This window comes from Schistocerca piceifrons, chromosome 6, assembly GCF_021461385.2.
Source record: "Schistocerca piceifrons isolate TAMUIC-IGC-003096 chromosome 6, iqSchPice1.1, whole genome shotgun sequence".
Lineage (NCBI taxonomy): Eukaryota > Metazoa > Arthropoda > Insecta > Orthoptera > Acrididae > Schistocerca > Schistocerca piceifrons.
In genome coordinates, this window is record NC_060143.1 from 411,083,613 (window position 1) to 411,155,701 (window position 72,089).

The 72,089-nt window shown below is 42.3% G+C and overlaps 1 protein-coding gene across 1 annotated transcript; it reads right to left on the reverse strand.

Annotated features, from left to right (window-relative positions):
• Positions 1 to 9,978: 9,978 nt before the first annotated feature.
• LOC124803004 (extracellular tyrosine-protein kinase PKDCC-like) lies at positions 9,979 to 56,945 on the reverse strand. The gene is made up of 6 exons (XM_047264111.1): positions 55,934 to 56,945; positions 55,131 to 55,244; positions 54,864 to 55,052; positions 54,134 to 54,431; positions 35,357 to 35,533; positions 9,979 to 10,450 (listed from the first exon to the last, which is right to left on the reverse strand). Exons 1-6 carry the CDS (start codon positions 56,405 to 56,407, stop codon positions 10,362 to 10,364), a joined length of 1,341 nt encoding a protein of 446 aa, XP_047120067.1. The 5' UTR covers positions 56,408 to 56,945; the 3' UTR covers positions 9,979 to 10,361.
• Positions 56,946 to 72,089: the final 15,144 nt, after the last annotated feature.

Sequence of the window (72,089 nt, forward strand, 5' to 3'; positions counted from 1 at the left end):
CACTTTTATAATGCTTATATGCACAACATTCTAAAAGGATGAAGCCATTGGGGGTACAAGTGAAGCATCAGCTACTAGCTTACATGTATCAGATGAAGGTTTATCTCACTGTCCATACAGTTGTTTATTTATAGCAAGACGATCTCCAGTTCCAACACAAGGATTTAAAACATGTTCAAAAATAACAGCAACGGCAAGGAAAATATTGTAGATACTTTCAGGTGCAATGAGTGGTGGATGTTTTTTGAGTTAGGAGAATATGCCAAGAGTCTGTACTATGATGTGCCAATTAGTATAATGGGATGCATTTGCCAGATGTCTGGATACAGACTGTTATTTTAGGTTACTCTGAAAATTCAGGATATGTTACACCCTGTTAAAAGCAATGTAAGTTGTAGCATAGCTATTGCCTGCACAAATATGCCATTGGTAGCATGTTGTCATCTTAAGACACCACTTGTACTCTGGCTGTCAAAAGCCGGCCAGTACGAATGTCAGTATCTGTGGACACCGAGGGGTGCTGCCTGCATGGTAGTATACTCAAATCAGGCAACACACCTCCCCTCTCTAGAAAGACTATGCAACACCAGTGCCCTCTCTGGCACTGGCATAGAGGACACCAACAACAGTGCTCAGGGGCCAGTTTGTCAGTGCACATTATCTCCTCAGTTTGACAGTTCAGCTTGTGATGTTCACCTGCTTTACTTCTTCATTGATAGTCCTCAGTGTTGACATACTGCATTGTTATACTGGCTGATAAATAGGGGGTGGAATTTCAATACTGACTACTGTAAATGATGTAGTCGACAGTTGCGTTTACAGTTCTTTACTTTCACTTCACAACCCCCAATATTACACAGTCATGTGGCCAGTTCACTATTGCTTAACTTTTGATAAGCCTCATTAATAGTTTGCAGGCAAACATCAGCGTACTGCTACAATAGTTTGCTGTTGAACATCTATGAGCAGTAAATACCTAACCACACAGTTCAATATTTCTCAAATAAATTGAACATACACTGTCATTGTTTTAACACACGGCCTATTTGTGTTACACTAGTTCCACTGTTCAGTTGACGCATTACTCTAATTGATACAGACTTACCATCTGAAAATTAGCCATGGACTGTCTGTCTCAGGACCAAAAATCGGGCCTTTATATATCCTCACAATAATAGGCACTGAAACTATACATTGTTCAATGACTAAGTTACAGAAATTACAATTAAAACATGACTCATTCAGTTAACTGAACAGATAGAAAAACATACACAAAACTAAGCACAAAATTAGATCTGGTGCTATATTTCGTAAGACTGAGTGCCAACCTTTCTCTTTTATGAAAATGTAGATTATACATGTAAGTTAATGTAATTAGTAAAAAAAAAATATTTAAGGAGGCAGATGGCAAAATGAGAGGGGGAGTAAAGAGATCCCAGCATGCTTTGTCACAAGCTCCACGGGACAGGGGCTGTCGATGTCTTAGTTAATTAGGTCTGCGAGAATCAGCACAGCTAGAAACATAGTTTATTGTTGAGTTGATGAAGGACTTTTTTGCAGAGATTGGAAACACTAGTTATGTTCTACGGTATTGCTTTTCAAAATATAAATAAATGTGTTTCATTGTTTAATCATAGCACTGTCTATTCCATAGTGTGTCCAGCTACACTGGTCTGTCTCCTGCTTCCTAGTCTATGAATTACTGCTGTGACTACCCAAGATACAACCTCTGTTGAACCTGGCTGAAAAGTGGTTGTCAAAAGAAGCCTAATTAACACTTGAGTTTTAAATGTGAATAGTTACAGGAATACACTGTTTCATCAGGGTTCAACAGTTGTAAAATGCATCAACTGTTAATGTGTATCCATTGGTGATAAACTGTCAGACTTGTGGCTATCTGTTGAAACTTTCCAAATTAATTTTTATTCAGTTTTCTTTTTTCTATTCATTTTCAGTGAGTTACTTTTTTGTCACTTGATCATAAGTTTCAAAAATTTTTCGAATTTTCCCTTACATTTTTTGGCTTTCCTTAGGTTGTGATGCTGTATAGTGATATACAGCCAGAAATATTCGTTCCTTTTATTTTCTTCTGTCAGTATATAGTGTATTGTATGTCCCTTGATCGAGTTAACAGCATTATGTTTGGTGATTGGGTATGGGACACCATCTGGCTTGAGAATATCTGCTAGTGTAATATAATTGCGTGCAATTGATTTTGTCCAGGGTGAATCATCTAAAACTTGCACTGCAAATATTGTGGAAATGGAAAGTGCTGCTGAAGTGTGGTTTTCACAGAATGGATTGGTAGTCAGGAGCTTGTATTGTTAGCCAAAAAACATATTGTAATAAAACTTAGAAAATGTATTTTTTTCAGATATACATTTTTTAAATGGAACAATGCCTATTGACATTAACAAACTAAATAATGTCAGTGGTGTTTGTTGTAGCATTCTTGTGCAAGTTTTTTATGAGATATATTTTGAGAAGCTTCCACACCAACACTTGTTGGTGCCATTCATCTTACGTACTTGCTAGGTACAATACTGTTATGTTTACTTTTTTTAAAAAAAAAAAAAAAGAAGAAAAGAAAAGAAGAAGAACGCTTGTGTTGAAGCATCTCTATAGATTAGATTAGATTTACTATCATTCCAATTGATCTGTAGTGAGGAGGTCCTCCAGGATGTAGAAAATCTCAGAAATACAACAATACATGACAAATATTTACAACTAAAACAAATAAGCTACTGAACCATTCCACAGGTCCCAAGTGGAATGATCATCATTTTTAATGAACACTATACGAAAGAGTCATTTTACAAATACTAATGCACTGAATTTAAAATAAAAAAGTTTTATTTATTTATTTATAAGGTAAGAATGTCTGCTTGTGTCTGTGTATGTGCGGATGGATATGTGTGTGTGTGTGCGAGTGTATACCTGTCCTTTTTTCACCCTAAGGTAAGTCTTTCTGCTCCCGGGATTGGAATGACTCCTTACCCTCTCCCTTAAAACCCACATCCTTTCGTCTTTCCCTCTCCTTCCCTCTTTCCTGATGAGGCAACAGTTTGTTGCGAAAGCTTGAATTTTGTGTGTATGTTTGTGTGTCTATCGACCTGCCAGCACTTTCGTTCGGTAAGTCACATCATCTGTGTTTTTAGATATATTTATAAGGTAATAAACATGTAATACAAATACTATAATACTTATTTACAATGAACACTGAAATGATGCAGAAGTTAGATTGTATTTACACACATACACACATTTACAATGAACACATTACTGCACTGAAATTTTGCAGAAGTTGTATTTTACTTATATAGGGAAACATTCCACGTGGGAAAAATATATATAAAAAACAAAGATGCTGTAACTTACCAGACGAGAAAGCGCTGGTAGATAGACACAATAAAAAACACACAAACAAATTTCAAGCTTCCGCAAACCAATGTTCCTTCATCAGGAAAGAGAAGGAAAGACGAAAGGATGTGGGTTTTAAGGAAGAGACACACACACCAATGTGTGTGTGTGTGTGTGTGTGTGTGATATCAGCATCTCTGCTATATGGTGGAAAGTTGCCATGCACTACAATAAATGTTCAGCATTTTAATTTACAAATTAATTTGCAATGTGAACGTAAATGAGTCACTCCATGCACAACGATTTATCTGCAAATGATCCATGGAATCTGAAACTGACAAACAAACAACAAAAAAGTTTGAAGTTGTCTCTCTACCTTACTAAAATTTTAATTCGGTTTCAAACAAACTGAGGTCGAAGAGCAAGAATATGACACCAGAAAATTTCTGTTAGGTCTTGCTTCAAAGATTTATATTACACCACACATGCCCATGCCCATGCCCACGCCCCCGCACGTGCGCGCACACACACACAGTATAATATATATGGAACTTCTTCCTTCAGTCTCTTACATATTTAACTAGCTTAGTGCCCGTTGCTTTACTCGCATACTCTGTATGGCCTGCAGGGATTCTTTTATTTTCTTTTACTTGATCGAATTTTTATGTTCTTCACAAATTGCAACTCCTTCTAACCTTTTCCCACTAATGAAGACCATATACGTATGGCCTTTTCCAAATGTGCTTCTGACCAAAAAGTGGTACTGGTAGCTGGAGTCCAAAGTTTTTGTTAATCATGCTTTTTGCATTCTTATATCTAACCAAGAAGTGAAATACCAATTTTCATAAATTTAGCTCTAAAATTTATTTAATGTAACAAAATATTTTCATTTTCATCTGTATTCCTTTAGGAATTGAATTTCCAGAAACACTGAAACGTATTATTTTATTTCTAACTGACAAGTCAAGTACTAATTGTCACAGAGGTAGCCTTAAAAATCCTTTAGCAGTTCTTTAGTAATTACTTATTTTTCGAAAGACTTTCACCCACTATTTTACCACCTCAGTGGTTGAATTTCCAAAAAAACTGCGTAAACACACAATTTTTTTCTGGCTGAGAAACCAAACACCTGTTTTCATAATTCTAGCTTCAAAATTCCCTTAATAGCAACATTCTTTCAAAATGCCTTTCATCTACTATTTTGCCCCTTAGGAGTGGAATTCTTAAATGATGCCTACAATATAAGATACACACTGTCTCCAAATTTTATTTTCCATCCTTATTGGTTTTGGTTGGGCAATGATTAATCAGCAAATCAGTCTGACCATATTTCACTCCCGTATCAGTTGAATTTCAAAAAACAGTGAAGCATGTACTTTTTCATCTCTGACCAAGAAGCGAAACACCAATTTTCAAAGATTCAGTTGTAGAAATGCTTTTGCATTGAAATATTTTCATAACAGTTTCACCCCCTATTTCAGCCCTTAGGGGTTGATTTTCCAAAAACAGTAACATGCATATGTTTTATTTCTAACAGAGAAGCCAAATACATTATTTCATAGATTTAGCTTCAAAAATACTTGCACAATGATATATTTCCAAAAAAACTTTATCCCCCGTTTTACCCACAGAGGTTGAATTTCCAAAAACAGTGAAACACGTATTTTTATTTCTATTTGAGGAGCCAAACTGAAATTTTGATATATTTAGCTTAAAAATGCTTTCATCATAAAAATTTTAATAAAGTCTTACCCCCCCCCCCCCCCCATTTTATCCCATTAGGGGTTTAGTTTCCAAAAACACTGAAACACACATTTTTTTATTTGTAACTAAGAAATCAAATACCAGTGTTCATAGAAGTAACTTTAAAATACTTTACTAGTTCTTTAACAATGATACATTTTCAAAATAGCTTTCACCCATTATTCACCCCCATAGGGTTACATTTCCAAAAATGCTGAAACATGTATTTCTTTACTTCTGACCGAGAAACAAAATGCTAATTTTTGTACGTCTAGTTTCAAAAAACCCTTCATTCCCTATTTCACCTCCCTACAGATGGAATTTCGAAAATTTTTTAAGTGATGCCTACTGCATAAGATCAACACCCTCTGCAAATTTCAAGTTTCTACCCTTAGTGGTTTGGGCTGGGTGAAGGTTAGGTTACATAGTCAGTCTGTCTGTACATTGCCTTTTATATGCAGAGATTATTCACTTGAGCAATTTTTTTTTTTTTTTTTTTTTTTTTTTTAATTTACTTCTGGGGCATCTCTCATGACATTCCAACAACAGTCTGCAAGTGTAGACAAGTTCCACTCGACTTGATATCTTCTCTTTCAATTGCGGAAATGTCTCAATGGAAGCACTTTGTGCTTGTCACTCACAGCGCAACAACTGCTTGGAGAGAAGTTGAGATTTGAGTCCAGAAACTAAATTTGAGCGACATATTACAACCTAGCTTTTGGTATGCCATCAAAAGTTCATTAACTGCCAGATCATAATTTTCAGCTGCTTGATTTCCAAAGAAATTATGTACATCAATTTTTGAAGGCTTCTCAAGCTGTCCATCTACCTGCAGTAACCCTGTTAAGTGAATCATTCTTAAACATGTCTCAAATTTGCAGCCCACTGAAGATTCCCTCTTTGATATTAGCATCACTGAGCTGTGAGAATTTTGTCTTTAAATACTCTGAAGCTTCTTCTTGATTCATTGCTTCACTTAATTCTTCATAAGGACTAGCTTTGTGTGTAAAGGTGGCAACAAGATTTAATCATATAAAAACTTAGGGAGTGTGCATATATTCTTTTTCCCAGGAGTCACCATTTTCCTTTCAGGCCATATTTTTAACATAGTGTGATTTTCTGTCTTCACTGTCCCAATCACAAAGGAAGCAGCAATACTTGGTGTATCCTAACTGCATTCTGAGTTTGATAGCAATAACCTTCAGACTGGCACGTATGTACCATTGATGGACTTTATATTTTAGTTTTTCAAGAACCAATTTTACATTTTCCTAGCTCTCCTGTATATGTATAGTGTGACCTACAGAAACATATGGCAGTGTGTTTCCATTGTCTAGCAAAACAGCTTTCAAGCTCAACTTAAGAGTCAAAGAAAAATCTGTAGTCTTCAGGATTATGCTCTAGTCTTAAAACTGCTATCAGACCATTTACACTAATGCATGCAACAAGGTTGTTTTCCACTTCAAAGAATGCTGTTAAACTTCTTTCTTGATGTCTACATCCAGACACTTTCAGTTTTTTTCCCAGGAGATTCCACTGCTGAAGCCTTGAGCCAGAAAGTTCGGCCTTCTTGTTTAGTAACTCCAGATTATGACATAAGTTCTTCTTTAGACAGTTCTGGTGTACTCTATGGATCTCATTGCCAAGACTCATGCTGTTGTTTGCATTCACCCTGCACATCATCTTCAGATTCTATGACAAAACGTTCCAGAGGAATAGGAACAAGCAGGTCTTCATGTGGTACTAGTCATGTAGCTAATGAAAAAGCTGGATGAGTGATGGTCCAGTTTTTCTTTCTTGACATTTCATAGGGCAATACCTTATAAAATAACACTCACTGCCATGATTGGAAGTTTCTCACCATGTCATGGGAACAGCAAATGGTACTCACTTTACTGTTTTGTTTAAGGAACAATGGAGATTTACTGCACTTGAATTACAGAAAATATTTGGTGACGACAGTTTATCATTATTTGCTTAAGCAAATTTATGATTATGAATAAATCATTTGCCCCCATGAAGATAAATAAAGGTTTGCACTTAATTACTTGTTTACCTATAAAAACTGAACTTCAAACACGGGATATTAGTGAAAAAGAAGAGCAGACAGGTTCTTTAAGCATGCTAAAGGACATTTATGTAAACACAGTAGCTTTTTTTAGGATCAAAATACAGCATACTCAGTGCTGACTGTTTATTTGTAACAATTAAAAAAATTATCAACATTACAAAATATCCCTCTATCATAAAATTAATTCCCACCTTTTCAAGTGAATGAGAGCTATTGAAACATTTTAAACATCATATGTTTATTTCACACTGAAAAGAATAGGAATTAACTACTTTTAACTTCAATAGATTCTGAGTGTAGACCAGTGGTATGAGAGAAGAGTACAAACTTAGACTGAAAATGGAAATTTGCCTTATCCTTTTCAAAGGAACCATTATGGCATTTACCAAGAGATTTACAAAGATAGTGGAAATCTGGATGATGGGAAGAATTTGAGCCACAGTCCTCTCAAATTATAAAACCAGTGCGAGAAAAAATTTCAGGAGACTATATGGCCTTGAGTGCTTTGTTTTTCTCAACCATTTGTAATTTTTGTGGTTAGTTTCAGTTCCCAAATTTTCCACTCTTCAGTACATATTCACAGGCCATTCTCTCCTGCTAAGAGGATGACTACCTTTTTCTTGTCCCAGTTAAGCAACTGCATTAAATATCAAAATGAACACACTTTCTGCAGCATCCATTTAATTTCTTCACAAGATTTTTCCACGTATTTGACAACTATCCTTATAGAAGTTGTGGACTTCCTATTCAGTGATTACAGGAGTCACTGAGTTCCCTTATTATTAGTAACATTGCTGTATGTTGGATTGTAGCAGATTGAGTCGGAAGGGTACCATTACACAACTTTCAGAGCATCACTGGAGAGTCATCTCAAAGCCTTCCACCGCCCCCCCCCCCACCTGCCCATTTATCTAAAAATAAATAAATAATAATAACAATACTAGTTGACCAGGCACAGAAGCTGGTGAAAGGTTCTATGGAATTCCCCTGAGACTCAGGACAAATGTGTATCACCTTAGGACCATACACCTGAGCGAGCTTAACATAATTAGTTGGTGGCAAGTACCAAAACATGTTTATGTTAGCAACATTGTTTGCAACTTGTTCCACAACATGTTGGCAACATTGTTTTTCATGTTCCCATTTACACTAGTGACAAATGTTTCTACACTTATGCATCATCTACTATGCTGAACTAACGGCGAATGTTTCACATTGTGTATTTGCATCAACAGCTATGCTGTGACAAGTGAAGAGGAAGACTTAGTTATGTGTAGCGCTGCATTGATAATGTTCTATAAAATAATCAGATAAAGGAAAACATGTAACATCATTGGACAAAAACATACTACCTATACAAGATGTGGTGGGAGTGACATGCAGTGGGAGCTGAATTTGGAAGACAGTTCTGGTTTTCATAACTTTTCTAGGATGTCCGTCAGTTTTTTCAAAGAAACATTTTTAAAAAAAGAAATTCCTGTGGAATAAGGACTTGCTGTTATTCTTACCTTTTTCGGCACTGGGAGATTCCTATCAAAGCCTTCCTTATTTAATCCACATTTCATAGCCAGTCATTTCTCAAATAATTCATGCAGTTTGTGAAGCTTTGGTTGAAGGTTTAAGGGATTAGGTAAATGTAATTCAATTATGTTAATACTACTGGAACAGATGTAAGTGATTATATTTATTTTTATTTTCATATCAAAATTAATTGAAATTATTTTGAATAAAGAAAACTACTTCAGTGCCAATGTCACTCACACTTACAATCAATATGATGGGCAATTCGCAGCTGATGATCTGCCTGCCACATATACATTTACTATTGTCCACTGCCTCATAAAAAGCAATGTGATTTTTTTTGTCATTGCCTTTTTTGTAGAACAGCAGCTCACGTAAAATGGTGACAACAATTTTTCTGAAGTTAGATAGCGCATCCTGTTGTCACTGCAGTATTGAGAAATGAGATAATTTTTAATCTATCTCACTGCTGCTGGTGCCAAGTAATGCAGCATTTTTCTGTAGTGACCCAGGCTTTTGTTTAATATTTTTATAACTATGATTTTGAACATTCCACGGGCACTCCCGTCTCCCCGAGTGTGGCGAGTTCACAAATTTTGCTTTCACTGCATAGGGGATTTGGTGGCAGCAGGCCAGGAACAATGTTCCGTGTGTTGTCAACACCGGTAGTCTAATACTAGCTGCAAACAATGTAGGGAACAACACTGCAGAACATGTGTCAAACTCAATGTAAATGTGTTTTAACACACCTCAGGCTGAGCAGTGGTTCCTGAAGTAGGCTATGTTCAACGCATATGGCTACAGAAGACTGGTGATACTGAGCAGTACTCAGACGTGTCCCATTTAGGTGCTCACCGTGAAGCACATCTTGACAGATGGGACACTCCAGAGATTAAAATAGCCTCTGCATACAAGAAGCTGAACTAAAGTTAGAGTAGCAGGAACAAAATCCAAGAGTTGATTGTGGGATTAAGTATTAAACTATTACTAATCTGTTATTTGATCAACTGAGTAATAATTGTAAAGTTCAGAAAGAAGTTGTCTGCTAAAATGTAATTTCTGTTGGGGGGCTAATGAATTTATCAGCTCCTGTACTACTGTACACAAAAAATATTTTGCATATAGCATTCAGGATGAAGGACCAAACAGATGCAATATTAATGTGTGTCAGTTTCATGGGCAATATGTGAAAATTAAGTTTGATAATTTTAAGAGCACATTTAGAGTTGAAATCTCAGTTTAACTAATAACATCACTAAGGAAACATCAACAGACACAGGAAAAACAATCAAGCTTTTTATTGAAAAATGCCCCTTATGACATGTTGCAACAATAAAAATATGATATTCTGTACACAATTATATGAATAAACATGATAATAAAATTTTATCAATCCTTCCTAATACTGCTGAATACAGTACAAATAATACTGAAATTATTGCATTACTGGACAATGTTTAAAATATTTGACTTCAGTTTTCTCCATGTAGGTGTCTTGTCACTTTAACCAAAACACTATACATAAAAGTTAAATGATCTGTTACATCTTCAATTACAATGCACATTTCATGACTGTTCATTGCATTTGTGTGGTAAGGAACAGATACAGCACACATTTTCACAATGTCACTGAAATTTAAGCCCACATTTCACAATTATCACATTCTCACACTTCATCTTTCTTTATCAATAAAGTATAACCTTTCCTTTCAGAAGGCAAACTGCAACCATTCTTGAAGACAGCCAATGTTCTGCCTGAAATCATATAATGTTGATAAAATAGCAGTGAAATAGTTGCTTTCACATGTGACATCAATATTTACAATGCAAACACAATGGTTAGCTATTTTCTGCAAACAAATTATTGCTGGATCACAGTAATGAGACTTCCTCCAGCAACCTTACTTCTGTTAGTACATGGCTTATAGAGGACAACATAATAATAATCAGTCAAATATATCACGGCCTCCAAATGTACATCATAAGCTTTCACAAGGGAACCTCCCCATCGCACCCCCCTCAGATTTAGTTATAAGTTGGCACAGTGGATAGGCCTTGAATATCTGAACACAGATCAATCGAGAAAACAGGAAGAAGTTGTGTGGAACTTGAAAAAAATAAGCAAAATATACAAACTGAGTAGTCCATGCGCAAGATAGGCAACATCAAGGAGAGCGTGAGCTGAGGAGCGCCGTGGTCCCGTGGTTAGCGTGAGTAGCTGTGGAATGAGAGGTCCTTGGTTCAAGTCCTCCCTCAAGCGAAAAGTTTACTTTTTTTATCTTCGGAAAGTTATGATCTGTCCGTTCGTTCATTAACGTCTCTGTTCACTGTAATAAGTTTAGTGTCTGTATTTTGCGACCGCACCACAAAACCGTGCGATTAGTAGACGAAAGGACGTTCCTCTCCAATGGGAACCGAAAACGTTTGATCGCAAGGTCATAGTTCAACCGATTCCTCCACAGGAAAACACGTCTGATATATTCTATACGACAATGGTGATGGCATGTGCGTCACATGACAGCAATATGTTGTCGACCCACCTAACTTGTACACTTGGCGAATGGGTAAAAAGATTCTTCTACCTTGCCCGATTTAGGTTTTCTTGTGGATGTGATAATCACTCCCAAAAAAGTGATGAAAACATAAGAGATTGTCACATAAAATGCAACAAATGAATGCAACAGTTTCACAGTCGCACAGTTTTCCTGTGCTCTGTCAAAACATATGTTTTTAACGTTTTCCGTGTGTAGACCGTCAAATCCTGCATATGTCCAAGCAAATCTGAACATGTCCTGGAATTTTGGAGAGCGAAGTTGATTACGTGTGTGTGCCTGAACTTTGATAATTGACACACGATCACGTAAACAATACTGCTCTGTGTACCTGTGCGGCTTCGCAAAATCATAGAATCTTTTCACGAAGTATTTCACTTGCTGAAAACCTCGTATCGGACGGACGGGCAGACGGACAGATAATAATTGTCTGAAAATAAAAAATTAAACTTTTCACTCGAGGGAAGACTTGAACCAAGGACTTCTCGTTTCGCAGCTGCTCACGCTAACCACGGGACCACGGCGCTCCTGAGCTCACACTATCCTTAATGTTGCCTATCTTGCGCATGGACTACTCAGTTTGTACATTTTACTTATTTTTTTCATAGTTCCACACAACTTCTTCCTGTTTTCTCGATTAATCTGAGATCAGTTTTTCAAGGCCTATCCAACATGCCAACTTATAACTAAATCTGAGGGGGGTGCGGTAGGGAGGTTCCCTTTGCAGGTGGGGAGAACTTCCGATCACTCCCCATTTTTTTCATTCCTGCTCATCTCACATAATAAGCAGAAAACAACAAACATAGCCATTGGAAACTATGCAGCAGTTTGCTTCCTGCATGATTCCTTGGCTACTGCTTCATCAGGTGATATTTTTTCTTTATACTGAATGCCCCAGTTTCTAAAAGAACAACAGTTGCTCCAGATAGCCTGGTGGCTTACGAGCCAAAAACAGCTGATTAGGTAGAACTGAAAAGTGATGCTCATGAAGGGCAAATAGTTCATTTTGCAACTGAAAACAGCATTCAGTGTTTCAGTTTTGTGACTAATTTGTTATCTGCACCAAGAAATTTGTGTACCTAATCAATGCTAAGGCTGTGGGCCTTAATGTGCAATTATTCAAAAACTGAGGAGTAAAAAAAAGTGAATAATGGTACAAATATGAGAAAGTCATGGTTTAAAATCTTTTAACACTAGTATGAAATATCCTAAGTATGGGATGATGATGACGACGACGATTATGGTGGTGGTTGTTGTTGTTGTTGTTTCCATGGAAGTGTGATTTAATCCCTTCGGAATGTATGGTTGGACTGCTTTGATCTTGGACGGAAGCACCACTCTAACAAGTGAGAAAAGGTAGGTGTGTGTGTGTGTGTGTGTGTATTTAGGATGCATCTACCTTTTTTATCACCCAATGGATGGCAATGACACCTAACCAGAGAGATAAGTTTGGATTTTGGCCTTGGTCAGACCGTCGAGCAGTCTAATTAATGTAAATAATACCACAGGAAGAATTCAGTGTTGCACGGGCCTCGACATGAATAGGATAGCCGTGGAGAAGCGAAGTGGCAAACGGTAGATGTGCTTGAGAATCAGAAGTAGTCTCCAAAGGCAAAGTGCCACTGTGTACATGAGAGCAGGATTTCACAGGGCAGACAACTTCGTCAACACCTTCTGAAATAGAAACTGATTTACCATTGCATAGGACTGATCTTTTTCAGTACATGACACCAAGAGGAACCATGGTGCAGCTGGCAGCATCTTTGAATCAGGAGCTTCATTCGGTTCATTTCTGGTAGACATGGACTGCAAAGATAGGAAAATCCCATGATTGCCAGCATCTCCAATGGCACACTCCTTCCAACTGGGAGACTCATTCAGAAGGGGCGAACCCACCTTAAGTTATTGTTCACACCTCAGGCCACACCTATCTAACACCTGTGGGCTTGGCCTGTACCAGGGGGTACATGTGAACCCTACCTGTCAACCCAGGGCTGGGAATTAAGCATTATCCAGTCACCTGTTACGGGGCAGATGTGTGGGCTGCCTTCAGAAGTGCACAGGGAGGAAGAAGAAAAAAAGAAGAGCCTCAAACGCTGAAGCACAGGAAGGATGGGAGAAGGTCCATGAAGAAAGGAAAAAGGAATGAAAAAGAGTGGTGAGACTGTTCTTATGTCACTAGACAATGCAGAACATAAAACAAAAAAAAAAACCTATGTTCCCCGAGGGAGGGGAAAAAGAAAAGCAAGAGGATACACATACAGCACAGAAGGGAAAAGATGCTGCAAAGGCTCAGGACCCATGGTAGCCAAGCATGAACCCGCCAAAGAGTGGCGGCCTTCTGGGAAGTGGGTTGACTATGAACATCATTCTGTATGAGTAGCATGACTTCCCCAAGGGATGGAATAATGGACCGGTAAGGAATGCGAGAGCTCAAAGCAGTCATGAGGATGCAATTTTGTTTCTGAACGCAGAGAACAAGTGGATGCTGTGATTCTAAAAGCATTCATAAATCCTCTTTGTTAGATCAAAGACTGCGAATGTTCCATTGGAGGAGAGTCATGACAACTAAAAAATGAAGGGGTGTCACCACAGGAGCTGCCAAGTGCCAACCTTTGAAGACTCGCTGCTACAGGATACAGAAGCAGGAGTATCCTGCTCCATGAGGTCTGCAGAAGCGGCGGCATTCTCTGTCTGTTGGCCTGCGGGGTCCAAGGCACAAAAACAGTTGGTGGTGTGCACTGCCAACAGGAGCTCAGCCAGGTAATTGTAACATGTGGTGACACCATCAAAGAGGATCCTTGAGTCAGCGAAGGAGAAGACTGTTTGCCTTTGTTTGACTTCTTTGAGCTTTTCTGATTGGCAGAGGAAGACTCAGATGTTGGTTGGCTGGAGGACCATAAGAAATATTCACGGGAGTAACCCTTGTGTCCTTTTCAGTGTGCCGGTTGTGTAGCTGGTGTAGTTAATACTCATTTGGGCTTGTTTGAATATTTTCGTTTACCTTTTGGCAGTGCTTCCGCACCCACCATTTTCCAATGGTATTTGGAACAGCTGACTGCTCAAGAGCCAAACTGTTCAAACTATTTGGATGAGACTGCCATATCAGGTTGTACACCTGAACATCGTATTGCAATTTTGCGTACTTTGTTTCTTCTGTTATCTGATGCAGAACTAAAGAGTAGATTGGACAAATGTTATTTTTTTAAACCTGAGTCGCAGTTATCTTGGTCACGTCATCAACAGTCAAAATGTACATCCTCATCAGTTGCATTTGTTAGCCACACAAGATTTGCCAGTTCCTTGCAATGTCCCAAAAGTGCAGTCAATCTAGGGAAAATGAATTATTATTCACACTGATGCTGCACAAATCGCAGCTCCATTGCATCGCAAGAATGTCCCCTTTGTTCGGACGGATGAGTGCCAAGAATCTTTTCAGTGATTGATGCTTAGTTCACTTTAATCCTGACAAACCAGTTGTATTGCAAGTTGACGCTTCCTCTTACAGATCTGGTGCAGTGCTTTCGCACAGAATTAGTGGTAAAGACAGGCCTATCGCTTTCACATCAACATTGTTGTCCAAAGCTCAGTGTAACTATTCACAAATTGAAAAAGAGGCTTTGGATATTGTGTATGGTGTCACCAAATTACATCATCATACAATTCTACTTAGTAACTGATGACAAGCCTCCGCAGTCCTTTTTTCATCCGATGAAAATGGTTCCTGAACGAACTGCCCAAAAATTACAATGATGGGCTTGTTGTTGTCTCAATACCAGTACGAGATTGTGTACCGTCTGACAGCTCAACATGGTAATGGTTTTTTTTATGTTGTTATTTTTTATTGTGGGGTTTTGGTGTGCAAAACATCTAAGGTAATAAGCACCCAGTATAGGACCATAGAATGCTGCATCCATGAGGGTAAAGGCCGTTGCGAGGTCCAATACAAAAAGGAAGAATAAACAAATATAAAACATCAAGACATTACAGAAGAGTAACTAAAAGACGTCGACAAGACACCGGAGTCACCTGGTAGAAATCAAATCTCTTTTGTCATATTACTACTTGTTAAAAAACTTAAAACACGAGCCACAGCTCACACGTCATCCGCTGAAATGTCCGGCAAAGCAGGCGGCAGCCCAACCCTGAGATGTAAGTGGCCAAAATAAGGGCAGAAGATCAGGAAATGTCTGAACGTTAATGGCTGGCAACAGAAAGGACAGCTGAGTGCTGCGTCGGAACTCAACAAGTGGCGGTGACTAAAGCAGCAGTGCGCTAGTCGCTACCAAGCTAACACTACTTCCTCACGGCGAGATGGCCGGGAGGTAGTCGACCAGGCTGTTGGGAGAGGTTTGACTTCTCTGAGTTTGTTCCCATGAAGGGAGCACCGATGTTCATGCCAAAGTGACGTGATACACCGATAGAGAAAAGTACAAATATCTTGTGAAGGATCAGAGTAAGAGTTGGGATGACCAAGATGGACTGCAGCCTTGGCTGCAGCATCAGCAGCGTCACTCCCAGGCACACCAACATGGCCAGCAACCCACATCAACATCACTTCGGCCCCCCATCCGGGAACAAATGGAGGCAGTCCTGGATTTGTTGAATGATGGGATGGACTGGATCAGTATCATCCAGACTCTGAAGGGCACTGAGGGAGTCAGAGCAGATCACACAGCGAATGAGCTGGTGCCTCCGAACGTAGTGAACAGCCTGATAAAGAGGGCAAAAAGCTCTGCTGTAAAAATTGTGCACTGGTCGAGAAGTCGGTATTGAAACTTATCAGCCCTGATGACAAAAGCACAGTCAACTTTGTGGGCGGACTTGGAACCATCAGCGTACAAAAATATGCTATCGGCAAGTTGTGAGCAAGTTCGAGAAATTTGCAGCGATAGGTCAGCTCGGGAGTCGAATCCTTCGGGAACGAGCTGAAACCAAGGTGGTGAAGGGCTCTTCCCCATTCGGAAAGTGGCAGGAAGTGTGAACTGCAGCTGCTGAAGCAGGTGACAAAAGCGGACGCCGGGAGGCCGCGGTCAAGAATGTCATCAAAAAAAGGGTCAAAGGTTGGATGGCCTGGCATGGAAGAAAGCCGACATGGGTACCTACTGAGTAGGACTTCGCACTGGTATGACCGGCTTCTGCATAGACTCTCAACAGGGCTAGTACGGAAGGCACCAGTGGCGAGACGGATCCCCAAATCATGTATTGTATTTGGACAGTGTAAGATAGACTGCTGTGCAGATGAGTAGACAATGCACCCATAATCCCACTTGGAGCAGACAAGAGATCGATAGAGGCAGAGGAGGATAGTCCGCTCAGCTCCCTAAGAGGTACCACTCAATACACGAAGGACATTTAGGGACTGGGTGCAGCGTGCTGCCAAGGACACGTGGGGAGGCCAACTGGGTTTCCTATCGAACATAAGCCCTAACAACTTCGTTGCATTCACAAACGGAAGGGCATTGTGGCCCAGTCGCAAGAACGGTGGAAGAAATGCCTTATACCGCCAGAAATTGATGCCAATGGACTTGGTAGCAGAAAAGTGGAAGCCATTTGTGACACTCCATGAAGAGACAATCCAGACAACGCTGAAGACAGCGTTGCAGGAGACACGTTTCCTGGGAGCTGCAATAAATAGCAAAGTTGTCAACGAAAAGAGAACCAGAAATGCCAGTCCATAATGGGGTTGATGGCTATGGCAAAGATTTCCCACAGGGGGAAGATTCTGCAGCATGAGGACATGGATTATATCGGGCCCAGGAGGAGGAGACCTGGATGAGGAGAGGAGAGCACATTCAGCTCCCTCATAGTAAAAGAAGTATTGGAAGATTCTGCAGCATGAGGACATGGATTGTATCGGGCCCAGGAGGAGGAGACCTGGATGAGGATGAGAGAGCACGTTCGAGCTCCCTCATAGTAAAAGAAGTATTGTAAGATTCACGATTCAAAGAGAGAAAAAGAGATAGCACGATCCTCCTCCACCTCTTTCTGAGGAAGGAAGGCAGGATGGTAGTGGGTGGAGCTCGAAATCTCTGCAAAGTACTGGCCAAAAGCGTTTGGAAACATCTACATGACATTTCCCGTAACAGTCAGACCAAGGATTGAGGAGTGGGCAGTAGCCCCAGAAAGCCCCACCTAGGGACCGGGACCCAACGGGGAGAAGTAGCAGTACGAGGGATAGAGGATTCGGCAGTTGAGAGAATAACGTCCACCTAGGTGCTCGATCTGATCATCACAGCTGAGAAATGGCCGTTCATCAAAGACTGCCAAGGAGGAATATAGCCTCCAGTCAGCAAGAGAGAATTTCCAATGAGCAGGCCGCTGTGGTGGGGTATGACTGTACAGGCGAGTCAGACAAGGGAAGTGGTCACTCGAGTAAATATCAGAAAGAGCACACTACTCGAGATGTCGAGCGAGCTGGGCAGAGCAGATCGAGAGCTCTAAGTGGGAATAACTGTGCGTGGAATCAGAGAGAAATGTGGCTTCGCTAGTGTTAAGGCACACAAGATTATAATCATTAAGAAGATACGTGAAAAAGAGAACCTCTTGGGCAGGTGACAGGTGAGCACCGAGGAGGAGAAAGGGTGGAGGAAGCTTAGCAACAAGTTGCATCAGGTCTGCCCTAGTGACATCAGAAGACGAGGGGATATAAATGGTGCAGAGGGAAAAGGTAAATTTGGGAAGGAAAACACGGGCAGCAACTGCTTGCAAGTGGGTGTGTGAAAGGGGATAGGACGATGACAAACCTCATCTTGTAGAAGCAGCATGACCCCACCATGAGCAGGAATCCCCGCCCTAAGTGGAAGGTCCATCTGGAGAGAAGTAAAATGGGAGAGAGCAAAATGGTCTTGAGGACGTAGCTTGGTTTCTTGGAGACAGACGACGAGCAGACATTGCAATTACAAGAGCAGCTGGAGCTCCGCCCTGTTAGACCGAAGGCCACGGACATTCCATTGTAAAAGGGCCATAAAATTTAGGAACACCAGAGAATGAAGAAGAAACTCACTTTGATGGCCACTTAGGGCGAGCTGTCAAGGGAGGACGGCCACTGGAATCCACACGTGGAGGATTTTCGTCCATCAACTCAGCGGGATCAAAGGAGCTTCCCTGGTGTCTGTCAGTTGAAGTCGAAGAGGGACGACGAGTCAGACAGGGGGAAGACTGTTTTGGATTTTGGCGATTGGCAGAAGAGCTAGATGGCTGCGAACTCAAGGTATGTAAGAAATTTTCCTGGGACTTTTTGAACTGACGGTTCGCTGGCTGCGTTGCAACTGTCTTCGCTGGTGAGGGCAAAGAACGGGTAGCAGACTCTACTGCCCAGAAAGTGGGAGAAGGAGTGTCAGCTTGAAGGCGAGGCAAGTTTGCCACCCTCAAACTGAACTGTAAGTCTCAAGTTTGCGTAGCCACGTTTTTTGTGGGACGGGGAGAGGCTAACATGGTGCTGTAGCTTCCAGACGAAGGGACATTTTGTTTGCTGCTCGCCAACAGTTTCCGGGCAACAGTAAAAGGTACCTTCTCCTTCACCCTTATCTCCTGAACAGCCTGCTCGTCTTGATAGATGGGACAAGAATGAGAAGAAGCACCATGTTCTCCATGACAATTAATGCATCGGGGGGGGAAAGAGGTGGACAGGCCACTCTCGTGTGCATCCCTGCTACAAGTGACACATTTGGTCACGTTTTACATGACGTGCTGGTATGATTGAACTGGTGGCATTTTTGACACCTCAACGGATTGAGAATGTAAGGGCGCACAGAGATGACTTCAAAGACTGCCTTGATCTTGATAGGAAGCGTTAACTGATCGAAAGTCAGGAATAGTGTACGAGTGGGCACCAAATTGGCAGCTACCTTCTTCATAACTCTATGAACAGCAGTAACACCCTGATCCAATAGATTAGTTATTTCATCCTCTGTCAAGCCATCCAACAGCCGGGTGTAGATAGCACTGTGGGACGAGTTAAGTGTACTATGAGCCTCCACTTTTATAGGATATTCGTGGAGGGTTTGGCCTTGAGTAGTTTCTGGGCCTGGAGAGCACTATCAATTTTCAAAAGCAGCATTCCATTGCGGAGACGAGAGCATAACTTCACAGGGCCGGCAATGCCATCCACGCCTTTCTGTATAACAAAGGGGTTTACAGAAGCAAAAGTCTGGTTTTCATCTAAACGTGATATCGAGGTGGAACAGGAAGAGACATTGAGGCAGGAGCCTCATTCCACTTTTGTTTATGGGAAACTGAGAAAGAGAAAGAAAATCAGTCATTGGGCAAAAGTACCCCATGACTGCCAGCATCTCCGATGGCTCACTCCTTCCAGCAGGGGCCCTATAAAGGGCAAACCCCTGCCTTAGGTGACTGTCCACACCTTAGGTCACACCCCCCCGAGCGACAGACAGAGGGACCAATCGGCAGAGGAGGAAGGTAACAGCTCAGGCAATCACACCTCCCTGGGGCTGGGAATTGCCTCGCTCCTGTTACGAGTCAAATGTGTGGTTGGCCGTAAGGCACATGCAGGGAGGAGAAGAAAAGATACAAAGGAAAGGAAGGATGGTCTCAAACACAACAGCGAAGGAAAAGGAGAGCAGAACAAGGAAAGAAAGGACCGAGGCAGGGAGAAGGGAGAGAGAGCGGGGTAGGGGGGGTGGAGAGAGAGAGAGAGAGAGCGGGGAAGGGGGGGGGAGAGAGAGAGCGGGGAAGGGGGGGGGAGAGAGAGAGAGCGGGGAAGGGGGGGGGAGAGAGAGAGAGAGAGAGAGCGGGGAAGGGGGGGGGGGAGAGAGAGAGAGAGAGAGAGAGAGAGAGAGAGAGAGAGAGAGAGAGAGCGGGGTAGGGGGGGAGAGAGCGGGGTAGGGGGGGGGGAAGAGAGAGAGAGAGAGAGAGAGAGAGAGAGAGAGAGAGAGAGAGAGAGAGAGAGAGAGAGAGAGCGGGGTAGGGGGGGGAGAGAGCGGGGTAGGGGGGGGGGGGAAGAGAGAGAGAGAGAGAGAGAGAGAGAGAGAGAGAGAGAGCGGGGTGGGGGAGAGAGAGTGGGAAAGAGCGACACAGGGAAAGAACAGTACAGGGTAAGAGCAGTGCAAGAGAGACACCTAAAAGTAAACCAACGCAAATGAGCTTAAAGAGCCCATGGAGGCACAAGACATCTCTCCAAGAGAAGGGTAAAGGACAGAAGAAGAGGAGACAAGCAGCACTGAAAGAGAAGTGGTGCTGCAAGGGTTGGGGACCCCGTGGTCGCCAAGCATGTACTCACCAAAGGGCGGTGAGTTCCCTGGGGGGGAACAAGGTAATGTGGATGCACTTTCACATCTTCCGATTGGCCCTGATACAGACTTTGATGCTTCTGCTGCATCTTGATGCCAAACTAACGCTCAGAATTCTGAATTGCTTCAATCCTCTCCTCTGACCTACAGGAAAATTCCACAGGCCATGGAAGCTGATTCAAATTTGAACATTTTGCTTACGTACATTTGCACATCTTGGCATCTTTTTGCATAGCATCAAGAACCCTTTGGTGCACCGATACTTTTCACATCGGCATGGCCTTACTATACAGAAAGGTGTGTTTCTTGTTCAGAATGGCAGTGGACAGTCATGTGTGTTGATCCCTAAAGCTTTGCAAAGAGAAGTGTTCACAAAGGACACCGGGGATTGTTTGTACAAATTTTATTTCAAGTCCAGACGGATTGCAGCATCGACATCACAATCAACTTCGTCACTGTCATGTGCATGGTAATCTGTCTCCTCCCATCCTAGTGATGGAGCTGGAGCCGCCCACACCGCAGCAGCCGACGCCTTCTACATCTGGTTATTGGCATCAGGTGGTGGACGCGTTTTCTTCTGGTCATTTTCTGGGGGATGTTTCCAACAGAGTGAAGGCCGGATGGCGGGGTACGACTGGAAGCTTGGTGTCCTCTGTAGCCACAGCTTCCGGTCCAGTGAAGCGTCCACACTACTGCCTCCCCCGCCATTGTCGTGGTCCCTACACAATGACGGCCCGTCGCTTTGGTGGAGAGGAATGTTCTGATGTGACGACAAGCACCGGCACGATGATGAAGAATGGGAGGGCAGAGAGGGCCTGAGACGACATCAGCCAATGGTACACCCTATAGGACAACAACAATAAAGGAGTGGCTTCAACACGAAGAGAATGTAAGCGCCGCAGTGCCTTGCCATGGCCACAGTGGAAGACGAGCTGACATACAAACACTATAGCAGTGACTTATGAACTATATTGTTTTGCTTGCATTGAAATTGTATATATCGAAGGACATTGATTATTTGCATGTCGCCATTTGCTTGTGACACATCTTTGTGAATACACCACATTAAGTATTGTCAATTTGACTTACAGTAATAAATGCCATCAATATGATTTGCTTGAACTGTTGTCTGGTGATCCAAGAAAGCTGCTTCCTAGGCACCCTACATTAGACAAATGGGCAGAATACAGAAGTTACATCACCAATTCAATGGGAAATTAAAAGAGGTTAACAATATTACAAAAAGGATAGATTGCTAAGCTGCTGTGAGCTGCAGATAGGTGCAACAAAAACACTGTTACACATTGGGCTTTTGGCTAAAGCCTACTTCAGGAAAGAAAACAAACACAAATTCACAACAGCAAGCACACCTCATGTACACATGACAGCTATCTCCAGCTGCTCTGACCAAAATTCAGCTCAATCACATCAAATAGAAGCAGCAATCCAGACAAGGTGGGGAAAGGGGAGGGATAGCAGGGTATGGGTGGGCGGAGAGAAGAGCATTCTTTGGCAGTATATGCAGGGATTAGAAGGTGACATGACAAAGATGCCAGACGCTGCACCTGGAAGCTGTGGGGGAAAGAGAAGGGCAAGGGATGGGATGCTGGATGGGTAGGAAGAGGGATGGGTGAGAGGGACGGGAGGAGAGAAGAACAAAAGATCAGTGGGTGCTTTCGCACAGGGTGGCGCACAATGAGGGTGAGGAGATGTGAACTGGGAGGAGGTGATGGGACTGGGGAGGGGAAGGGTGGAAACTGTTGGCTGGAGGGTGTGAGGACACTTATCAAAGGTTGAGGCCGGGATGATTTTGGGACCAGATAATGTGATGTAAGCGTAACTACCATCTGCACAGTTCAGAAAAGCTGATGGTGGAGGGAGGATTCAGATGCCCTGGGTTATGAAGCACCCACTGAAATCAAGCATGACATTTTCAGCTGCATGCTGTGCCACAGGGTGGTCCACTTTGCCCTTGGTCATAGTTTGGCAGTCAGCATTCATTTGGGGATAGCGAGTCAGGGAGAGAAAGAGTCCGCCATAGAGTGGCTAGGTTGGGACAGTCAGAGAAAATGTGGACCACCATCAAATGGGTGTCACAATGACAGTAGGGTGGGTCTTCACTATGACCATGAGTCAGCAAAGTACGGCTGATGCGGAGACGGTATAGGGTGGTAGAGTTCTTGTGAGATGCCTTCGCAGAGGACCTACACAGATTCATGTCTCCTCTATCATCCGTAGTTAGTTTGGTAAGTCAGAGTGAGGCATTCCATATTAGAGGCACCTAAAACTTGACGGCATAATACCAACTGGAGGTCTGTTTCTGGAATACCGGTATCAAGATTCAGTATATTGGTAGCCTGTTTGGCCAGGCTATCCATGAGTTCATTCCCCAGCATCCCAATGTGGCCTGGGGTCCAGACAAAGGTCACTGAGCATCCAAATTGTTCAAGAGCATACAGGGAATCCTGGATAGTAATGACCAAGGGATAGTGAGGGTGGCACTGGTTGAGAGCTTGCCAACTGCTCAAGGAGTCGCTGCAGATGAGAAAGAACCGACCAGTGCAGGAATGGATATGCTCAAGAGCATGAGAGATGGGTACTAAGTGCAGATGGTAATATCCTGAAATGCTACAAAGGTGTATTAAGAGGCAGGAGCTTGCTATATATAGTGTCTAGAACATACATGCAAACTCCGCCCGGCACCCTGTCATAGGCAGCATGATTCTTATAATATCCCCATATCCAAGAAGTACAATGCAGAATGCAGCTGATGTGGTTAAAAGATGTTATAGCTCAACCAGTGGGTGGAAAAAACTGCTAAAATTCCACTGTTGAATGATGATGTCGAAGTACAGTGAGGGCACGAAGGGAGCAAGGGGGCAGGTTATGCCCTAGGATCACCTCTTGCTACTGGTTGAGGGGTTATGGCATCAATATACATAGGTTCTGGGTTCTGTTGTGTGGTGCCCACTGGGGCCTCAGGGGCTGCCAGAATCTTGCCTCGGCCACAGGAGTTAAACAGGCAGGATCTGGTAGTTTGGGGGCCACTGGAATGTCCTCCTTGGAGGAGTTTTTCTTGTTTTTACTCTCCTTTGAGGATTCTGATGATTGCAAGGGCTTCTCTGAATCAGTTTCAGGTAAACAGGTTGAAGTCCTGTGGCCAGCAGCTTATGGTTCCTTCAGTCACTAGGCAGTAGTCACACTGATGTAAAAGACAAACAGTGTTTAAACAACAACCGGTATATGATGTGTCATTTTACAGGCGACTCTCTCTTTGATAGTATGTTTTGCCAGTTACAGGACTAGAATAAGTTGGTGGTAGGATGGTGCATAGGGCAAGCCTTGCAGTTACTCCCAAAGGCCTAACATTGAAAGTCCCTGTTTTTTAATGTAATTCTACTCTACATGAGCCTCTTTTACAGTTTAAATACAGAACTCTCATGCACTTATTCAACTAATCTGTAACCTATATGCCTCGTCTACCTGTTTCCACTCCACCAGTCTTCTCTACTCCCACAAAATCCTGCAGATAACTGTTCCTCATGTTTCCTTGGATGGTATCTCCACTCCTGAAATATCTTTTATCCAAGGATCTCACTTTCAGCACTAAACCTGCATTTAACCACGCTGCTTTGGTGAATGACTTACTGTACTTCACACATAATGTCAATTGTAAATATCACTTTGCAACCCAATCCCAAAACCTTTCCAATAAACGAACATAGCATTGATCCCTGCCTTTAACAGTTCCAGCCATGATCCCAACTTGATCCACCACCACTACTACTCAGAATTATCCCTTACAAGCCTTCCAAGAACTACTCATGTCCGGCATTGATTCACAGCTTCTCCTCAGGTCCCTACAACATGGCTAACCTGTCCTCTGCAGAATTCCAGGCTCTACTTTCCATAAAAGTTGATGACTCCATTATTATCCTCCCACCAGACAAAGGATCGACCACTGAGGTACTTGACTGACAGGAGTACGTTAGTGAAGGTCTACGACAGCTGTCTGACACGCCTACATACAGCATCTGCCATCAAGATCCCATTTTTGTGATTCAAACTGACCTGCAATCCCTCCTAAAAACTTAAGGTCCCTCACAAGGACTTAATCTCAAACTATGGAACTTCTTACCCCACCCAAGCCACGCACCCCCACCCTTTACTTTCTGCCTAAGATCCACAAACCCACTCATCCTGGCCATCCTATAGCCGCTGGCTTCAAAGCACCCACAAATGTATATCTGCCTTAGCTGATCAACACCTACAACCCATAGTACAAAGACTTCCCTCCTATACCAAAGATACCAACCATTTCCTAGATTGCCTGAAATCTGTGGCCGCCCCACTCTCACCACGCACCTTGCTTATCAACACTGATGCTACTTCCCTTTATAACAACATTCCCCATGTACATGGTCTGTCCAACCTATGACATCTTTCTTGATCACTTAATCAACTTTATTCTTACTAACAATTACTTCACCTTTGAGGGGCAGAAGTACAAACAGATCAGGAGTACGGCCATGGGAACCACGATGGCTCCTTCCTATGCCAACCTCTTCATGGATCTCTTGGAGGGAGCTTTCCTGGGATCCATAAGCCTTCAGACCCTGTTTTGGTTTAGACACATTGATGATATCTTTGCTGTATGGACGCATGGTGAGGCTGACTAGCTAAGTTCCTGGAATATCTAAATACCTTCTCCCAATGAAATTCATATTTCTGAATACCATGTCACTTTCCTTAATGTTGATCTCATTCTCATCTAAGGCCAGCTACACACTTCTGTCCACATCAAGCCCACTAACAGACAACAGTACTTACATTTTGACAGTTGCCATCCTTTCCATGTCAAACATTCCCTCCCATACAGCCCTGGCACTTAAGGCAAAAACATTTGTTCGGATGCAGACTCTTTACAGCAGTACACCACCACTCTCACTTCAGCCTTCACTGGACATCATTCTCCCAACAGCATAGTTCAAAAACAGATTTCCCAGACCACCACATCCAATACTGGTACTGTTGATCCCTTCAAAAAAAAAACTTCGAAGCACACCAATTGTCACTCAGTATTATCCTGGCCTTGAATATATTAGTCAACTACTTCAATATGGCCATGAATTCCTAAAATTATGCCCTGAATGAGATCCATTCTGTCAGATTATCCACCACACCTAGAATAGCTTCTCATCACCCTCCCAATCTCCACAATATCCTTGTCAGACCATATGTTCCTTCTGCACCCATCTCCCTACCCTATAGCTCTTAACACTGTGATCATCTCCAGTGCAAGACTATCCCTATGCACACTCCTACCACCACCTATTCTAGCTCTGTAACTGGAAAAACATTATCAAAGAGAGAGTCACCTGTGAAATGACATGTCATATACCAGCTGTTATCTGAACACTGTTCAGCCTTTTACACTGGTGTGACTACCACCCAGATATCAGTCAGGATGAATGGGCACAGGCAGAGGGTATATACAGGCAACACACAATATTTTGTTGCAGAACATGCTGTACAACGTGCACCAACTGGGTTCTTCCTCCAGACACCAATTTCTCAGAAATCCACAGATGTGAACTAACATTACAGCATGTCCTTGGTTCTCGCCACCTATGTGGCCTTAATTTATGTTAAGTCCTTCTGTCTCGGCATTTATTCACAGTAAGTACTCCTTTCTTCACTCCATTTCACTTTTCTACATCTTTCGTTTTCTGACTTGTCTATTTTTCGCCATCTGCCATCCCACCTCTGTTACATACAATGCACTTAGCTCTTCACTGTTTTTAACTTGTGCACTACATTTTATTAGTTATCTCTCTCTCGCATATTACCATGTCTTCCACCTTTAAGCTCTCCGGTTTTAAAATCTCATCCAGTGCAGTCCCCAACAATCAGTCTTTCCTTCTCATCCCATCTGGCAAGTCTCCCCTGACCCAGGGTTCTGGCTGACTTCTAAACTGTACCCCTTTTCCTAAACCTCTCCAGTCCTTTTCCTTTACTCCTCTCCCTTCCCCTTCAACTCTTCCACCAGAAGAAGGAACCACTGGCTCTGGTATATACATCCACCTAGGAAAAATATATATAAAAAACAAAGATGCTGTGACTTACCAAACGAGAAAGTGCTGGTAGATAGAGACAATAAAAAATACACACACAAATTTAAGCTTTCGCAACCCTTGGTTGCTTCATCAGGAAAGAGGGAAGGAGAGGGAAAGACGAAAGGATGTGGGTTTTAAGGGAGAGGGTAAGGAGTCATTCCAATCCCAGGAGCGGAAAGACTTACCTAAGGGGGAAAAAAAGGACAGGTATACACTCGCACAAACACACACATCCATCTGCACATACACAGACACAGGCAGACATATGTAAAGGCAAAGAGGTTGGGCAGAGATGTCAGTCGAGGTGGAAGTACAGAGGCAAAGATGTTGGTGAATGACAAGTGATGTATGAGGGTGCGGCAACTTGAAATTAGTGGAAATTGAGGCCTGGTGGGTAATGGGAAGAGAGGATATACTGAAGGGCAAGTTCCAATCTCCGGAGTTCTGATAGGTTGGTATCAGTGGGAAGTACCCAGATAACCCGGACGGTGTAACACTGTGCCAAGATGTGCTGGCCATGCACCAAGGCATGTTTAGCCATGATCGTGTACACCTTCCGGGTTACAGGACTGGAGTAGGTGGTGGTGGGATGGTGCATGGGACAGGTTTTACACCGGGGGCGGTTACAAGGGTAGGAGCCAGAGGGTAGGGAAGGTGATTTGGGGATTTCATAGGGATGAACCAAGAGGTTATGAAGGTTAGGTAGATGGCAGAAAGACACTCCTGGTGGAGTGGGGAGGATTTCATGAAGGATGGATCTCATTTCAGGGCAGGATTTGAGGAAGTCGTATCCCTGCTGGAGAGCCCCATTCAGAGTCTGATCCAGTCCCGAAAAGTATCCTGTCACAAGTGGGGCACTTTTGGGGTTCTTCTGTGGGAGGTGCTGCGTTCGAGGGGATGAGGAAGTGGCTCTGGTTATTTTCTTCTGTATCAGGTCAGGAGGGTAGTTGCGGGATGCGAAAGCTGTTTTCAGGTTGTTGGTGTAATGGTTCAGGGAGTCCAGACTGGAGCAGATTCGTTTGCCACGAAGACCTAGGCTGTAGGGAAGGGACCGTTTGATGTGGAATGGGTGGCAGCTGTCATAATGGAGGTACTGTTGCTTGTTGGTGGATTTGATGTGGACGGACGTGTGAAGCTGGCCATTGGACAGATGGAGGTCAACGTCGAGGAAAGTGGCACGGGATTTGGAGTAGGACCAGGTGAATCTGATGGAACCAAAGGAGTTGAGGTTGGAGAGGAAATTCTGGAGTTCTTCTTGACTGTGAGTCCAGATCATGAAGATGTCATCAATAAATCTGTACCAAACTTTGGGTTGGCAGGCCTGGGTAACCAAGAAGGCTTCCTCTAAGTGACCCATGAATAGGTTGGCGTACGAGGGGACCATCCTGGTACCCATGGCTGTTCCCTTTAATTGTTGGTATGTCTGGCCTTCAAAAGTGAAGAAGCTGGCTAAGGTAATGAGGAAAGAGGTTTTAGGTAGGGTGGCAGGTGATCGGCGTGAAGGAAGTGCTCCATCACAGCGAGGCCCTCGACATGTGGGATACCTGTGTATAAGGAAGTGGCATCAATGGTTACAAGGATGGTTTCCGGGGTAACAGATTGGGTAAGGATTCCAGGTGTTCGAGAAAGTGATTGGTGTCTTTGATGACGGATGGGAGACTGTATGTAATGGGTTGAAGGTGTTGATGTACATAGGCAGAGATACATTCTGTGGGGGCTTGGTAACCAGCTACAATGGGGCGGACAGAATGTTTGGGTTTGTAAATTTTAGGAAGTAGGTGGAAGGTAGGGGTGCAGGGTGTCTGTGGGGTCAGGAGGTTGATGGAGTCAGGTGAAAGGTTTTGTAGGGGGCCTAAGGCTCTGAGGATTCCTTGAAGCTCTGCCTGGACATCAGGAATGGGATTACCTTGGCAAACTTTGTATGCATTGTCTGAAATGCTGACGCAGTCCTTCAGCCACATACTCCCGACGATCAAGTACCACGGTCAGCCAGAAGAATGACGATGGATTGGTCAGCCTTCAGATCACGGATAGCCTGGGCTTCAGCTGTGGTGATGTTGGGAGTAGGATTAAGGTTTTTCAAGAAAGATTGAGAGGCAAGGCTGGAAGTGAAAAATTCCTGGAAGGTTTGGAGGGGGTGATTTTGAGGAAGAGGAGGTTGGTCCCGCTGTGATGGAGGACGGAACTGTTCCAGGCAGGGTTCAATTTGGATAGTGTCTTGGGGAGTTGGATCATTAGGAGTAGGATTAGGATTATTTTTCTTCGTGGCAAAGGATATACCCAGCAGAGACTATGAGTGTAGGACAGTAAATCTTTGACGAAGGCTGTTTGGTTGAATTTGGGAGAGGGGCTGAAGGTGAGGCCTTTGGCTAGGACAGAGGTTTGGAGGAAAGGTTAACTACTGAATTGGGGTGTTGTGGTTCCAGATTGCGTTGACTAGAATTTTGAGGTTTTGGGGGGAGTCGAGCTGGAAGTGGGAGATTGAGTAGATGGGAGAGACTGGGTCAGTGTGCAATGAGAGGAGGTTGAGGTTTGTTGGAATGGTTGCGGAGGGTGAGTGAGTTGCCTTTCCGGAGGTGGGAAACCAGGAGATTGGATAGTTTTTTGAGGTGGAGGGTGGCATGATGATTTAATTTGCGGCTGGCCTGGAGGAGGATGCTCTGAACAGCCGGTGTTGATGTGGGAGAGGTAAGATTGAGGACTTTTATTAGGGATAGGAGTTGACAGGTGTGTTCATTGGCTGAGTTGATGTGTAGGTGAAGGATTAGGTGGGTGAGCGCTATGGATTGTTCGGTTTGGAACTGGTAGAGGGACTGATGGAAAGAAGGGTTACAGCCAGAGATGGGAACTTTAGGTGTGAGGCCTTTGGGGGTAATGCCAAATGTCAGACGAGCCTGAGTAAATAAAATATGGGAGCGTAATCTGGCTAGGGCGAAGGCATGTTTGCGGAGGGAATGTAAATAAAACTTAATGGGGTCGTTGTGGCGATGTTGTGAGCGTGACATGGTATTAGAAGGTGGAAGGTGTAACATGAGGCTAAAATGAAAATAAAAAATATATGGGGAGAGATAAAGGTGAACTAGAAAGCAACTGGAGTTCTGGTGTGAAAAAAGTCGAAAAGTGTTGGTTTAAGCTGAGCTATGTTGATCCTGTGGTGAACATAGGGTGGTAAACAACAATGTGTACAGAGGTTAGGTAGTTGTGTTGCCTCCAAAACATGTTGAAGGGTGGAGAAATTTGGGAAAATTTCGAAAAAATTGCGTGAAAATGTATTAAAAGGACTGGTTATGTGGTGGCAGATTATGAAAATGAGGGAAAGAAACTGAAGCTGTGAAATAGTATTCACGAGAAATGTTTGTGAACTGGGAAAGGTATATTTTATAGCAGCGGTAGTGTTGAAAGCGGTAAAAAATTTTTTGGTTATGGTTTGGAAGTAAGTTACGTATTATTGAGTATATATAGGCAGGATAAATTGTATGGTAGATTATGGTAAAAAGGGAAGGTGAATACGAAGTGAAACTACTTGCACACACAAAAAGAGAAAGTAAGATGACAGAAAAGATCCCGAAATGCAACAGTGACAATAAAAAATGTAATTGTTGGGTTCAAATGAATGATATGAATATAATAGAAAGAAACATTCCACGTGGGAAAAATATATCAAAAAACAAAGATGCTGTGACTTACCAATCCGCTCACGGAATTGGAATGACTCCTTACCCTCTCCCTTAAAACCCACATCCTTTCGTCTTTCCCTCTCCTTCCCTCTTTCCTGATGAAGCAACCTTGGGTTGTGAAAGCTTTAAATTTGTGTGTTTTTTATTGTCTATCAACCAGTGCTGTGTCAATCTACCAGCGCTTTCTCATTTGGTAAGTCACAGCATACACACAGGGTGATCCATTGAGAGTGACCAGGCCAAATGTCTCACGAAATAAGCATCAAATGAAAAAACCTACAAAGAACGAAACTCGTCTAGCTTGAGGGGGGATACCAGATGGCGCTATGGTTGGCCTGCAAGATGGCGCTGCAATAGGTCAAACAGATATCAACTCCGTTTTTCTAAATAGGAACCCCTACTTTTTTATTACATATTCGTGTTGTACGTAAAGAAATATGAATGTTTTAGTTGGACCACTTTTTTCGCTTTGTGATAGATGGCGCTGTAATAGTCACATGTATAAGTACATGGTATCACGTAACATTCCACCAATGTGGACGGTATTTGCTTCATGATACATTACCCGTGTTAAAATGGACCATTTATCAATTGCGGAAAAGGTCGATGTCGTGTTGATGTACGGCTATTGTGATCAAAATGCCCAATGGGCGTCTGCTATGTAAGCTACTCAGTATCCTGGATGATATCATCCAAGTGTCGGGATCGTTCGCCGGATAGTTACGTTATTTAAGGAAACAGGAAGTGTTCAGCCACATGTGAAACGTCAACCACGACCTGCAACAAATGATGATGCCCACGTAGGTGTTTTAACTACTGTCGCGGCTAATCCACACATCAGTAGCAGACAAATTGTGCGAGAATCGGGAATCTCAAAAACTTTGGTGTTGAGAATGCTACATAAACATCGATTGCACCCGTACCATATTTCTATGCACCAGGAATTGCATGGCGACGACTTTGAATGTCGTTTACAGTTCTGCCACTGGGCACAAGAGAAATTACGGGACAATGACAAATTATTTGAACACATTCTATTAAGCGACGAAGCGTCATTCACCAACAGTGGTAACGTAAACTGGTATAATATGCACTATTGGGCAACGGAAAATCCACGATGGCTATGACAAGTGGAACATCAGTGACCTTGGCGGGTTAATGTATGGTGCGGCATTATCGATCACAATCTAAATGATGCAATGTATGCTGATTTTCTACGTAATGTTCTACCGATGTTACTAGAAGATGTTTCACTGCATGACAGAATGGAAATGTACTTCCAACATGATGGATGTCCGGCACATAGCTCGCATGCGGTTGAAGCGGTATTGAATAGCATATTTCATTACAGGTTGATTGGTTGGCGAAGCACCATACCATGGCCCGCACGTTCACCGGATCTGAAGTCCCCGGGGTTTCTTTCTGTGGGGAAAGTTGAAGGATATTTGCTATCGTGATCCACTGACAATATGCGTCAGCGCACTGTCAATGCATGTGCGAACATTATATGGAAAGCGAACTACTCACTGTTGAGAGGAATGTCGTTACACGTATTGCCAAATGCATTGAGGTTGACGGACATCATTTTGAGCATTTATTGCATTAACGTGGTATTTACAGGTAATCACGCTGTAACAGCATGCGTTCTCAGAGATGATAAGTTCACAAAGGTACATGTATCACATTGGAACAACCGAAATAAAATGTTGAAACATACAACCTATTACCAAATGTTCATCTAAAATTGTGAGCCATATGTTTGCGACTATTACAGATCCATCTATCACAAAGCGAAAAAGGTGGTCCAACTAAAACATTCATATTTCTTTATGCACTATGCGAATACGTAATAAAAATGGGGGTTCCTATTTAAAAGAACGCAGTTGATATCCGTTTGACCTATGGCAGCGCCATCTAGCAGGCCAACCATAGCACCATCTGGTTTCCCCCTTCAAGCTGGACAAATTTTGTTCTTTGTAGTTTTTTCATTTGACGCTTATTTCGTGAGATATTTGGCCCGGTCACGATCAATGGACCACCCTGTATATATTTTGCGATCTGGATTGAGGGTAAGGAAACCCTCTCCACATTCCTCCAGAACCTCAACAGCATCTCCCCAATTTGCTTCACCTGGTCCTACTCAACCCAACAAACCACCTACCTAGATGTTGATCTCCACCTCAAAGATGGCTACATCAGTACCCCTGTCCATATCAAACCTACTAACCAAATGCAATACCTCCACTCCGACAGATGCCACTCATTCCAGCCACCTGTGGTCGTTCCATCCGCAGTGATGATCGTGCCACTAAAGCGGAGTTACTATATACAGTTTTCCGTAACTCCTTCACGAAAGAAGAAGTAAATTTTCCAGAATTCGAAACAAGAACAGCAGTCAGCATGTATGACATAAAAGTAGATATCTTAGGTGTTGCAAAACAACTCAAATCACTTAAGAAAGGCAAGACTCACAGTTCAGATGGTATACAATCAGGTTCCTTTCAGAGTATGCAGACACAATAGCACCTTTCTTAGCAATCATATACAACCGCTCACTTGACAAAAGGTCTATTCCTGAAGACTGGAAAGTAGCACAGGTCACACCTATATTCAAGAAAGGAAATAGGAGTAACCCACTGAATTACAGACCCATATCACTGACCTCAATTTGCAGTAGGATTTTTAAGCATATACTGTACTCCAACATTATGGATCACCTTGAAGAGAATGACTTATTGATACATAACCAACACGGATTCAGAAAATGTCATTCTCTTTATTCCCATGAAGTAATGAGTGCTGTCGACAAGGGATCTCAGATCGATTCCATATTCCTAGATTTCCAGAAGGCTTTTGATACCATTCCGCACAAGCGACTATTAATCAAATTATGTGCGTGTGGAGTATCATCTCAGTTGCGTGACTGGATTCATGATTTCCTCTTAGAGAGGTCACAGTTCATAGTGACAGATGGTAAATCATCGAGTAGAACAGAAGTGATATCCAACGTTCCACAAGGCAGTGTCATAGGCGCTCTGCTGTTCCTGATTTACATACATGATCTACGTGATAATCTGAGCAGCCTCCTTAGATTGTTTGCAAATGACGCTTCTAGTAGAATCATCAGATGATCAATTCCAATTACAAAATGATCTAGAGAGAATTTCTATATGGTATGAGAAGTGGCAACTGGCACCAAACAAAGAAAAGTGCGAGGTCATCTACATGGGTACTAAAAGAAATCCGATAAATTTAGGGTATATGATACATCGCACACATCTAAGGGCTGTCAATTCAACTAAATACCTAGGAATTACAATTACAAGCAACGTAAATTGGAAAGACCACATAGATAATATTGTGGAGAAGGCGGAACAAAGACTGCACTTTGTTGGCGAAACACTTAGAAGATGCGACATATCCACTGAAGAGACAGCCTACATTACAGTTGTCCATCCTCTGCTGGAATATTGCTGCGTGGAATGGGATCCTTACTAGGTAGGATTGACAAAGGACATCGAAAGAGTGCAAGGAAAGGCAGCTAGTTTCGTGTTATCATGCAATAGGGGTGAGATTGTCACTGATATGATATGCGAGTTGGTGTGGCAGTTACTGAAGCAAAGGTGGTTTTCTTTGCAGCGAGATCTATTTACGAAATTTCAATCACCAACTTTCTCTTCCGAATGCGTAAACATTTTGTTGACACCCACCTACGTAGCGAGAAATGATCGTCATAATAAAATAAGAGAAATCAGAGCTCAAACAGAAAGATTTAGGTGTTCCTTTTTCCCACGCACCATTTGAGAGTGGAATGGAAGAGAAGTAGTATGAAAATGGTTCGATGAACTCTCTGCCAGGCACTTAAGTGTGAACCGCAGAGTAACCGCGTAGATGTACATGCAGATGAGTGGTCCTTCTCGAAATATACTGAGTCTCACTGAGGCTTTTGCATACCATAATTATCCTCCAAACCTTGTACAGAAACAAATCTCCCATGCCTTAGCTTTCCAATCTCCCACAGTACCACCCAGGACTGGAGGAACTGCATTACATTCTTCACCAGGCTTCTGACTGCCTCTTGTCTTGCTCTGAAATGAGAAATGTCCTGTCCCATACATCCCCCCCCCCCCCCCCCCACCACCACCACCAATTACTCCAGTCACAAACATTACCTACTCCATCACAGGGAGGACTATCTGTGAAACCAGTCATCTAATCTACAAGCTAAGTTGCAACCACCGTGCCGAATTCTATGTGGGCATGACCACCAACGAACTGTGGCCAAGCAACAAATGGACCACCCTTTGCTTAGTACGCTGCCCAAAACGACATCCTTCGTGTAAATGACTGCTTCACAGCCTATGCCATAGGGATCCTTCCCACCAACGTCAGCTTTTCTGAACTGCACAGGTGGGAACTCTCTCTGCAGTATATCCTACATTCCCATAACCCAGCAAGCCTCAACCTTTGTTAATCATTTTTCTCACCCATCCAACCCCTTCCCTATTACCATTCCAGCACTACACAGCCCTATTCCAGCAACGCATCCAGTCTTTTTACTTCTCTTCTCCCAACTGCACCTAGCTGCCCTACCCTCTCTCCACATTGTCCTTACGTGCTCCCCAGCCTCCTCCTCACCCCCTCCCAGTTGCCACCATACCCATCAAGCTCTGCTGCTGGCTTGCAGTGTGGCTTCAGCTGCCAGAGGCTGCAGTCATCAGTCTGTTGTGTGTGTGTGTGTGTGTGTGTGTGTGTGTGTGTGTGTGTGTGTGTGTGTGTGTGACAAAGTTAGTGCACACTAGAGCAGAAAATACTTATGAGATAAGATAGATACCTTTTAATGCAACAATTAAGATGTTATGTTTGTTGCTAATATGAATTACAGCATTAGTAAGAAGGCATTTTTTTTTCACTTAAGCAAATTCACTTTTGTTTCTCAACTACTTTCAGCCTTTAACAATTAAATTATTAGTGAAGCACAATACTCCACAGATAAAAAAAAAACAATTTGGTGATAATTTCATGAAGAGGCATTTTCAATGAATGAACTGTGTTCTTTTCATACCTGTCCACGTGTACTCGTGTCCGATCACAACTGCTCGGCAACCAGCATCCTTGGCACAAATCTCTGCAGCTTCGATCTCATTCATAACTGACTTTATACAAACAACAGAGGACGATGAATGGTGGCAGTGGTAATCAAATTCCCCAGGTAGGTCCCTATCTCTCAGTTTCTCGAATCCTGTTAAGCATACATACACAATCTTATATAGTAAAACGAGTGGAAGACTACTATGTATTATATCCTAAGTAACTCTCCATTGCTTGCGCAGATGACACTCATCTGTTAGCTTGAGCCATCACTGTCTTTCAATTAAGCAGTGCTGCATTGTTTATGAAACATTATTATTGCTTGGAGGATGCTGGTCATCTGCGCGAGCACTACTGCTACTATCTGAAACAAACTGAATGTTACTTCACCATTTTCCTAGATTAAATCTAAATTTCATGTGTGTAATTTTAAGCACATTGAAACTATTTCTTTTTACCCAGAATGCTCACATACAAAAGTAAATATTCTCTAAACTTTTACTATGTGGGATAAAAGTCTAAAAACCACAGGGCAGAGTATAACAGAGCTCCTGATGTATGGCTGGAATGGTTCCACGAGTTGAGTGGTGGTAATCCTGTCAGTGATATTGACAAACAGAGAACCATGATTGTGTACATGAAAGTGGTCATGATTCAGGATCAGAAGAAGAAGAGCCAGAAAATGATGAATATGAATCATAGGAAGAAGTAATTCAAGAGGTTGTGTTTCTTTTAAGAAAAGATGGAATAATTAAAAAAATATTCTGGGCTATTACACCATGGTCAAAGGTATTTCACTCTAAAACCTGACTTCTGTCCCCACCTGCGGAGCACATTTTCAAAGGGGATCATAGCTTTGTTGAATGTCTGATTCACACCCTGGCCCACTATCTATATGGCCTCTCTGTACAGTCTTTCGTGGTATCCATCTGTGCCTGCCACTACTTGAGTATGGTCAAAATTAATGTGGTGGTCTCCTGCCTGTAAAGCATGTTCCGAAACAGCTGGTTTGTCAATTTCTCCTCTTCGGCAATTCCCCTTGTGCTCTTTGAGGCATATTTTGACAGTTCTTTTTGTAGTATCTATATACACCTTCCCACAACTATGAGGAATCCTATAAATTCCAGCTTTTCTGGCGAGCATTCTTGGCCATTTTTATGCGATCTTTTGTCTTCTATGTGGGTTTGTAAATTACAGCAATGTTCCACTTTCTCAAGATTTTTCCTATGCGCTCAGTCACGTCCTTAACGAATGACAGGAAAACTTTTGATTTCAACGGTGCTTGAGCATCAATATGTCGTTAGGTAACAAACGTCCGGATAAATTGATAATGGCACGGGAAGCATCTAAATGATGAATGCTCTTATTAGGTTGCAAGTTATCTGACAACAAGAGATTTGAGCTTGCCAAAGGTGGAAATTTTGACATCAGCCCACGAGTTGTGCCCGTGGAAGATATAACAACCAGTGCAGAAGCAGGCATTCATAGTGTGGACGAAGTTACGGCTGAAGAAATCCATATAGAATCTGTAAGAGTATTCTCTCGCACAAAGCCTCCAAAAAGTGATTTAACTGTGGATGAGAGGAATGCCTTAAAATGCCTGAACGCATTCTCCCCACTGACAAGGGAAATGCAACAAATGTGACTGACTATTATAGTAAGACTAACAACCACTTATTAGATCCGCAAACATAAAGGAAACTAAGTAAAGACCTCACTGAAGAAGATTAAGAACTGTTACGCAGTTGATAAGGAAGTCCTCTGTCGGCCCGTGCATTCAGGAAAGTCTGTTCAATTCAGTTGCACTAGTACCAAGACCTTATGAATTGCCGAAGGTGTACAAAGAAATGTTCCTCTAAGGCCTACAGTTAATACTGTTGGTTCGTCCACCTATTCGATTTCCAAGTTCTTGACAACTTTATTACAAATTATTACAACCGTATGTGGGCCAATTGGATTAGTATATCAAGAATTCAGCACATTTTATCAGTAAATTAAATGGCATAGTGGTACAGCCGGAGGACAAATTAGTTAATTTTTATTTGGTGTCGCTGTTCCCTATGGTTCCTCTTAATGAAATGTTGCAACAGCTGAATCGGATTTTCCCTCCTGATGTTGCAGAACTGTTTAAATATTGCCTCACAACCACATATTTCAAACGGAATGAAGAGTTCTATGAACAGACGGATGGTGTTGCTATGGGGAGCTCCTTAAACCCAGTTATAGCAAATTTCTTTATGGAAAAATTCGAGGAGCAGGCATTGGGAGCTGAGAACAAGAAACTGAATATTTGGTTCTCTTGCTTGGCTGACACATCTGTCTAGTGGTGGCACGGCAGGGAGGAACTGGATCATTTTCACAAGCATTTGAACAGGATCAATCCAAAGATTTAGTTTATCGAGGAGGAGGAGACAGATGGAAGATTAAATTTTCTTGATGTACTAGTTTTCAAGAAAGAAGATGGTAGCTTGAGCCACACAGTTTACCAAAAACTCATGCACGCAGACCGCTACCTACACCGGGATTCAAACCATCGCTCACAACAAAAGTGAGGCATCATAAAAACGTTGGTGGATAGAGCAAGGAAAATCTGTGAATCAGAGCTGCTTGATGCAGAATTGAAACATCTCACCACCGCATTGCTCGTTAATAGTTATTTGTTCACTGAGGTGAAAAGGGCGTTAAGACCACCATGTAGAAATCTTAGTGATGCTCAAGTGCTGGTGAAATGAAAACTTTTCCTGCCATTCATTAAGGACGTGACTGACTGCATTGGAAAAATCTTGAGGAAGCAGAACATCACAGTAATTTACACACCCACGTGGAAGATACAAGATCTATTAAAATCCGCCAAGGATGCTCACCAACCGCTGGAATTTATAGGATTCCATGTAGCTATGGGGAGATGTATATGGTTACTACAAAATACTGTAAAAATGACTCAAAGAACACAAGGACAATTGCAGAAGAGGGGAGACTGACAGATCAGCTGTTGTGGAACATGCTTTACAACCAGGAGACCACCACATTGATTTTGACCGTGGCAGCCATAAATGGATACAACGAGGCTATACAGAGGGGCCATAGAGACTGTGAAACACTCCAGGAATTTCAGTGGGAAGAAGGAGGGTGTGAAATTGAATGAAATTTGGATTCCAGTGCTGAAGATGATGTTTATCAGTCTTCCACCATGGGGTGATAGTAACAGTCGACAACGGCAGTCGACAATGTCCAGATGCTCTCGCGTATTCAAAACATGTGAAGTCATGCCAAGGTGCGGAAGCTAGTGGAAGTGGAATTTTGCTGTAGTCAGTAGCAAGCCAGGGTGTGAATTGGACAGTCAACAAAGCTACGATCTCCCTTGAAATTGTCCTCTGGAGATGGGGATGAAACGTCACGTTCTAAAGTGATATCCCTTCGGCCACAGCATGACAGCCAGGGATGTTTTATTAACTGTGACAATTCCGTCTGTGAAAGTTTACATTTTACAAATATGGACAAGCTAAACAGAGGAAAAATATAGTACAGCTTATGGCAACATGTACTAATAATTATGTCAATGAAGTTCACGGTAATTTTTCAAGAGGAAGGAATTCTAAAGTAATTTATGTTATGGACGTCAGAGCTTTCATTGGTTTGTAATGTCTATGAGGATATCTGAAACGTTCTAGAAAGATTTTATCAAAGTTATGGGATAGCTCAAAGAGCAATGGAATTGAATCATATTACTAACTCATGAGTGAAAACTGATTCAGGTCACACTGGAGATATCCGAGGTTTGATAGTATCCTTGGAGGTGTTCACAGAGAGAATGACGCGTTGGCTGCTTCCAGAGAGGTACTCGAGCTGTTTATGAACTGCCAAAATATTTATCACCTAGTACATACATTACTGCATTTCTGTATTAAGTGTATTACATTTAGATTTAAAATAACTTTGTGATTGATTTTCTAAAGAGCCTAAGAAAATGGGCTGCCAATAAGCCAATCACGGTTCTTTCTTGGACTGTTTTGCTTGTTATGGAAATACACAAAGAACCTTGTCAGGTTTGACAGACTGTAAGAGACAAAGGGGGGATGTCATCTGTTGCGCCTCTCCAAAAAATTCTTTTATGTAAACAAGGCAAAACTGCACCACAAACCTAAAGTTTGGCTGAAACGGTTCTGGCACCTCCCAGGGACAACTTGGCACCAGATGTTTAAAATAATACATACATATTACACTGCAATGTAACTATAATTTGCCACTGAGATGGCACTAGTATGTGACAATAGGTAACCAATGTGATACGATAGGCATGGGCATGAGGCACTTTGTGTGTGTGTGTGTGTGTGTGTGTGTGTGTGTGTGTGAGAGAGAGAGAGAGAGAGAGAGAGAGAGAGAGAGAGAGCAGTATACACAAAATTAATTGAGCTTCATTCCATACATAACAGTAACCTCCATGTTGACTTTCTTGTTTATGACTGCCAGAAACCTCTGATCTAGCAACATGGTGATGTCTCTCGTCACGTGTGGCAATGAGAAATACTTAACATAAGGAATGTCCGAAATGAGCATCTATATAATATGCTTTCACAAAATCTTGTTTCTTCCGAGTCATAATGTATGTCATAGCTGCTGACCAGCTGCGCACATGATGCATATGCATTTAATAGTTGGCAGCCTTTCTAGCCAATACCCTTCCCCTCATATCCATTTGCCCATGGCAGTCAAGATCTTTTCGCTCTTTTCCTATCTCACACCCTTGTTAAAACAGAGGTTGACACTCAACTTATCTAGGATTACTTATACAGTAGAGGGGTATTCCCAGCAGGGGAGTATTTTCAACTCCCAGTGCAAAACTGAGGCTGTTATATATTTGACCCCTATGTCAGTCTGTATATCAGTCTGCACCAACATGTCTCCCAAACCCAAATGAAAGGTTTGATTTTAATGCAGGTTCTCTCTCTTTAAGCTGGTTTAATCAGAATGGTTCTTAGCTATGTTCCATGAAAGTCTGTCCAGCCATTTAAATTTCATTGCTATATGAAGTAAAAGTGTCTTCCACCAGCACACTTTCTTGATACATGCTACACAATCCACAAGAGCTACATTATGTTACGTAGTACCTCTAAAATTTAAGGCCCATGAGAACATGTCAAATGGGTGATGCCCCAGGGATCAGCACTGGGGCCACTCCTGTTCCTTATTTGTATAAATGATATGTCCTCTAGTATTACAGGTCACACTAAAATATTTCTGTTTCCCAATGACACTGGCTTGTTACTAAAGGATGTTGTGTGCAACACTGGCTCTGTTTCAAATAGTGGCTTGTAGAAAATAAACTAATGCTAAATCACAGTAAGACTCAGTTTTTACAGTTTTTAACACACAAGTCAACAAACCCTGATGTTTTAATTTCACAGAATGGGCATATGATTAGTCAAACTGAACAGTTCAAATTTCTAGATGTTCAGATAGATAGTAAACTGTCGTAGAAAGCCCAAGTTCAGGATCTTCTTCAAAGCCTTAATGCTGCCATTTCTACTACTCGAACAGTATCTGAAGTAAGAGATGGTTCGACATAAAAAGCAGTCTACATTGCCTATTTTCATTCGCTTATGTCATATGGTATTATATTTTGGGTTAACTCTTCCCATTCTGAAAGGATATTTTTGGCTCAGAAATGGGCAATTTGAGCAATAAGTGGTGGTATTAAGTTCGCGAACCTCTTGTCGACCCCTGTTCATTAGTCTGGGTATTCTGCCTCCCCCCCCCCCCCTCTCTCTCTCTCTCTCTCTCTCTCTCTCTCTCTCTCTCTCTCTCTCTCTCTCTCTCTCTCTCTCTCACACACACACACACACACACACACACACACACACACACACACACACACACAGCTTTCACTCAGTTAATACTACGCACAAATCCAATTTGCATTTGGATTGCACCTCCTGTGTGCAGTATGCTGCTGCATCCATTTTCAGTAAGCTACCAAAAGAATTAAAAAATCTTAGATTTAATCCATGCACTTTCAAATTGTAACTGAAGAGTTTCCTCAACCTTCTCTCAAGGTGTTCCTTGAAAAATTAAGCCAATTCTTATGTTGTATTGTTGATTGCATTTACACAAACTTATGGCTTGTCTTCTTTTTTGGGTTCATAAAACATTATTTTATCTGTTATCACTTGTATGTCATAATTTCATGTACTGACATGTTCCACGACCTTAGAGATTTGCTCCTCTATTTGGTCCTAGGGAACTGGGGAAAAAAAAACCTTTTACATTTGACCAACCAGTCATGACATTTGTCTTTTGAAGTCACCTGTTTCAGCACCTACAAAGCAGAAAAAGGTTGATTGTGACTCAACACTAAAAGATAAACATAGACTCTCACAAACTTGGTCCAATAGTTTGACAGCATATGCCAAACAGCGCACTAGCAGTCCACTTCTTCCAACTTCTTTGTTTTACGGTTGAAGAGGTGCGGTCTGGCAGCTAAAATTTTAGAAATGAATCACTGCTGCAGCCAATTCTTGATAAGAAATTGCCCATCTTTTCTTTATTATTCATAGTCATTATAACACTTTGAAGATACATAATTTAACATAATTTAGTGAGCTTTCAGTAAAATACGTCATAGGTGTTTTTAATTTGGTGCACTTTAGATCACAAACTGTTTCATATGAAATGTGGGTAACTTATTAGAAAGGTTTTTGAACGTCTCAGAGAAGCCATAGCGCAGACCAATCCATGTGAAATTCACGGATATGTTTTTGTTTGTCTTACGTATATGGTTTATCACAGCAGTGACAGTAACAAATTAAATTTACATTGCATTGAAAGTAGTTTTCAGTTTACTAAATTTATTCACAGTTGCAAAGTCTTTCTGATATAAGCTGGATCAGGCACGAAAATTTATTTTATACATTCGCCTTAACCACTTCAATTTTCCTAACACGCTTCCAGGACCAAAACAAACTTTTGCATGTCATACTGTCTATGAGCCCATTGCTTGCAATTTTATGTTAAGTCTCGGCTCAGGACACATGCTCGGATAGCTGTAGTGGTTAAGACGACCGTCTGCTACGTGCAAGAAATCTGGGTTCGAGCTCCGGTCAGGCACAAATTTTCATGTGTCACCAAAGCACAATATTTGCTTACCTGATACAGCTAATGTCAGACTCCACAGCTGTGAATAAATTTCATATCCAGTCAGATGAAATATTATCACCAACTTCTCTTCCTTCAGACATTGTCAGAAACAATGTTTTCATATTGTTTATGGATGGAAGACAAATCACAGCAAATCCCATTGCATAATTTTCTAGAGTAAGAGTCACCAATGCCATAATGCCCCTATCATCTCTAATTATGAGATTTAAAAACAAGGCTTTTTGGAAAATAAGGATTTAGCTGTAGGTTAAAATGTTTTTCTTATTGAGATATATAATAGAGGGAAACATTCCACGTGGGAAAAATATATGTAAACACATCATCTGTGTTTATATATATATATATAAATATTATAGAGGGAAACATTCCACGTGGGAAAAATATATCTAAAAACAAAGATGATGCGACCCACCAAACGAAAGCGCTGGCACGTCGATAGACACACAAACACAAACACTCAAAATTCTAGCTATCGCAACCAACGGTTGCTTCGTCAGGAAAGAGGGAAGGAGAGGGAAAGACGAAAGGATGTGGGTTTTAAGGGAGAGGGTAAGGAGTCATTCCAATCCCGGGAGCGGAAAGACTTACCTTAGGGGGAAAAAAGGACGGGTATACACTCGCGCGCGCACGCCCACACACACACACACACACACACACACACACACACACACACCTCCATCCACACATATAAATACACAAGCAGACATATACAGAGTCAAAGAGTTTGGGCAGAGATGTCAGTCGAGGTGGAAGTGCAGAGGCAAAGATGATGTTGAATGACAGGTGAGATATGAGTGGCGGCAACTTGAAATTAGCGGAGATTGAGGCCTGGTGGATAACGGGAAGAGAGGATATATTGAAGAGCAAGTTCCCATCTCCGGAGTTCGGATAGGTTGGTGTTAGTGGGAAGTATCCAGATAACCTGGACGGTGTAACACTGTGCCAAGATGTGCTGGCCGTGCACCAAGGCATGTTTAGCCACAGGGTGATCCTCATTACCAACAAACACTGTCTGCCTGTGACCGTTCATGCGAATGGACAGTTTGTTGCTGGTCATTCCCACATAGTGTAGGCAGGTCAGTTGGTAAATCACGTGGGTGCTTTCACACGTGGCTCTGTCTTTGATCATGTACACTTTCCGGTTTACAGGACTGGAGTAGGTGGTGGTGGGAGGGTGCATGGGACAGGTTTTACACCGGGGGCGGTTACAAGGGTAGGAGCCAGAGGGCAGGGAAGGTGGTTTGGGGATTTCATAGGGATGAACTAAGAGGTTACGAAGGTTAGGTGGACGGCGGAAAGACACTCTTGGTGGAGTGGGGAGGATTTCATGAAGGACGCATCTCATTTTAGGGCAGGATTTGAGGGAGTCGTATCCCTGCTGGAGAGCCCCATTCAGAGTCTGATCCATTCCCGGAGTGTATCCTGTCACAAGTGGAGCACTTTTGTGGTTCTTCTGTGGGAGGTTCTGGGTTTGAGAGGATGAGGAAGTGGCTTTGGTTATTTGCTTCTGTACCAGGTCGGGAGGGTAGTTGCGGGATGTGAAAGCTGTTGTCAGGTTGTTGGTGTAATGGTTCAGGGATTCCGGACTGGAGCAGATTCGTTTGCCACGAAGACCTAGGCTGTAGGGTTGGGGGTTGTGTTTGGGGAAGGAGACCAGACAGCGAGGTCATCGGTGTCATCGGATTAGGGAAGGACGGGGAAGGAAGTCGGCCGTGCCCTTTGAAAGGAACCATCCCGGGATTTGCCTGGAGCGATTTAGGGAAATCACGGAAAAACTAAATCAGGATGGCCGGACGCGGGATTGAACCATCGTCCTCCCGAATGCGAGTCCAGTGTTTAATCACTACGCCACCTCGCTCGCTTGATGAAGGATGGGAGACTGCATGTAATGGGTTGAAGGTGTTGATCTACGTAGGCAGAGATACGTTCTGTGGGGGCTTGGTAACCAACTACAATGGGGCGGCCGGGATGATTGGGTTTGTGAATTTTAGGAAGAAGGTAGGGGTGCGGGGTGTCGGTGGGGTCAGGAGGTTGATGGAGTCAGGTGAAAGGTTTTCTTTCTTACATGCTGTCTCCCATCCTTCATCAAAGACACCAACCACTTTCTCGAACGCCTGGAATCCTTACCCAATCTGTTACCCCCGGAAACCATCCTTGTAACCATTGATGCCACTTCCTTATACACAAATATCCCGCACGTCCAGGGCCTCGCTGCGATGGAGCACTTCCTTTCACGCCGATCACCTGCCACACTACCTGAAACCTCTTTCCTCATCACCTTAGCCAGCTTCATCCTGACCCACAACTTCTTCACTTTTGAAGGCCAGACATACCAACAATTAAAGGGAACAGCCATGGGTACCAGGATGGCCCCCTCGTACGCCAACCTATTCATGGGTCGCTTAGAGGAAGCCTTCTTGGTTACCCAGGCCTGCCAACCCAAAGTTTGGTACAGATTTATTGATGACATCTTCATGATCTAGACTCACAGTGAAGAAGAACTCCAGAATTTCCTCTCCAACCTCAACTCCTTTGGTTCCATCAGATTCACCTGGTCCTACTCCAAATCCCATGTCACTTTCCTCGACGTTGACCTCCATCTGTCCAATGGCCAGCTTCACACGTCCGTCCACATCAAACCCACCAACAAGCAACAGTACCTCCATTATGACAGCTGCCACCCATTCCACATCAAACGGTCCCTTCCCTACAGCCTAGGCCTTCGTGGCAAACGAATCTACATCTACATCTATACTCCGCGAGCCACCTTACGGTGTGTGGCGGAGGGTACTTATTGTACCACTATCTGATCCCCCCTTCCCTGTTCCATTCACGAATTGTGCGTGGGAAGAATGACTGCTTGTAAGTCTCCGTATTTGCTCTAATTTCTCGGATCTTTTCGTTGTGATCATTACGCGAGACATATGTGGGCGGTAGTAATATGTTGCCCATCTCTTCCCGGAATGTGCTCTCTCGTAATTTCGATAATAAACCTCTCCGTATTGCGTAACGCCTTTCTTGAAGTGTCCGCCACTGGAGCTTGTTCAGCATCTCCGTAACGCTCTCGCGCTGACTAAATGTCCGCATGACGAATCGCGCTGCTTTTCGCTGGATCATGTCTATCTCTTCTATTAATCCAACCTGGTAAGGGTCCCATACTGATGAGCAATACTCAAGAATCGGACGAACAAGCATTTTGTAAGCTACTTCTTTCGTCGATGAGTCACATTTTCTTAGAATTCTTCCTATGAATCTCAACCTGGCGCCTGCTTTTCCCACTATTTGTTTTATGTGATCGTTCCACTTCAGATCGCTCCGGATAGTAACTCCTAAGTATTTTACGGTCGTTACCGCTTCCAATGATTTACCACCTATGGCATAATCGTACTGGAATGGATTTCTGCCCCTATGTATGCGCATTATATTACATTTATCTACGTTTAGGGAAAGCTGCCAGCTGTCGCACCATGCATTAATCCTCTGCAGGTCTTCCTGGAGTACGTACGAGTCTTCTGATGTTGTTACTTTCTTGTAGACAACCGTGTCATCTGCAAATAGCCTCACGGAGCTACCGATGTTGTCAACTAAGTCATTTATGTATATTGTAAACAATAAAGGTCCTATCACGCTTCCTTGCGGTACTCCCGAAATTACCTCTACATCTGCAGATTTTGAACCGTTAAGAATGACATGTTGTGTTCTTTCTTCTAGGAAATCCTGAATCCAATCACAAACCTGGTCCGATATTCCGTAAGCTCGTATTTTTTTCACTAAACGTAAGTGCGGAACCGTATCAAATGCCTTCCTGAAGTCCAGGAACACGGCATCAATCTGCTCGCCAGTGTCTACGGCACTGTGAATTTCTTGGGCAAATAGGGCGAGCTGAGTTTCACATGATCTCTGTTTGCGGAATCCATGTTGGTTATGATGAAGGAGATTTGTATTATCTAAGAACGTCATAATACGAGAACACAAAACATGTTCCATTATTCTACAACAGATCGATGTAAGCGAAATAGGCCTATAATTATTCGCATCTGATTTATGACCCTTCTTGAAAATGGGAACGACCTGCGCTTTCTTCCAGTCGCTAGGTAGTTCTTTAGCATAATCACTGTAGAATCTTAAGGGTATCTCGTCTGGTCCGGATGCTTTTCCGCTACTAAGTGATAGCAGTTGTTTTTCAATTCCGATATCGTTTATTTCAATATTTTCCATTTTGGCGTCCGTGCGACGGCTGAAGTCAGGGACCGTGTTACGATTTTCCGCAGTGAAACAGTTTCGGAACACTGAATTCAGTATTTCTGCCTTTCTTCGGTCGTCCTCTGTTTCGGTGCCATCGTGGTCAATGAGTGACTGAATAGGGGATTTAGATCCGCTTACCGATTTTACCTATGACCAAAACTTTTTAGGGTTCTTGTTTAGATTGTTTGCCAACGTTTTATGTTCGAATTCGTTGAATGCTTCTCTCATTGCTCTCTTTACGCTCTTTTTCGCTTCGTTCAGCTTTTCCTTATCAGCTATGATTCGACTACTCTTAAACCTATGATGAAGCTTTCTTTGTTTCCGTAGTACCTTTCGTACATGATTGTTATACCACGGTGGATCTTTCCCCTCGCTTTGGACCTTAGTCGGTACGAACTTATCTAAGGCGTACTGGACGATGTTTCTGAATTTTCTCCATTTTTGTTCCACATCCTCTTCCTCAGAAATGAACGTTTGATGGTGGTCACTCAGATATTCTGCGATTTGTGCCCTATCACTCTTGTTAAGCAAATATATTTTCCTTCCTTTCTTGGCATTTCTTATTACACTTGTAGTCATTGATGCAACCACTGACTTATGATCACTGATACCCTCTTCTACATTCACGGAGTCGAAAAGTTCCGGTCTATTTGTTGCTATGAGGTCTAAAACGTTAGCTTCACGAGTTGGTTCTCTAACTATCTGCTCGAAGTAATTCTTGGACAAGGCAGTCAGGATAATGTCACAAGAGTCTCTGTCCCTGGCTCCAGTTCTGATTGTGTGACTATCCCATTCTATACCTGGTAGATTGAAGTCTCCCCCTATTACAATAGTATGATCACGAAACTTCTTCACGACGTTCTGCAGGTTCTCTCTGAGGCGCTCAACTACTACGGTTGCTGATGCAGGTGGTCTATAGAAGCATCCGACTATCATATCTGACCCACCTTTGATACTTAACTTAACCCAGATTATTTCACATTCGCTAATAACTTCACTGGATATTATTGAATTCTTTACTGCTATAAATACTCCTCCACCATTGGCGTTTATCCTATCCTTGCGGTATATATTCCATTCTGTGTCTAGGATTTCGTTACTGTTCACTTCCGGTTTTAACCAACTTTCCATTCCTAATACTATATGCGCACTATTTCCTTCAATACGAGATACTAATTCAGGAACCTTGCCCTGGATACTCCTGCAGTTTACCAATATTACGTTAACTTTTCCTGTTTTTGGTCTCTGAGGACGGACGTTCTTTATCAACGATGATAATGTCCTCTCTGGTAAGCCGTCAGGTATTTTATCGTTTCGCCCAAGGGGGGGTCCCTCTAACCTAAAAAACCCCCGTGTGCACGCCACACGTACTCTGCTACCCTAGTAGCTGCTTCCGGTGTGTAGTGCACGCCTGACCTGTCTAGGGGGGCCCTACAGTTCTCCACCCAATAACGGAGGTCGATGAATTTGCAACCATTATAGTCGCAGAGTCGTCTGAGCCTCTGGTTTAGACCCTCCACACGGCTCCAAACCAGAGGACCGCGATCGACTCTGGGCACTATACTGCAGATATTAAGCTCAGCTTGCACTCCGCGTGCGATGCTGGTTGTCTTCACCAAATCAGCCAGCCGCCGGAAGGAACCAAGGATGGCCTCAGAACCCAAGCGGCAGGCGTCATTCGTTCCGACATGTGCTACTATCTGCAGCCGGTCACACCCAGTGCGTTCAATAGCTGCCGGAAGGGCCTCCTCCACATTATGGACGAGACCCCCCGGCAAGCACACCGAGTGCACACTGGCATTCTTCCCCGACCTACCCGCTATTTTCCTGAGGGGCTCCATAACCCGCCTAATGTTGGAGCTCCCTATAACTAATAGGCCCGCCCTCTGTGACTGTCGGGACCTTGCCGGAGAATCGGCCACTGGCCCAACAGGCGAGGCATCCTGTGGTGGCTCGGAAACGATGTCATCACCACTAGGAAGCACACCGTACCTGTTGGAAAGGGGCAAGGCAGCCGCCACGCGGCCAGATCCCACCTTCGCCTTTCGGCCAGGCACGCGCGAGCCCACCACTGTCCGCCATTCACCCTGGAGTGATGGCTGACCGGTAAGATGCTCACTGCCGGAAGACGCAGCGACATCAGGGGTTCCATGTGATTCCAAGGCCACCGAAGTAGGCATAGGTCTCACCACAGTTGCCCCAACGCCACTACGAGCCGACGCCTGCGCCTCGAGCTCGATGAGCCTAACAGACAAAGCCTCCACCTGCCCCCGAAGAGTGGCCAATTCTCCTTGCGTCCGCTCACAACAACCACAGTCCCTACACATGACTATGTTTACCCTACTCTATACGGTGACAAATTCCCAAGATAATCTTCTGATGAGCTACTCTGATAATCAAGAAACACTCACTGAAATACGAGACGCGAAAACTACGCTAGGTTTTCCCAGAAAAACTATTTAAAAGCTAAGCGCAGCAAATAAGTACAAAAACGCTTTATACAAACAGTACTCGCTGCTGCTGGTGCTCTCGCTTTGGCTGTCACAAGACAACTGCTGATTCAAGTGACTAGTGGCTAACGGCCGCGAAACAAACAAAAGACGGTTTTAGGGTGCTTTCTGTTCTAAATGATCAAGAAAACACTAAGAAATCTAACACGAAAACTACGTAAAGTTTTATCAAGAACTGTTAGTTACTATGCAGAGCAGATAAACACAAATAGAATCCCTTCCTTAGTGGAAGGTCGTAAACAAAATGCAAAATAAACGCTTTATACAAACAGTACTCGCTGCTGCTGGTGCTCTCGCTCTGGCTGTCACAAGACAAGAATCTGCTACAGTCCGGAATCCCTGAACCATTTACACCAACAACCTGACAACAGCTTTCGCATCCCACAACTGCCCTCCCAACCTGGTACAGAAGCAAATAACCAGAGCCACTTCCTCATCCTCTCAAACCCAGAACCTCCCACAGAAGAACCACAAAAGTGCTCCACTTGTGACAGGATACTTTCCGGGACTGGATCAGACTCTCAATGTGGCTCTCCAGCAGGGATACGACTTCTTCAAATCCTGCCCTGAAATGAGATCCATCCTTCATGAAATCCTCCCCACTCCACCAAGAGTGTCTTTCCGCCGTCCACCTAACCTTCGTAACCTCTTAGTTCATCCCCATGAAATCCCCAAACCACCTTCCTTACCCTCTGGCTCCTACCCTTGTAACTGCCCCCGGTGTAAAACCTGTCCCATACACCCTCCCACCACCACCTACTCCAGTCCTGTAACCCGGAAGGTGTACACGATCAAAGGCAGAGCCACGTGTGAAAGCACCCACGTGATTTACCAATTGACCTGCCTACACTGTGACGCATTCTATGTGGGAATGACCAGCAACAAACTGTCCATTCGCATGCATGGACACAGGCAGACAGTGTTTGTTGGTAATGAGGATCACCCTGTGGCTAAACATGCCTTGGTGCACGGCCAGCACATCTTGGCACAGTGTTACACCGTCCGGGATACTGGATACTTCCCACTAACACCAAAAGACAAATGTCTGCTTGTGTCTGTGTGGATGGATGGATGTGTGTGTGTGTGTGTGTGTGTGTGTGTGTGTGTGTGTGTGTGTGTGTGTGTGTGTGTGTGAGCGCGCGCGCTCGAGTGTATACTTGTCCTTTTTTCCACCTAAGGTAAGTCTTTCCACTCCCGGGATTGGAATGACTCCTTACCCTCTCCCTTAAAACCCACATCCTTTCGTCTTTCCCTCTCCTTCCCTCTTTCCTGATGAAGCAACCATTGGTTGCGAAAGCTAGAATTTTGTGTGTATGTATGTGTCTGTGTTTCTATCGACCTGCCAGCGCTTTCGTATGGTAAGTCACATCATCTTTGTTTTTAAATATATTTTTCCCGCGTGGAATGTTTCCCTATTATATTATACATATATAAGCAACTAAGTAATGACATTTTTTCTGAATTATTTTGACAGCTAGTGGAAAGAATACAACGGTATAGCAGTTCTCAATATTTACAGTCAGACTTTAATGGAAGGCTCTCCCCATACAAAATAGTAGTATACTGACTTCTCCAATGGGGTACATTGGTGGGGCTGGTAGAAAATTGTATAATGTTGCTCAAATCTAAGAAAACCACTTCCTACTATGAAGAAATGAACATGAACACAAATCAGTGGTTGTTCAAGTACCCAATATTGCTAAGTATAACTAACCTTTAATAATTTTCATGACTGAAATTGGCAAAGTCTCTCATAATTCAATAAGTCTTCACAAGGTGCATCAAGTTACTCCCACAACATGGGACATCATTTACTTACTTTTTGAAAACTAAGAGCCACACTAAGCCACACAACTACACAAAGGGAATATTATTTGATTCAAACAAACCACACTTGCTCCTGCTGGCAAACTCTGTCATAGGATAGTGAGACTGCGACGACATTATGACTTTTTACTTGCATAGAATTTAAATGGATTCACCCCAAGGACTATCCGACAAAGAAAAATAAAAGTTTTACAAAGTGCAATAAAAATGTGTACTGGCAAAAGTAGAACTGAAGAGAAATGACAAAATGAGACTTGTCACTGCTGTGGCAAAATGTCATGAAACTAACAAAATGTGCGACAATAACTGACAGGAAATATCACAAAAAGTGATTGTGGAAAATACCTCTGTAAGAACCAGTGTCACCTTGCTGTTATAGTCATTAATTTTAAAGACAATGAAATAAAGATGAATGCAGTAGTGCTGGCAGAGATGCTGATAGAGGGTGCAAGTAAATCATGACAAACATACTTTAGGCAGGTCGGTGATGTGAAAGTATGGAAGGAGGGACACAATATTGGGTGAAGCAGGATTCAAGTACCTGCCATGGATCAGAAGCAAAATACACACACACATTTTTTGGTGATACTGATAAATGTGTTATTTGGCAGCAATCTCTGCAATACTATGAACTACCACTTTTACAAAAACTTTGTGGCTTTTGTCATGCAGACCTACACATGTGGGCTCTGAGGAAACCTATTTCATCAATGTCCTATGTGATTTTATTTTGAAAGGTGTTAAAGTATACGAATCATTGTGTGTGGACAACATACTTGCAGAAAGAGCATGCTACATTAGGTGTTTCATTGAAACAAAATGCAGATGTATACACACCACACTGAATAAATGTTGCAGAGTGACAATGTGAATAAAGTATTGTCAAACAGTAGAGCCTGGCAACATTTCTTTGTTGCAAATGCAGGGCTTTATTTTGTGTTCACTTCTTTTTGAATAACAGAGAAACTAACTTAGGATACCCTGTCAAAATGGGCAGAAAGAAATTAAAAACATGTAGCCATAAGGACAGGTAAACTTTGGCATTCTTTTCGTGACAAAAAATAGAAACACTACAGCCGTCCTTATGATTTTAACTTATTTTGTTGCTACCAGTTTCAACGCTTCATGGCATCAATCTTCAGGCTGTCTTTGATGCGGTAAAGGTTGATACGATCCGCACGCATAACCCTCAGTTGCCAGCATTACTGGATACACAGATAATGTGTCAGTACTCCAACCATCAACTGGCAGTGGAGTGATGTTAGGTTTCACTGTTGTGACAAAGACTATAAAGGCTCTTTTTTTTAAAAAAAGAAAAAAAGTGATGACTACTGGAGGACATATTTTAATGGAAGAGGAAACTACAAATATAATGAAATCAGTCTGCATTGAGTTGAATGAAGTGTCAGCATAATCATCCAAGAGAAACAACAAGTAATGAATCAACCTGCACACCTGTGTAAAATAGCAATATCACTGTGCAACGTAATTTTATTGATACTGCTGACAAACTGTTATTAGGATCAAGATAAGATGTACGGTAGGTCTTGTTTCTGCTCTCGCTCTAAATAACACTGTACGGTCAGAAGCACATACAGATATTTAGTTTATGACAGTGCTTCCACTTTTAAGAGTTCTACAGTGTATGCTGTTACTACCTCTACTCCCTGTCTCTCAGGCATATATAAGACAGTGCTGCCACCCTGGCCACGTAACCAGTTCACTTTGTTGGGTAGTACACATTCATCATCTTGCCAAATTCTGACAGAAATTCTACTGATCAAACAAAAGGTAGGGAAACTGATTCCCAATGTGAGTGCAGCACCACGCGTTAATGATACGGGGTGTTTTAACGAACTTCAGTTTTGTTCAAATCTTATGGGTAATTTGTTACTTCACGACATTTGTTACACATGACTAAACACCCTTCTAATAGCAGTTACCCATCTTTAAATGTTCTGTTAATACATTGCCATATCAGCTGCAATCTACTGACTGAATGAGTAAATGACATGCATCACATTAGGTCACAACACAGATATATCTCAATCACAAAGTTATTTTATTTGAGCTATACTTAAAATTAAGACTTGTTACATTACTATTGAAGTAACTGAAATGGTATGGATATTGTTTGACCATTAACTGTGTCACTATGCTACGACAACATTTAACAAAGCTTATCAATAGAGACAGTGGATGAGCAGTTTACTACAGAAGTGCTTTTGTTCTCTGCTGAAAGCTAAACATGGCAGAGCTGCTGCACAGGCACACGCAGAATGACATTCAGTACTGATTTGAATGGTGGAGAAATAAATGCAGACACATGTAATGCAAATTGGTCCAAGTCAGACAGAAACAAGAAATAATTAACCATACTTGGCGAGTTCATAAATTTCCAAAATCAATCTTTTCTTTCGCACCAGAACTCTTAAGATGATATTTTCCAGCAGAGTGAAAGAAAACAGCTTACCCATAGCAACTGAGTTGGTCGATCTTGATTACACAAGTCACAGCTTAAGAAAACAGTTAAAGTTAAAAAACAACCATACTGTAACACATCACAAAAAATTGTTCCTCTGTAACACAAGTGGTCTCACTTCTTTTGTGTTGTGGAAGAGTACACAAAAAATAGCATTTTACCAATGGGGGATATCATTCACACCTATTTGAATATACAAAGAGAAATATATTTGAAGTAGGCCTACCTAATATTAAAATAAAGGTTGAAAGAGAAAACTTCTTTCTGTGCATTTGCATTCATTTTTAATAAACAGAAATTTATGCACGAGTGAAGACAAACATGAGGAGGAGGTGGTCATTACACTGCTGTCAGCATGTAGTGATGGTGTTTGTATTTTCAATAGTGAGATTATGGATATCAGAAATAAACAATATCTGCAACTAATGTACTGGTCTTATAAGATAAGTTTTTACCACTGTTAGATACATTTATCTCTTCATTTCATTTCAAAAAGCATGACTAATTTTATACAATGTTACGTAATACTAACCTAGAGAGTCCAACGATGGTGGCTGTGGTATGTGTCGTTGCAAATATTCACCAGAGGCAAATTTGTGAACCAAATGTTCTGTTGCAGATAATATATGAGCAGTTTCCCATGTACCAGGTTCCTTATAAGCTCTTAATAACTCTTGGACTTGAGGCTCTAGTGATGCTGGAGCACTCAGAGGCAAAAATAAACTTATGAAATGTTGACCTGCACGCAACACATTAAGACGTTCATTGTAGCCTACACAGTGTGAGTTGTGGCAGTTCAGGTGAATCTCTCTGGTTCCATTATGTCCTCCCTGCAACACACAACACGCACAAGACTGAGGACTACTAGAAGAATCTACAAAGAAATTCAGATATTATGTGTTAGGTCTCGCACAGAAGCATCCTATTAAGTAGCCAACAAAAATGCCAGAGCAAGAACAACTGTAAGTTAACGTAAAACCTGAAAGTTAAAACATTACTACTTACTCAAATTTTCATCATCATTTGGTTATCTTAATATTTTTTGGGACCCTGAAGATGCCAGACATTCCATAACCCATATGCAAGACATTCCATAACCCATACTGAAGGAGTTAATTTGGTAAAATCTATACAAATAACTTAATGCCAAATCACCTCTTACTTATGTTACAATAATAAGATATTTTACCGGAGTAGTCTATCATAAAAGTGGGATAAATTTAAGGAAAGTCAACCCATTCTTCACATTTCACTATTCATACCTCTGCTTGTATAATACAGTCATCATCTGTTGCACATTCTGGTTCCCCAACTCCAATATCATCAACGTCAGATAACTTCAGTGTTCCTCCAACCAAAACAAACTGCTGTCTTCTAAAGTCATTCATTGACAAAGAACCAAGGGGAGAAGTTGCAAGGTGATGTAGAATGTGGGCTATTCCAAGAGCCAACTGTAATATTAAGAATGTTTGCTTAGACATGCTATGAAAGACAAACTAAGATCATGTTTAGTATAATGTGATACATACTCTCAGCCTGTCTTCCCATGACAACTGAAGTAAGCGGACTGTATCCAGAGGTTCGCCAAGTTCTGTTACAATGGCGACAGGACCAACAGTTTCAGGAACACATGAGCCAATAACCTGTAAAAAAATTCAGGAGTTAGAGCACTTTTGTATACAGTGGATTTCACTTTACTAGGTCCATTTTACACTTAGAAAAATGGAACATTAAATGCTCTGAATGGCATGTATTTTATGTACGATATTTATCAACTCACCAGCAAAATATTTCAACAACACAAAACAACAATACTGTTTAATGACTGCAGTCTTACTTTCTATAGCTACACAACTGTCTTTTTTTCCTCAAATGACTACAGTATCACTCCCACTGTCTGTTTCATAACTGACTACAGAAGTTTGTACAAAACATGCAGGTGTACTACATTTACATTATAATACTTTATACCCTGGCGTACAAATGCTGAGTAAATAGCAGCTTATCTACAAGGAAAAACAGCATGTTGTTCTGCATAGCCACTAGATTTGTAAGTTGACAAGTATTAGGGCCTACCTTCATTTATGTGCTAACTTCTTTGGAGTGATTTAGTTTGGGCAAAGTTTAGGTAAAAATATTTCTACACCACAAATTATTTAAATTACATTACTGATTTACGGAAGAAACACTACATACTAGAAGAATACTGATTCTACACAGCAAGCAGCTTGCTTTCTGAACTTATGTTACGTGTAAATAAAACGTGTATTAAAAATTGTTTACGCACAAGCGTTCATTGGAAGATGATTAAAATCACTTAATTATTACTTACGGTCACAACATTGTCATGGGCAAGCTCCGTTAAAAGCACTATTTCTTTCAAAATTTTTGCTGCTGCTCTGCGATAGCACACTGACATTGAAGCATCACATTCTCTCATGTCTTTTCCATTCAAGTTTACAGTTTTTACAGCTACATTCTTGCCTCTAAAGGTACCCTTATAGACAGCTTTTGTCCACCCTGCTGCTACGAACTCTAGGTCAGTCAGTTCTCTCAAGGAAAGGCAACCAAATAAGTGTCTTTCTGCAGCAACTGGCCATCTCAAGCCACTCTCGTTACTATACCATCCCTCTACCTCCCACAAGTAGCTATCCTCATAGTTTGAGGGCTTCGTTGCAACACGTCTGCTGTAGCGAAGCTGCAGAAGCAAAACACCAGCTACAGCAAACAAAATTGCGTAAACGGTGATGAGTAAACATAAGCTCGAACACCGTGGAAACACGATTCCAGCGCGATACAGTGACATGGCAAGGTGATTATCATGTCAAGTACTTAATTCTTTCGTGCACAGAGCTGAAGCACATTATTGTGTCGTATACAAACGGCCTCAATTCATTATATGTCATATTAATAACAAATTTGCTGATATGATGCTCTATGCGAGAAAAATGGACGCAGTCCAAATCTCTGCTTTTCGGATAGTATCGTATTATTGTTCATTCATCACTGACAGTTCGTATCTCTCAATAACTGGCAGTCTACAAACGACAGAGACACTGAAAGGGCCCAGGTTAGGCTGAAAATCATCGTCTGCTAGTTTCGAACCTTCTATGTTAACGTGAAGCACAGAGCTGTCAATACTGCGAACTTCGTTGTATTACAGCAAAGCAAAGGATAACTGTTCACACTTCTTCCGACGTTTAACGCAGAAGCTTCGTGAAATAATTTTATCACGCTCACAACAGTCCCCCGGCACTGCATTCTGCACGATCGGTGTGTACTACCGTTTCGTCCAAAATACCTCTCGCCGACCTACTCCTCCCATTGCTGCAACTAAACTAATCCACGAAAATGGCAGAGCTGTGGCAGAGGGCAGCAGGAGTCCTGCAGGTGTACCAACGCAACCAAATATTGACATCCGTTACCTGTTGTACAGTACTTCTAACAGATCACATAAAAAATCTCATGTAAATTAAAGTCATAAGACTGAATCGATAGATTTATTACTATATCAATATATAATTTGAAAACAGGTAATACATCGAGTTCGACGTTGTTACGCGTAATGTTGCTTCCCTGCAAAATGGAACTACTGTGGGAATGCCTGGTTTGAGACATGCGCAGAAGTCTCAGTTACTCGTTGGTGGCGTGGATCGAGTAGGTTATGACTCTACGGCGATGAGCACAACATTTTAACCTCCTTGCTGGCACTGTTTGTTTGTTACTTGCGTGTTCCCTAGGCCATATTCACTATAATTTTATGAATGGCTCATGCCAACTGAATAAACGTACAACATATATCTTTTTTTTAAGCCATGGAAAAATATTTATATGGCTACGTGCAGCTCAGTTTTATTTCTGTATAAATAAATAATTATTTATTTTCAAGAACTTATCCATGGTATAGAACAGTCGTCGTCAAACTGCGGGCCGTAGGCCGCATGCGGCCCGCGGTTCACAGCTGTATTTATACTTTTTTTTTCTTGTTTAAGGTCCATACTACCACCTCAGAAAGTTTGTCGGTGGAGGTCTCGTTCACCCTATTTGTTCTATGGCCGCTTTTCACCGGTTATTGCATATTTTAACTAAAAACCAGTGACGATGCATATTTTCGCTCTATGTTTCTAACATTTTAAAAATTTAGATGGGCAGTCTCTAGCTCGATCTAGTTTTACGTCTCACAGACTGAGCTCTACCTAGAACTGCGTGCAGTCGCTAACCGAGAGGCCACTGCCTACCGAAATCATTACAGAAGAGGAACAGACAGGCAGTTTTTGCTTCTGCGCCCGCGCGCCAGGTTAATCCCCTACTCGCCGTGCGGAGTAGCCATGCGGTCTTGGTGCCTAGCCACGGTTCGAGACCCCTTCCCCCCCCCCCCCCCCCCCCCCCCCCCCTGCTGTCGTAGGTTCGGGTACCCCCCTTGGGCATGGGTGTTTGTGTTGTCCTTAGCGTAAGTTAGTTTAAGTTAGATTAAGTAGTGTGAAAGCCTAGGCATTAATGACCTCAGCAGTTTGGTCCCATAGGAACTTAACACACAAATCCCCTCCGCTGTCATACCGTACGCGTCGGCAGCAATTAATTAGTCGCTCGTCCATTGTTTCAGTTTAGCTTTCTATTTACTTGTACGCAGTTGAACGTGTTTACGCCCTATAGTGTGTAACGTGTTGTGCGCAATGTGGTCCGAAAAAAGAAGCGTCGTTTCGTGAATAGCTGACCATCCCGGAACATTTACATATGACAGAATTGTTTTATATTGTCGAGTTTGCGAGAAAAACGTGTAGATAAAGAAAAGTTTCAAATAGACCAGCAAGTCAAGAAAAATCTTCATACCGCAGGAATGCAGAAGAAAGGACCACGACAACAACTTCTGACAACAGCAAGTGGCAGTAACAGGGATTTGTCCAAAGGTTAGCAAAAAGGACAGTTTACCATGGAACTATGTGAAGCATTCATTGCAAGCAATATTCCTCTTCACAAACTTACAAACCCTATCTTCAAAGGCTTCCTGCGCAAATATTGCTTAAATCAAAATATACAAATGAATCAATCTTGCGTAAAAATTACATACAGATAATTTGCATAAATGTTCTGGAAGAAATAGGCTATGAACCCAAGGGCAGCATTATCTGGGTTTCAGTTGACGAAGCTACAGACACTTGTGGCCCTTACATTGGAAATTTAGTTGTTGGTGCTTTAAAGAAGAGCCTTCTTCTTCCTATTTAACGACCTGCAAAGAACTTGGAAAACTAAATCATTCTACGATCGCCAGATTTGTGAATGAAAGTATTAGAAAAATATTTCTGGAATCTTCTGCAGATTAAAGGGTGTTTATGTTTATTTCAGGTTCTGCTCCCAATATGATCAAAGCAGGAAAAGCGCTTCCACTTTTGTGAATGTAAATAAACTGGTTTCATCCACAAAGAAATGTGTTTCTAAAGGGTCCTGCTCGCATCAAGACCTGTTGTTGTTGTGGTCTTCAGTCCTGAGACTGGTTTGATGCAGCTCTCCATGCTACTCTATCCTGTGCAAGTTTCTTCATCTCCCAGTACCTACTGCAACCTACATCCTTCTGAATCTGCTTAGTGTATTCATCTCTTGGTCTCCCTCTACGATTTTTACCCTCCACGCTGCCCTCCAATACTAAATTGGTGATCCCTTGATGCCTCAGAACATGTCCTACCAACCGATCCCTTCTTCTAGTCAAGTTGTGCCACAAATTTCTGTTCCTCCCGATTCTGTTCAATTTCTCCTCATTAGTTATGTGATCTACCCATCTAATCTTCAGCATTCTTCTGTAGCACCACATTTCGAAAGCTTCTATTCTCTTCTTGTCCAAACTATTTATCGTCCATGTTTCACTTCCATACATGGCTACACTCCATACAAATACTTTCAGAAATGACTTCCTCACACTTAAATCTATATTCGATGTTAACAAATTTCTCTTCTTCAGAAACGCTTTCCTTGCCATTGCCAGTCTACATTTTATATCCTCTCTACTTCGACCATCATCAGTTATTTTGCGCCCCAAATAGCAAAACTCCTTTACTACTTTAAGTGTATCGTTTCCTAATCTAATTCCCTCAGCATCACTCGACTTAATTCGACTACATTCCATTATCCTCGTGTTTCTTTTGTTGATGTTCATCTTATATCCTCCTTTCAAGACACTATCCATTCCGTTCAACTGCTCTTCCAAGTCCTTTGCTGTCTCTGACAGAATTACAATGTCATCGGCGAACCTCAAAGTTTTTATTTCTTCTCCATGGATTTTAATACCTATTCCGAATTTTTCTTTTGTTTCCTTCACTGCTTGCTCAATATACAGATTGAATAACATCGGAGAGAGACTACAACCCTGTCTCACTCCCTTCCCAACCACTGCTTCCCTTTCATGCCCCTCGACTCTTATAACTGCCATCTGGTTTCTGTACAAATTGTAAATAGCCTTTCGTTCCCTGCGTTTTACCCCTGCCACCTTCAGAATTTGAAAGAGGGTATTCCAGTCAACATTGTCAAAAGCTTTCTCTAAGTCTACAAATGCTAGAAGACCTACCAAGAAAAATTACCAAATGTGTGTTTACCTCTCGAACCTGTGGTAACTCGTTGGGGTACGTGGGTCGAAGCTGTGTTGTTTTACAGTGAACATTTCGAGGCTTTTAGAGGGGTAGTAAACGACTTCGATAGTGCAGAGGCTTTGGCAATTTGCCAGTGCAAGGAAGGTTTTAATGATTCCGGTATTAAAAAAGACATTGCTGTGATTAGCCCTCATTTCTCCCCTATACCTGCAAGAAATTAGCAACCTTGAAACTCAAGATTTGGCATTGAATGAATCCTTTCAGTTAATGAATAAAATTATTGTAGCGAACTTTTCATTGCCAAAGGTATTCCCAAAAAACCTTAAAGAAAGGTTTGAAAACATTTTAAACAATAATCCAGGCTTTGAACCCTCGTGCCAAATGGATAGTTTTATTTATGGGACGGGTGAATTTTTACCAGAAACAATAAGTACCAACATAGCACCCAAATACAAATACTGCCCGTTACCTCACATGATACAGAGCGGTTCTTTTCTGCTTATAAAAATGTTTTAAGTGATCGAAGACACAATCTTAATACCGAACATTTGGAACAGGACTCGGTCCCCTTCCTAACCTCTACCGGAAAGTATTCAGAAAATGATATCAATATTCTAAATGAACCGATTTTTCGAATGGCCGGCGCTCTTCCTCGTGACTGCTATGCACAGGTTCGACTTTGAGATATAATGCACGCAGTAACTACCACGTTTTTTTTTTAATTATTTGATCTTGCATATTTCGACACTTTTCTTGTATTTTTAAGCATTTTTCATGTATATTTTAAGATTTTTATGATGCGTATAATCCGGAATTCGTTACTAGCTGCTGGTTGCACATCTAACGACTTCCAACGGCTACAGAAATTATATTTTCAATATTTCTCCTAATTATTGACAGAATTAAAAAAAAATTAAAATGCTGCCTTTAGCTACTCATTAAGAGATATAATGTTGTGTTACAAGTTCAACACGAAAATACACGTATTACAGTTAGAAACTGTTTGTCTTGAGGCAGGATAACTGATGGCGTGCATTACCCGAACTTCATTCATCCAGTATTTGAGAATGAAAGCGACTTCCAACAAACGTTACACATAATTTCAAACCTCTAAAAAATCATTTCTTCTTGACATTCCCACAAAACGATAAAAGGGAAAAATTCATCGCTTACTACATTTTCGCTGTTCATGCAGTAAAACTTCAGCGTCAGTTTTAATGTATCACTTTTTTGCTGGCGACTCTATTCGCAACACTGTTTGCAGGCCATATCCACATGTACATGCAAAATTATATGATTGTACGACAAATAGTTTAGGAGATATGATACCATACATATTTAGAAGTGTGAAGCACTGGCTTCGGCCTATAATGGTGGCCAGTATAACTTCAGCATCAGGCATAATGTTTTAATTTGTTACATGGCCGCTACGTAACATCATATTCAATAATAACTTCTTATACGCACATGCGAAAACATACACCTGTATTTCTCCTTCTCGTAAAACATAAAAGCGAATAATCTACAACGGAACAACCTAACTCATAGAACAAAGCCAAAGAATAAGCAGTACTGCCGACTGCTGCATTGTGCGTAACTGTTTGTTTTGTCCGTTTTTCCGCTGCCAACCGCCTTGCCGCAGGGGTAACACCGGTTCTCGTCAGCGCTGTCGGACTGGATGACCATCCGGTCTGCCGAGCGCTGTTGGCAAGCGGGGTGCACTCAGCCCTTGTGAGACAAACTGAGGAGCTACTTGACCGAGAAGTAGCCGCTCCGGTCTCGTAAACTGAGAAACTGGGCGAAGGAGCTGTTTGCTGACTTTTCTCCTCCATATCCGTATCCAGTGATGCTTGCGGGCAGAGGATGACACGGTGCCGCTGGGCGTTCATGGCGCGCCTCCATGACCTGTTCGGCGGAATTTAGTCTAGTTTTATCTTCCCACTCCCACACAGCCACCTCCTGGTACAGCGGAGCTCCAGGTGTGTGTGGGACCTTGTATCCGACCTTCCGACCCGCCCTCGTATAAATCACCGGTTGCATGTCTTGTTCTTCCGCTACCGTATCTTCCACCAGATTCGGTTTATTTGCTGTTCTGGAAGATGCTTGCTTCTGTTGTGACACCTTATTCTCGTATACTACTGCTAGTCTTGTATGTATTCCTGCTTTAAGTCTTCCGCCATTAAGTGAGCCGCTACGTACGATCGACTGACACAGTAACCGGTTTATCGTGAATCAGGAGCTTCATTGAGTGTGCGTTAAGTCTCGGTGAATGAGGAATCAAGCAAGTATCCAAAGTGACAAGTGCTGGAAAAGGATAATTAGTAACAACTTGGTGCATGGTGAGTGCTGCAGGGAACAGTCTTCCACCAGTCCTGGCCTTTCCCAGAGTGCATTTCAAAGAGCACATGTTGAATGGGGAACCTCCTGGAAGGCTGGGTCTATCTTCACCATCTGGTTGGATGAACGCAGAATTTTTCTATGAAGTGATGGAACATTTCATAAAACAATCAGCAAGCTCAAAGGAAAATCCTTCTCTATTGATTTATGACAATTATGAAAGCCATCTTTCTATTAGGGCGTCTCACTATTTTGACTGTTCCTTCACATTTGACAAACAGGTTTCAGCCACCAGATGTCGGGATATTTAAACCTTTTAATCTCGTATATGATGCCGTGGTCGATGCTTGGTTAATTCAGCACCCACGTACACCATTCACAATCTATGAAACTGTTGCATGTGTAAGCAGTGGTCATCAGAAAGGCCTTACTCCTTCAAGCATCTTGGCAGCATTCAAGAAATGTGGAATTTTCCCCTACGATCGCAATATCTTCACTGAAAGAGATGTCTCACTAAGTTCTGTTACTGGCAGACTGTTGCCATCCGTGTCCCCTGGAACCAGCAATTCCAACTCTAGTGAGCCAGTGCCTTGTCAATCAAATTATGAAACACAAGACGCTACAAATACACCTGCTGAGGAATTACAAGCTTCGGTAAGTTCATTTATAGCCCCAGAGGAAGCAAGGGGCTATCCCAAAGCAAATGAGAGAAAGAGCACACAGAATGGAAAGAAACAGCAACAGATACTCCAAAAAAGAACCTCACAGAAACAAGACTGACGCACAAGGCAAGGCAGAAACCACAGCAGCCTACTACTGTTGAACCAAGGAAAAAGGCTACAAAAAGAAATCTTTTTTTGTTGCGGAGACTTCAGAAAAAGGAGAAGAACTAGAGCTGCGTGACAGTTCAGATGAATCATGGAAACCACAGACAGATCCATCAGCGCTTGAAGAACTGGATCGGGAATCTGATATCGGTGATTGCATTTTGACTCAATTCTAAAACGGAAAAAAGAGTTGTGTACTTTACTAAGAAAAGAGACATGAAAGATGAGTGGAAGTAAGTTTTTTAAGAAAAAGTTCTAAAGCAGTAGCAAATCTCTTGTTCCTCTTGTGCCAGATGTTTCTCCAATTCGCACTGGAGACATAAAGATGATCCTTCGAAAACCTAAATTTTGCAGTGACGCTAAAAGACAGCAATTCTTTTACAGTTTTGTAATTATCCAAGAAGTTTAATATTTTCACATTATTTCCTTGTATTAATCCTCCCCATCAACTGTCTCAGTATGCTCCACATACACTGACCAGCCAGAACATTATGATCACCGACCTACTACCGTCACCTGGCGAGGGATGCTGCTAGTCAGATACACATATGGTGCATGTAGTATCAATAAGTGTGCTGGCTGTGTGGTGAAAGGGGAAGGCGTGCAATTTGTCTGAGTTTGACCGAGGGTAGGCACAGCACGAACATTTCGGAAACAGCACGACTTGTCGGGTGTTTGTGGAGTGCTGTGGTTAGTGTCTCCAGAGGTCGAGGGGTTGGGCGGCCACCCTTCATTACAGATGTCGGACGTCATAGGCTGGGCAGACTGGCAAAACAGTACAGGCGGCGAACTGTGGCGGAACTAACATCAGACTTTAAGCTGGGTAGAGTACAAGTGTGTCTGAACACACACTCCACCGAACACTTCTAATGATGGGCCTCCTCAGCCGACGACCTGTGCATGTGCCAATGTTAACACCACGACATCAGTAACTGCTACTTAAATGGGCACGCGGCCACCAGCACTGGACGTTGGAGCCACGGCAGAGCGTTGCATGATCTGATGAATCCCGCTACCTTCTTCATAATGCCGATGATAGGGCGCGAATCCGTCGTCTTCCAGGGGAATAGCTCCCTGACTGACGTACTGCGGCTCGGAAATAAGCTAGCTGCTGCTCCACTACGCTCTGGCGAACATTCACGTGCGCATCCGTGGGTCCACTGGAGCACGTACAAGGCACAGTTATGACCGAGGAGAATCGCACACTGGTTGCAGACCATGTAGGCCCTTCGTGACTATCATGTTTCCTGATGGCAGTGGCATTTTTCAACAAGATAATGAGTCATGTCACATGACCAGGAGTGTGATACATTGATTCGAGGAACACAGTGCGAGTTCCAATTGATGTGTTGCCCCCCTCCGACTCCCTCTCCCCCCACTCGCCAGATCTGAACTTGATCGAATACCTCTGGGATGTGACTGAACGTGGTGTGAGAACTCCCCTCCCCGGGATTTACGGGAATTAGGTGACTTGTGTGTGCAGATGTGGTGCGAACTCCCTCCAGCGACCAACCGAGGCCTCACTGCTTCCGTGCCATGATACGCTGCCGCTGTTATGTGTGCCAAAGGTAGACATACCAGCTAATATGTGGGTGATCATAATTGTTCTGCCTGATCAGTGTATGGGGAACAAAGATACAAAATACATCTGCTTAAATAATTGTGTGCAAATTATTTAATATCTAATTTTGTTTCATTTTGAAAGCAAATTGCATAAACTGTAGCTTACTCTGAGATATGGTACTAAACAAAGTTTGAATGTGTAAATAATGTACGTTAAGCACTAGCAGGAAAAAAAGTGTCTTACTCCTCCCCATGTTCCTTCATCTACATGTATCACTGAACGTACCTGCAAAATAATGCCATTGTATGACACATAGTTCACGAGATATGATGTCATAAACTTTGAGATGTGTTAAAATTTTTCTGTTACTTAAAATGAAATGCAAATTAGGACTCTCAACAAATTTTAAGCATAATTTCAAATCTTGTCTAAACTTTTTTCCCATATACTCTTAATCACTTATTTTACACGTTAACTCGTTTGTAAAGTACACGGAAGATCGATTCTTTAAGGAATTGGGGGCTTACTAATCCTGTAGTAATATGCATCTAACAACTAACAGTAGAGTCCAAAAACCTCACCTAACATTAAGAACTTCTTAAAAATGTAATTTTCCTGCACATTAGCAAACATAAAAGTTACAGAGGCAGTAATTTTAATTGACGTTGGTGATTTCGGCCATGATCTAATTAAAGTTGGGTGTTTACTTCAGGGGAAGAGGGGAAAGCAGCGCGGGCACTACAGGTTAGAGGACGTACGGTGGGAAATGTTTTATTGTTTGCCTTCAGTACTGACAACTCAGGGGCTTGCGCGATTTGTACCAATCAGCTGCTGTGGTATAAATTTCAAACGGAAGTAACATGTAATCGTGAATGCGAATTATAGAGATTGTTATCTTCAGATGCTGCATATAACTGTAACAAGGAATACGAAATCACGTCGGTGCTGTTGTAATACGAGGGCTATCCACAAAGTACATTACGTTTTGGAATTAAAAATAAATAAAGTATTGGAATTTTTTAAATTATATACAGATGAAAGCTACACTTAAATACTACTTTTCTACATAGTTGCCATTTAAATTAAGGCACTTATCGTAGCGATGGACGAGCTTGGAAATTCCTTCGTCGTAAAATTCGGCCGCCTGCGCCTTCAACCATGTGGTTACCTCTTCTTGAAGCTGTGCGTCGTCATCAAAACGCTGCATAGCCAACCACTTCTTCATTGCTGGGAATAAGCGGAAGTCGCTCGGTGCCAGGTCGGGACTGTACGGCGGATGAGGAAACAACTCCCACTTAAAAGATTCGAGAACTTCACGAGTGGCATTTGCCGTGTGGGCCCGGGCGTTGTCGTGAATCAGCAAGATCTTTCAGCCCAACTTTCCCCTGCGCTTGTTTTGTATTGCTCTTCTGGGGTTGTACAGAGTTTGGCAATAACTTTGAGAGTTTATTGTAGTGCCTCTTTCCAGGAAATCCACAAAAAATCACACATTTCTGTCCCAAACGACAGTCGCCATCACCTTCCTTGCCGACATTGTCTGCATGCATTTCTTGGGTTTTGGGGGGGAATTTGTGTGCCCCCACTGCATTGACTGCAATTTTGTCTCGCAGTTCACATGCTTAACCCATGTTTCGTCACCAGTAACGTTGCGATCGAGTAATGAGTCGCCATCTTTCTCGTAAGCGTCCAAAAACGTTAACGCTGCAGCCATTCGCTGATTTTTGTGATTCTCTGTCAAGATTTCTGGTAGCCACCTTGCACAAAACTTGTGGTAACCAAGCTTTTCGGTAATGATTTCGTGCAACAAACTTAGTGAAATTTGTGGAAAACTCATAGAGAGTTCCGTTATTGTGAAATTACGGTTTTCACGGACCGCGGCATCGACTTTTTCGACAAGTTTGGCAGTCACTAAGCTGGGTCTTCCACTTCACTCTTCGTCGTGAACGTTAGTTCGGCCATTTTTCGGACACAAACGATAACGTAATGTACTTTGTGCATAGCCCTCGTACATCGCACTAAGTAAAAGAAAATTGGCATTCAAAAAAATAGTTTATATTTGTGATCGTGTCTCATATTGGACAATGCATTTAAACATAAGTACAATTACTGTAATTCATCACTTAATTATCGACCCACACAGACAACACAGCAATATCCAATTGCAGCGTGGCAGCAGCCTGTAGCGCAGTAGTTGCTCATTTGTTTCGTTTAATAAGCCAGTGAGTCAGGGTCCAGCTCTCGGCTGATGTACAACTACAGAGCGGAAAGTTAAGTGTTTATCTTTTTCTGTGCTTTCCTCGTATCTTTATTAAATTTCGAGTGTGTTTCCCTGTTTAAGAGGTTTAATCTCGCGTTTTTGTAAGTGCAAATTCATTCAGTCTGTAGCGCAATAATTGCTCACTGAACAGCCAGCTACGTAGCTCATTAACGCATCAGCGTCCGTTGGTGACAGAACAGGAGGGTAGGAAGTTGCATATCTAGAACTGTCTGCTTTTACGGTTCACTTCTTCAGTTAGTCTTGCTAGGATGGCTAGGATGTGTGCATGGTGTGTGCGGACACAGGAGGAGCTGGCCGCAATTCGCGATCAGCTGAATGTGCTTTTGGCTACGGTCTGTCACGCTCAGGATGTTGGCTCAGGGTGTAGCGATGGCGGAGAATCTGGCGCGTCGCGTGGGACATCTCAGGTATCGCTTGTTTTGTCCACGGGCTCTGCTTCCGAGGCACCTCCTAGTGCACCTGACGCGGTGGATCCGCCCTCACAGCAGGGTAAATGGCGGGTGGTAATGCGTTGCTTTCGCGTCGCTCGAAGCGGACGGCCAATTGTGGAGACTGGCCGCGTAACCTTGCCCTTTCACCCTGTGAGTGGACAGTTGGCCGCTCCTTCAGCAGGGTCCGAGCAGGCACACGGGAGAGGGGTTTACTAATTATTGGGAGCTCCAATGTTAGGCGCGTTATGGAGCTCCTTGCACAGACAGCATTCAGGGCTGGAAAGAAAGTCAATGTGCGCTCGGTATGTCTACTGGGGCGCCTTTTCTGAGATGTGGAGGCGGCCTTATCTGTGGCTATCGAACGTGCAGGGTGCAGTCGTTTGCATGTTGTGGCTCACGTCTGCACCAACAACGCCTGTCGCATGGGTTCTGAGGCGATCCTCAGTTCGTACAGGTGGCTGGTGGAGGTGGTGAAGACAGTTGGCCTCTCTCGCTGGGTGCAAGCAGAGTTCGTAATTTGCAGCATCGTTCCCAGAGCTGATTGGGGTGCTTTGTTTTGGAGCCTCGTGGAGGGTCTCAACGAATGACTTCGTCGACTCTGTGACGGTCTTAGCTACAGATTTCTAGACCTGCGTTATCGTGTGGGGATTTGTAGGACACCCTTGATAGGTCAGGGGTGCAACGCACAAAGAAGCAGCTACTCGGGTAGCTGAGTGCTTGTGGAGTGCACGTGAGGGTTTTTTGGGCTGGGCGGTAATTTGAGGTGCTCTGATGAACACTCGCCAGTCGATTCACAGCAAGGGAAGTCTAACGGCGTTCAGAATAAAGACACTTCGACTATCATAATTTTTTTTAGTAAACTGTCGAAGCATTCGCAATAAATTTCCTGAAGTTACTGCCCTCCAGGAAAGTTCTGACACTACAATTATTATTGGGACAGAGAGCTGGCTAAAACCCGAAATGGAAAGGTCTGAGATATTTAGCGGGTCGTGGAACGTATATTGGAAAGACAGATTAGAGGCCATAGGAGGGGGAGTGTTCATCGCAGTTGACAAAAATATTGTCTCTATTGAGGTCAAAATTGAATGTGACAGTGAAGTCATCTGGTTGCGTATAACAGGTGTAGGCGGAACCAAGTTAATTGTCGGATATTTTTACCGGTCACCCGATTCTGCTGCGACAGTTCTAGAGTCATTCAGAGGAAGTCTACGGTGACTAGTACGTAAATACCCAGATCATGCGATACTCGTTGGAGGCGACTTTTACCTGCCGAGTATAGACTGAGATGTCTATGGCTTCATTGCGGCGGGTACAGACAGACAGTCATGCAAAATACTTTTGAACACATTTTCTGAAAATTATCTTGAGCAGCTAGATCGGCATGCAGTAGAAATATCTTAGACCTTGTAGCTACAAATGGCACGGACCTTGTAGACAATGTCAGTATAGAAACTGGGATTAGCGATCATGATGTCATTATAGCAATCATTATTACAAAAGATAATAAGTCAGTCAAGAAGGCTAGGAGAGTGCTTCTGCTAGATAGAGCAGATCAGCAATTATTTGCATCTCACTTAGACAGTGAATTGGCATCACTTAAATTCCAGTAAGATGGATGTAGAGGAATTATGGATAAAGTTTAAGCAGACTGTAAATAGTATTATGGAGAGTTATGTGCCTAATAATTGGATGAAAAGTAGAAAAGACCCACCGTAGTTTAATAACGATATTAGGCGGATGCTGAGTAAGCAGAGGCTCTTGCACTCTCGGTTCAAAAGAGAACGCACAAATGACAAGCGAAGGTTAGGTGTTGCTACTCTTTTTCGTCAGTCTACAAGTAAAGGAAATGTTTTGCCCATTTTTTCTTGCTAAATGGTCTTGCTAAAGAGGATTGTGCTTTGAAACTAGATGGGCTATTTCTAAACAGTTGCCTCTGTTAACACTGGTGTCATCTTCCCTGTGGCCACATGAAGCCACATTTTTTTTTTTTTTTTTGCCAGGAATATTATGATATCAAACATTCTGGTTAGAACATTTACTGAATTTTCCACAGGTGCTTGACGGAACATGAGAATAATATTCAGAAGGAAAACCCTTCCTAATGTTATATGCATTTGGTCACGAACCAGCTTTTGGCTTCTAAGGCCATCTACAAGTGACAAACCCAGATAAACAAATGTGCAGCTTACACAGACATCATTTGTACAGAAGAAACGAAAATGACAAAGGGTTTACATAGGAAAACATTACAGTAACTATATTAACTAAAAATGGGGGCAAATAAAGCATTTATGTGGAGATACATGTAACATATGATGAGAAATAAGATGAATTTACAATCTGAATCTGGTATTTGTAACGAAAACTTAATTCAACAAAGTGGAAAATGGGAACTGAGTCTGATCATTTAATACTAGGCTGGCGTTCTGTGTCATGTGTTCGTTGGTTTCCAGTGTTTACAGGAGTGTCGTCTTTCTGCTTTTCTTGACAGAATGTGAAACTTTAATTCTACATCATGTGACTGGTTTTCTGCTAAAAAGTGATTAGCGAACGTTGAATCTTTCTTTCTTAATCGCCAGCTTCTCTCATGGTCCATTATCCTAGTTGCCACATCTCTGTCTGACTGACCTATATAGACCTTTTGGCGCTGCTTGCAAGTGATCTTGTAGCCACCACTCTGTGCCACGGGTTGCAGTTTGTCTTTACAACTGAATAAAAATTTTGATATGTTATCTGTATTATAAAATGCAGATCTGTATTGGGAAACGTTAACTTTTTTGCAATATTCTCTGAAATGCTGCCAATATATAAAACCCCCTGCATTTTATGACTGGCTACATACCGAAAGTTTTACTTAATAGTGAAGACACTGGTGTGTACAAAATCAGTTGCAACAGTGTGAAAAGGTGTATATTTGTCAGTCAGGCAGAGCTGTGGCAGTTAGGCTATGTGAACATGAGAAAAGCTGGCAATTAAGAAGGAAAGATTCGACCTTTGCTGATTATCTTTTAGCAGGAAAACATTCATATGACCTAGAATGTTAAGTTTTACATTCTGGCAAAAAAGGAAAAGAAAGACGACCCTGCTGGAAGTACTGGGAATCAACAAGCACATGTCATGGAATGCCAGGTTAGTATTAAATGATCAGACTCAATTTCTATTTTCCCCTCTGTTAAATTAAGTTTTCGTTCCAAATACTGGATAAAAATTGCAAATTCAGCAGCCTCCTCATCATTTGTTAAATGTGTCTACACTCAAATCATTGTTTACTCCATTTTTAGTTAATGTAGTTTTTATTGTAATGTTTTATGTAAATGCTTTGTCATTTTTGTATCTTCTGTACAGATAATATCTGTGTAAGTCGTACATCATGTTTATCTGTGTTTGACTTTCAGTTGCCACCGGAAGATGGCTAGAGAAGCCGAAAGACGATTCGTGACTAAATAAATATGATTTTGCAGAACATTAGGGAGTGTTCTGGTTAGAATTTCATAGCATATTTTTGTTTCTTTTGCCACGATCTTCTTGTTCTTTTTTGTCACCTGCCCTTTTTGAAATCTTGTTTCTAACTCTTGCCATTTACATCAATTTTGGTTGTGTGTAGCGTTTCATTCATGGCTGTCGACTTTGAGGTTCATTTTGCAGCAAGTAGTAATCCCGTTGGAGGAAAAAACTGCGATGTTTTTTGTGAGTTTGCGTTCTCAAACAAACGATGACAGAAGCAAAACAATGAGGCTTTAGAAGGAGGATAAGCCATTCAAGTGCGTAAAGCTTTTTCACCATTTGTCAATTTGCACGAAAACCATTCGTTAGGTAATCCCCTGTTTACCTTTCCTTCCAGGTGATAGAGTCCGTGTCTGACACTGAACCGTGCATGTTACTCTTGTGAAGTACTTAAAGACTTCAGAACCTCGCCATACAAATAGCAGTTGCTTATTTGAATCTGTATTTTCAGACCATTTTCCAATATCGCATTGAAGAAGTCTGACTCAGTTGATGTGATTATAGTTTGTTCTGGTGTCGCAATTTTGACAATCACATTTGAAACAAGTGAGGTTGACGAATTCGTAATACCAGTTATAGGCCCTGGAAAATCAACAGTGTCGTGTACTTCAGCTTCTTCTTGCTTTTGAGCTGCATTAGCCATTGAAGAGCTCAGACCTGATGACCCTGGCATAGATTGTGGTGTATCCGAGGAAACTTTCACGAACTATAGCATAGCCTCCTCTTTTTTTGCTGATACTCACCTTCTTGGCTATCTTCTCATTTCGATAACATACTACACTACTCTTATTCTTATCATTGTTATGTGGGCTATAACAACACAAAACCATAACAGAAATAAAAATTAATAATATTACGAAAAAATTACGTGCATGTAAAATTAAATTACTTGTAGTTTAATACGTTGAAACGAATAAATAACATTATGTCTGGTTACAACCGCAAAGTTGTTGAAAAGTTTAAAAATGA

Bases quoted from the DNA above. Each gene is read 5' to 3' on its own strand.
- LOC124803004 (XM_047264111.1), bottom strand. From the start codon at position 56,407: ATGTCACTGTATCGCGCTGGAATCGTGTTTCCACGGTGTTCGAGCTTA. The intron at 54,432-54,863 runs GTATGAATAGTG...TGTGTGTTGCAG, and splicing joins ACTGTATTATACAAGCAGAG to GGAGGACATAATGGAACCAG. The intron at 10,451-35,356 runs GTATGAAAAGAA...ATATGATTTCAG, and splicing joins ACACGAGTACACGTGGACAG to GCAGAACATTGGCTGTCTTC.